Source organism: Molossus molossus, unplaced genomic scaffold, assembly GCF_014108415.1.
Source record: "Molossus molossus isolate mMolMol1 unplaced genomic scaffold, mMolMol1.p scaffold_m16_p_1, whole genome shotgun sequence".
Taxonomy (NCBI): domain Eukaryota; kingdom Metazoa; phylum Chordata; class Mammalia; order Chiroptera; family Molossidae; genus Molossus; species Molossus molossus.
In genome coordinates, this window is record NW_023425344.1 from 35843018 (window position 1) to 35912545 (window position 69528).

Genomic DNA, 69528 nt, shown 5'->3' on the forward strand with positions numbered 1-69528 from the left:
CAGAACAAACAGTGTTGTCAGAGGGGAGGAGGGTTGGAAGCCTGGGTGAAGAAGGTGGTCACAGAGTAGTCACGGGGACGTACAGCATAGGGAATATCGTGGATACTGAAAATATCAGGGGATCGCTTCATAAGTTATATAATTGTCTAACCACTATGCTGTATACCTGAAACTACTGTAAAATAATATTGAATGTTAAACTATAATTAAAAAATTAAAAAGAAAGAAAAAATTAATGGCAGATGAGAATGAACAAATCTTCTCCTGAATTCTAGAATGCATAATGAAGAAACCCACTATAAGACCCAAATGCTTTATCCTAAAACTGCATATGCATTTTTCATCCTTCTCCATAGCGTACCCATATTTGTTTTAACATAAAAATGTTATGATTTGCTTACACTAAGTGAACTTAATGCTTTGATAAGATGTGCAACACTGAATTGCTGAGTCTATATATCCTCTGATACACTGTTGCTCACTCCCTGTGTATTCCAATTTGAGAAGCATAAATAATAGATGTTCAATTAGTATTCATTGGATGAATAAATGAATGATAAATCTGATGATACAAATGGAATTCCTGTATTTACTTCCAGCCATGTATGCGTTGGGTCTCAGTCTTCTAAGGGAGCTAACTCAGCGCGATGTAAGTTTGATCTGTATCTCTTTCAAGTCAGACCAGTTGGTGCACAGGTGCAGTTATTTCTTCTGTTCTATAATTGGGTTCACTTTAGAGGTGGGAAAGTGGAGGCTTGAGATAATTAGCCATGAGTAAATAGACCATAAGAGCCTTGCCTCCCAGGGCCCCCAGGCTGACTCCCTCCTGAGAGCCCGCCCCACCCCCTTGCCTCCATTGTACTTTTCACACTGGGTTGTCATTACCTGAGCACTTCAGATTCCACCGTGGGCCATCAGCCCCTCCTGTCCGGGACTGTCTTGATTATCTCTGTGCACTCAAGGCATGATGACAGCCTTCCCACACAGAAGGCTTCCAAGAAATGTTAGAATGAATAGGTACAAATGTCTTCTACATGGACCTGTGCTAAGATGGTGCTCTTGAGTATAAGTATATATGAAAGAAAACTTAATGCTTACATTAGAATGTGAACTCGATATTTCTCAAGATTCTCTGACTCTATTTTGATTGTATTGAAAATGTTCACTCAAACAGATCTTCTTTACTCTACAGGGGCCAACTGACTGATCCCCTTTCAACTTTCTGAGAAACCCTGGTGGCCCAGGCCCCAGTGACAGTTCCTGTTGGTGTCTGAGGACAGGCAGGTCCTGTTCTGCTGTCGATGGAGCACAACTTGTTTTGTCTTCTGTGGGTATAATATTAGTCATCTTGATTGCTACTCTAATAGGACCCCAAGTTTAAATTGGCTTCAGGTAGGCATAGCGGGAGTCCCATGCTAACTATTTTATAGGTACAGATGGCAATTCTATGACTTATAATAGTTTCTAAAAACAGCTTAATTGAGATATAGTTTGCATATGATAAAGCTCAATTTTAAATTTAATTATTAATAAATTAACTTAAATTTAAATAGTCTATTTAAAGTATACAATTCAGGCCCTGGCCTGTTTGGCTCAGCGGTTAGAGCATCGGCCTGCAGTCCAGAGAGACCCGGGTTCAATTCCCACTAAGGGCATGTACCTCGGTTGCAGTTTGTCCCCGGCCCTGGTTGGGTTGTGCGGGTGGCAGCCACTAGATGTGTCCCTTTCACATCAATGTTTCTCTCTCTCTCTCTCTCTCTCTCTTCCTCCCACTCTATCTGAACAAAAAGTGGAAAAAATGTCCTCGGGTGAGCATAAAAAATAAATAAAGTATACAATTCAAAGACTTTTGGTGTATTCACAGGGCTATGCAACTAACTCCACAATCAATTTTGGAATGTTTTCATACCCCCCAAAGCAACCTTGTACTCTTCAGCCATCACTCCCAACCTCTCCCCTTGGGGAACCAGCCATGTGCACAGAGAGAAAACTCTGTTGCAGTTACAACCAGCTGCTTTATTTGAGTATGAATTAGTCACAATTACTGTGTTTTCAAGTGATAAAAATCCTAATCAAACTGGCTTGGACAAAAGGGAGGATTTATTGACTAACAGGATCCATGGGAGCATCGAACAAACCATAGGAAGGGCATCCCTGCAGCTGGGTCTTCGAGACAGATGGAATGAGGGACTGGAACTCTGCCAAGACTCTTCTTTCTCCTCTGCTCTTCTCGTCATGTAGTATTCGTTTGTCCTTGGTGCAAACCACTTTCTTCCGCATGGTGGGAGACACCCAGCATCTCCCTGCCTTACATCACTGATCTCTACCACCAAGGAACCAAAAACTAATTCTGAAGCCTACAGCCACCAACATGGACAAAGTGTCCCTGTAAGACAACCAGGCCAACCTTCAGAAACCATGATTGATGTGTGGAATGGGTTTTCTTCTGGAGGATATGATGCTGCTGAGCTTCAAATAGAGTCTAACCTATAAAACAGAAGTGCTGGTTGGTGACAGCAACATCTGGGTTACAAGTTAGGGATGCAAAAGTAATCAAAATTAAGAGGCACGTTTACTTCACATCGTGTGCTTAAAACCTAATAGTAATGATGCAGCTAGATAGGTACAATAAAACGTATGGGAGGTACCATGAAAATAAGGTTAAAAACAAAGATAAAATAGGATAGAATGTTAATGTAGTCCTATGACGAAGTTCTGGTCAATGGCATGTAAGTGGAAGCAGTGTGGGCAACTCATAGAAAATGTCCTTCAGGGTGTCCTTTCTTCTTTCTTGTTCTCCTTCCCTTTTTTATTCTTGATTCAAGAGAGGATGTGAAGCCTGGAGCTGAAGCAGTTATCTTGAGTCATGAAGAAGACTCTGCCTGTTGAAGATGTTGAGAAACAAGATAGAAAAAGCTTGGGTTCCTGATTGATGATTGTGAAGCCCTCTTCCCAGCCTAGGATTATTTAGGCCAACATTTATGTGAGAGAGACAAAACATCAGTCTTATTCAAACCACTGTTATTTCGGAATTTCTGTCATACTTGGGCAAGCCTTGGGACGAATAATTGCAACAAGGTGTTTCCTGTTCTAATTTCTCAATCTCAGTGGATTATACAGACAGGGTAGGCTAATGGCATTTGTAAATAAAAACTCGGGGAGGGGAGAGGGGGAACCTTACTTCCCATTCACTCTTTCTCAGGAAGCCACTAGAGTAAACCAGTTAAAAGGAAGACATGGGGTCCTGGAATAGGGAGTTCAGCCCAGGACGGGGATGAGAGCAATTCCTTAGAGGGGGCTGATGAGAAGCTTCCGCACAGCAGGGCTGCAGCAGCCTGGACAGCAGCCTGTGCAGCCGGAGCAGAGAACACCACTCCCGGAAAAGGGAGCTGGTAACAGACCTCACCGATTTGCGGAGCATGAAGTTTTATAGTTCTAGGGGATACTTTGGGAATGAATTTGTGATTGTTACAGGTAAATGAAAAATAAAAACATCAATTATAAACTAAAGGGGACACAAAAATTGTATAAGAAATAAAATATAATTACAGTATTCCGCATGGCTCAGCATAATCATAATACACACTGATCTAGTAAAATTCTGTGAATTAACTGAAACCACTATATTATGGAAGAAGGGAAGAAGTGTGTGTGTGTGTGTGTGTGTGTGTGTGTAGGGAGAAGAGATTTAAATTTCAATCTTCTACAATAAAAAAATAATGTCTAAATTTTTGTAAGAAATAAAAAAATAGAAATATGGAAGTAAATCCAAAAGAAGCAGCTAAGGAGTTGAAAATGGTTGCTTCTGAGGAATGGCTATCAAGGGCAGGGTGGGGAGGAACAGGGGAAAGATAGTTTGTCCTTATTATGTGAGTCTTAAAACTGATAAGAGTAAAAATTAAATTAATAACATAAATAAAACGATTTGACTATATAATCTCTAAGCTCCCTGGAGAGGTTGGAGTGAATGCAAGAACACCAGGAAAAAATAAGGAGCAGGGAGGACATTATTAGGTAGAATGTCTGCAAAACAAAATCCTAGTTTAAAATGAGTTATACGGCTTTGCCTTTATGTACCCATAAGAAACAACGTGTTCATTCATTCACTCATCAACAAGTATTTATGGAGGGCCTGGTGTGTGGGCGGGCCAGGCTGAGTGACAGGCCTAGGAAGACCAATGTGGCACAGTGCTCATCCCCCAGAGGTTACACTCCAATCCCGGGGCTTCTCAGTGTGGTTAGTGAGGATAGCCTCTTCCATTCACCCAGCCTGTTAGGCACCAGGCATTGGGCTAAGTGCTTTACATGCTTTGACACTTACTTGTTTGGATGTACTTCTAAGGAGACTATTTCCTCCTTTGGTGCAGGAAACCTCAGTCACTTGCTCCCCCAGGCTTTCTTGCAGCAGGGGCACGTCGGCTAATCTCCATCAATCAGACTTGGACTCGAGCCAGTGACGTCAAAGGAGAAGATGGGAGCACTTCTTCAGCAGCATGGAGGTGTGCAACTCAAATCTCCCTTCAAGAGAACCTACTGTGGCCCTGGCCGGTTTGGCTCAGTAGTTAGCGCATCGGCCTGTGGTCCAGAGAGACCCGGGTTCGGTTCCCGCTAAGGGCATGTACCTTGGTTGCAGTTTGTCCCCGGCCCTGGTTGGGTCGTGCGGGTGGCAACCACTGGATGTGTCCCTTTCATGTCGATGTTCCTCTCTCTCTCTCTTTCCCTCCCACTCTATCTGAACAAAATATGGAAAAATGTCCTCGGGGTGAGGATTAAAAAAAAAAAAGAGAGAACCTACTGTGGGGAGTGTAATTCAACAACAGTCTTTGGCATCCACTGTAGCATTCATTCCATGTCTCTGCCCTCACCAGGCAGCTCCCTTCAATCAACGGGCATAGACAAAGAAGGTACAGGAGCTGGGCCATTCGTCTCCAGTGCAGGATACTTGAATAGGCTCCCATTCTGCCTGGCCGAGACTTTTGCAGAGGTCACTGCATCCTGAGGTTCTTGGTACCCAAGCCTCCTTCCTTTCCTTTCTCCTTTCATGGGTGTCAGACCTGCATTGTGGTCTGCTCCTGCCCACTCTTCATCTTTCACAGGCATTTCCTTCATAAATCTCTTCCACTTCTTATTCTGTCTTTTTAAAAAATATGATTTTTATTGATTTTAGAGAGAGAGGGAGCGAGAGATAGAAACATTGATGAGAGAGAAACACCAACATTAATCGGCTGCCTCTTGCACACCCCCTGCTGGGCACAGAGCAAGCAACTGGGGTATGTGCCCTGACTGGGAATCGAACCGGCAACCTCTTGGTGCATGGGTTGATATTCAACCACTGAGCCATCCCAGCTGGGCCTCTCATCCTGTCTTGATGTCTGTTTCCTGAGGGGCCTAAACTGACCCACCCCCCTAGGAGGCAAGGTCTGGGGCACTGGGGGCTTGGATGCTGGTGGCAGAAGCAGTTGCAGGATGGTTGAGTTCCTGGCATGGACATGGCAGTGGAGTAAAGCGTGGCTTTCGTGCTCATGCAAGGCAGTTCTCTCCTCAGATACAGCACAGCTTTGGCTATGGTTCTGAAAGTTTAACCACGAGCTAATCCAGGGGATTAAAATACAGATTGGTTATCTTCAAGGCCCCACTCTTTTTTTTTAATCCTCACCCGAGGACATTTTTCCATTTTTTGTTCAGATAGAGCGGGAAGGAGAGAGAGGAAGAGAGAGAAACATCGATGTGAAAGGGACACATCGAGTGGCCGCCACCCACACGACCCAACCAGGGCCGGGGACAAACTGCAACCAAGGTACATGCCCTTAGCGGGAACCAAACCCGGGTCTCTGTGGACCGCAGGCTGACGCTCTAACCGCTGAGCCAAACCGGCCAGGGCAAGGCCCCACTCTTAATAGCTGCATTATGCTCCCCACTGTTCCAGCTCAAAAGAACACGGTGATTTCACACGTAACCCTCGTTGAAAATCTGACAGAAGAGTCTGGGAGTTGAGGAAACTGGATCCCTGCCTGTACTGATTTCCCTAGATGGTGTTTACTGAACAAATATTCCTCAGGGGCAGCATGACAATTTCTAGAGGGGAAATTAGTTTAAACACCACACTCACACTTCCTAACCTGATTATTCCTCTTTCTGTCTTTCTTGTGCCTAGAGGGGCATAGAACAAATACGCAAAGGAATTCCCTTTAATATTTATACTCCCTTAACCTCTAGGGAAGAAACTGGATGTGGGTGCGTTGGTTCGGGCAGGGCTAGTCTGTTATGAATAAACCTAAATATTTCAGTGGCTTAATCACACATAACAGTTCAAGGTCCGTTTGTGGGCAATGGGCTAGCTCTCCTCCCTGTAGTGGTTCAGGGACCTAGGCTCCCTTCCTCCTGCGGATCAGCCTTTCCCCGGGGCCTCCTTATCACACCCAGACAAGGAGAGAAGGGGAGAAAAGCAGCGCTTTTAAACCTCTTTGTCTGTCAATGACACACGTCCCTTGGTCATTTCCCACTGGTGAGAACTAGTCACGTAAGACCCCCATGGAGATGGCAGGGGAGCTGAGACATGTGGCCCCTGGTTGGCAGCTCCTTCCAGTAACAACTCTATCCTGTGGACAGTGGAGGGCAAGCAGGGCTGTTTGGTAGACAGTCGACCTTCTCTGCCACAGGGAGCGCCCACTTTTTTTTCCATTCAGGGACAGAAACGTACTTGTCCAGGGTGGAGAGAGGCAGGCAAAGGGCACGCCTCTGTTTCTTCACAGCCACAGCTTGAAGTCTGATGATCTCAAGCAAAACACAGTGTCTTGAAGACTAAGGCTAACATAGAGCCAAGGACCATCAATCAGCTTTTTAGAGTTCATTACTTCTTGCATTTTGCTGGAGACATGTAAACTCCTTTGAATGAACTGTTTGGCAAATGAAAAAGAAAAGAAAAGTGTTTGTTTTTTAGGTAGGGAGCCTGTTTACTTGAGTATTCCCATAAAGAAAGCAACCTAACTATCCACCAAAGGGAAATGGCTAAGTAAATTACATAGAATGGTGTTATGAAATAATACACAGCTGTTGAAAGTCACTTTGCAGATCATTGATTGACATGAGAAAATAGTCTCCCTGTATTAGGCAAAAAAAAAGCAGATGTTCAAAGAGAAATAACTGTTAATCAATTGCTAATTAAAATAAAAAGGACAGAACTATACATTCCCATAAACAAGGGGGGCTGTTGTAGATTGCATTATTGTTCACAAACACTTCCTGCCTCTTTGAACAGACGCTGCCCCGAGGAGGTCGGCCTAACCTCTGGGCTTGCTGAGTGTGAGTGGAAGGCATGTGGTCTTCCGTGGGACCTGCAGGGAGGGTCCCGGACTCATGGTGGGCGCAGCTGCAGCAGACCCACCATGGACATGTGACGTGGGTGAGAAATAAACATCCATCATCAGAAAAAGTAAACTTGGCTTATCCTGAAGTGGTACAGGTGCTTTATAAAAAGTTAATGAATGCCCTGGCTGGTTTCTCAGTGGTTAGAACATCAGCCCTCGGACCAATGAGTCTCGGGTTCGATTCCGGCCGAGGGCATGTACCTCAGTTGGGGTGCCTCCTGGCCCTGGTCGGGGTCGTGTGGGAGGCAACCAGTTGATGTGTCCCTCTCACATTGATTTTCTCTCTCCCTTTCTCTCCTTCTCTCTCCCTCCCACTCTATCGGAAATAGAAAAATATCCTCAGGTGAGGATTAAAAAAAAAAGTTGAAGGGCCCTGGCCAGTTTGACTCAGCGGTTAGAGTGTTGGCCCTCGAAACAAAGAGTCGTCAGTTTGATTTTGGTCAAGGTCACACACCTCGGTTGCGGTTCTGTTCAGGGCCCTGGTCTGGGTCGTGCGGGAGGCAGCCTCTCGATGTGTCTCTCCACATCGACCTCTCTTTCTCTCTCTCCATCCTTCCCACCCTCCCTCCCATTCTATCTGAAGATAAATGGAAAATTGTCCTTGGGTGAGCATTAAAAATAAATAAATAATAAAATTAAATTAAATTAAAAAGTTAATGGGCCCCATCAAGATCCTGTAGTGACATGAAGGGGCTTCTTTTTATTTTGTTTCTTCAAAGAAAACCATCTCTGTTGTTTTGCTAGATCAGATCTTCATTATACTGTAAAAAGTATTATCTCCTAGTAGATATTCTGGTCTTCTGATAAAATAAAAAGTAATCTCACTATGTTCTCGCTGAACCTGATGTACTCATGCTCCGAGAAATAGGGGAGGAAGAAAGAAGCAGTGGGCAGGGCCATGACGGCTTCATTCATTTCCATGCAAAATACGAACGCAAATGGCAACTTGAGGTCAAAGAAGAGATTCCAACAAAAATGAGAAGACCATTAGAAATTAAACGAAAACCAGGCAGATTGTAAATATGGAAATCGAGGTAGCAGCAGTAGTTTACATATAATGGATGCATTTACAGAGCAGGTCAAACTGAATGATGCTGTTACCAGTTATATAGTAATTCATATCCTGTGTGTAATGAGTAAAAACCATTCAGTACCAGTGGTTAAATAGCAGTGGAATTCAATGAAGAGCAAGATAATTAAAACTTCAAATGAACATTATATTTGACTTATGACATTTGACAAAGAAATTGAAAGCAACCTCATAATTAAGCGGCTATCAGAACAGTAATTCGAATTTAACAAGCTACATGGGAAAGGATCAGGAATCATGATACATTTTCCCACAATGTGCTGCAGAGGGGTAGAATGGTAAATCAAAAAAATTGTTGCAAACACTACTGAAACGTTATTATCCCTTTGTAGAAGGGGAAAATAACCTCTGATGAAATTCCCCCGGGGAAAATACTGAGTGCCATTCTTACCTCTGCAGTTGGGGGAAAATATCAGAATGGATTAGAGAAAGCAATCAAAATAATCTCGGGATGGAGAGGCTATTGATGGAATTGCCAAACATGTATTTACCTACCATATGTGTAGCACACAATCAAACATTATGAGAGGTATACAGTTAATAATGCAAGTCACTATTTACTGAGTACTTGTGAATATCATAGGTGATGTGCCGAAAGCCTCAGTACCTGATCTACCTGAACCTCAAAATGACACTATGTATAAAGTGGTTGTTTTTTTTTTTTTTTTAAATCCTCACCTGAGAACATGCTTATTGATTTTAGAGAGAGGGGAAAGGGTGGGGGGAGAGAAACACTGATTGGTTGCTTTCCATATGTGCCCTGACCGAGGATCAAGCCTGAAACCTAGGTATGTTCCTTGACCGGGAATCAAACCACAACTTTTTGGTACACGGATGACACTCAGCCAACGGAGCCACCCGGCCAGGGCTAAAGCAGGTTTTTATAGCAAAGGCAGACAGCTTCTCAGCACAACTTGGTTTCTTTCTTTTCTGGGCTCACAGATAGACTGCATTGTTCCAGATTCCCTTGAAGTTAGCTATGATCTAACTGTTAAAGAGAAGAAAAATAAAATACTAAGACTAAAAATTGAGCTCTGAGTGGAAGAGAAAACACACTACCTCCTAAGCAGAAGCAAAACTTTTCCTGGCACTTAGCTTCAAAAAGGACAAACTTTACAGAGCAGCTACTAGCACACACAGCAAAGAAATCAATGCTTTTTACATAGGTGCACGAAAATACACCTATGTGGGCAAAGAGGAAGCAAAATGCAGTGTGTCATGCTGTGAGTCACTGGAGCCACGCATTGAAGAATGCCTGGTACTAAATGACTAGAACCTAGCCAAAACAGTTTTTCAAACTATAACTAGAATGAGTTGCATTTTTAAACTGCTGTGTTGAGATATAACTCATACGCCATATAATTTAACATGAACAATGCAACGTTTTTTAAGTATCTTCACAGAGTTGTGCAACCATTGCTATAACCTAATTTTAGATTTTTATACCTCTTCCTTGAAAGAAGCTACATATCTATTAATTCCCTTTCTCTTACCATCCATCCCCCAGCCCTAAGCAACCACTATAAACTGGCTTATTCAGAACATTTCATATTAATGGAATAATTACTTTTTTTTTTTTAAACAACTTTATTTATTTTTTTTATTTTTTTATTTTGGTATGTGCCCCTAGCAGGAACTGAACCCGGGACTCTCTGGTCCGCAGGCCAATGCTCCAACCACTGAGCCAAACCAGCCAGGGCGGAATCATTACTTATTTATTTTGTGACTGGCTTCTTTCACTTTGGCACAGTGTTTGCAAGGTTCATCCATGTTGTAGCATATGTCAGTACTTCATTCCTTTTTATTGCTGAATCATATACTATTACATGGATATATGACATTTTCTTTATCCATTCACCAGTTGTTGCACACTTGGTTGTTTCTACTTTTTGATTATTATTAATAAGACTTTTAGAAACATTTGTGCACAAATTATGTGTGTTTTCATTTCTCTTGGGTATATGTACCTACAAGTAGAGTTGTTAGGTCACAAGGTAACTCTTTTCTTTTTTTTTTTTATCCTCACCCGAGGATATTTTCCCATTTTTTGTACAGATAGAGTGGGAGGAAGAGAGAGGAAGGGAGAGAGAGAGAGAAACATCGATGTGAAGGGACACATCGAGTGGCTGCCACCCACACGACCAACCAGGGCCGGGGACAAACTGCAACCGAAGTACCTGCCCTTAGCGGGAACCGAACCCGGGTCTCTCGGGACCGCAGGCCGACGCTCTAACCGCTGAGCCAAACTGGCCAGGGCAAGGTAACTCTTTTCATCATTTGAGAAACTACCATACTGTTTTCCAAAGTGACTACAGCATTATACATTCCCACTGGCAATGATGGAGGGTTCCATTTTCTCCACATCCTTGCCAACACTGGTTATTATCTGACTTTTTGTTTATAGCCTTCTTACTGAGTATGAAGTAGTAGCTCATTGTGTGTTTTTAAAAAATATGTTTGCATTGATTTTAGAGAGAGAGGAAGGGAGAGGGAGAGAGAGAGACATTTATCAGCTGCCTTCTGTATGCCTTCTACCAAGGATTGAACCCAAAATCTGGGCATGTGCCCTGACCAGCAATCAAACCAATGACTTCTTGGTGCATGGAATGATGCTCAATCAACTGAGACACACCGGCCAGGGCTCTCATTGTGTTTTGATTTGCATTTCCCTAATGAAATGATATTGAATATCTTTTCCTGTGCTTATTGGCTACTTGTATATGTTCTTAGGAGAAAGGTCTATCAAATCTTCTGTTCATTTATAATTTGGGTGGTCTTTTAATCATTGAGTTGTAATTGTGTGTGCATGTTTGTATATTCTGGATACCAGTTCCTTACCAAATATATGATTTTAAAATATTTTCTTTCATTCTGTGCAGTCTTTTCACTTTCTTGATAGTGTCCTTTGAAGCACAAAAGCTTTCGATTTGATGAAGTTCAATTTATCTATTATTTATTTTGTTATTTGTGCTTTTAGTGTTGCATCTAAGAATCCAATGCCTACTGAAGATCACACTGTTTTCTTCTAAGAGTTTTATAGTTTTATCTCTCATAGTTAGGTCTTTGATCTATTTTGAGTTAATTTTTGCATGTGATATGAGATAAGAGTCCTACTTTATTCCTTTTCATGTGGCTATTCAGTTGTCCTAGAACCATTTGTTGAAAAGATTATTCTTTTCTAATGTAATTGTCTTAGGAAGCTCATTGAGAATCATTTGACCCTAAATGAGAGGGTTTATTTTGGGGCTCTCAATTCTATTTCATTTATCCATAGTTTTTGTTGTTGTCCTCACCCAGGGATATTTTCCCATTGCTTTTTAGATAGAGTGGAAGGGAAGGAAGGGGTGGGGGGAGGAGAGAGAGGAACATCAATGTGAGAGAGAGGCAAGGAGGCAGCTTGCCAGGATGGAGCCCACGACCAGGTCCATAAGCAGAATCTAACCTTGACCCTTCTGTCGGCAGGCCAGTGCTCCAACAGCTGAGCCAAACTGGCCAGGGAGACTGATCCACAACTTTGTCCTGTGACAAAGTAGTAGTAAATAATTAAGTTATTTGGAACTCTTTGCTCAAAACTGCTGTGGATTTTGAGCAATAGTTACTCTTACATGATTCGTACACTTTTAGGCAACCCATTTTGTTTAGTTAATTTCAGAGTAAAGTTTACGACATGATAAATGATAACATCCTCCCCCGAAATTAAAAGTGAATAAAAATAAAATGCTTTGTGAAAGTTCTGAACAAACTGAGGACATTCTGGGGTGTGGTATTATTTGGGTGAGAAATGACTGGCAAGCTCAGTCGCTCCGTGGCTAATCAGGGCTGGCTCCCACTTGTCCTTAGGGATGGCCTCTCAAAGACCACCCTTCACAATGTTGAGGAGGGCAGTTTCCACTCGCACCTGTTTTCTCTCCCCTGAGCACGTGTTAAGATGTTTTAAAAAGCCATAGAAAATCCCGTGGCCTCTAGACTGTTGATCCCCTGTACAGAACGCAATTTGTTCACGACCCAGGCCCAAAAGGAGGAGCGCAGTCAGGTGGCTCGGGCCGGAGCCCGCTCGCCTCCGCTCGCCTGCGTCGCCCAAGCCTCGAGAACGCCTAAGTCCTGTTCACACTTGTTTGCCCAAAACTCCAGAGCCCGTCTTTCAGGCTGTCCCAGCCTCCCCCTTGCGGTCTCCTCGCAACGCACCCCCGCGGGCCTTGTCTCAACCAGGGCATCCCCGGTCCCGCGCGCACTTGTTCCCGCCCTCCTGGGCCGGCACCGCTCCCTCCGGGGGTCGCTCTGGGAGCCTGCCGGGCACCTGGGTTTTGCCCGACAGCGGGGCTCCCCAGTCCTCCTGCTCGGACGCATGTCCCCCGCAGCGTGCAGCTGCTTTAGCAGTGGCGCCTGGCTTTGGCTGAAGCAGCGCAGCGAAGGCGGCGCGGGGACACGAGGCGCCCGGGGCGGTGACAGTGGAGCGCTCACAGGCGGCGCCAGGCCGGGCGGGCTGCTCTGGGTGTGGCGGGGCGGAGGCTGTCGCCCCATCCAAGTTTGAGCTCGGCACCGGGGCCGGAGGGCGGCAGCGGACTCGGCGAGGGGACGTGGGGTGCAGTCGCAGGGCCAGGGAGGACTCGGCGGCAGGTGGGGGCGCAAGGGCGGGCTTTCCTAGAAAGCTCCGCTCCACGCCGCGGCCATGCGCTCCGTGTGGAGAGAGATCCTCCTGGAGACGCTCCTGGGTAAGCTGAGGCCGCCGTGGCCGCGCTCCGCGGGCGCCCCTCCCGGCCCTGCCCAGCCGCGGAGCCCGGCGGGTGGCTGAGCGCCGCAGGGAGACAGACGCTCTCAGTGCTGAGAAGAGATGCTTATCGTCCCCTGGCAACTTCTGCTAGCGTGGGGGGCGGGGGAGGCTCAGAAAAGAAAACACCTGGACTGAGGCTCGAAGCCGAGGTTTCAGCGAGGCGCCTGCGGGAGACGGTGCCTCCGAGTTCCCACGCCGCCGTGGGATCGCTCCCAAGGCGCACGGATCGCCGCGGCCGCCTTGAACTCGCGCGCCGGCGCCGGCCGCTCCACCGAGCCCCCCGCCTCTACGTTTAACTTAATACAATTCTAAACAAAAGGGGCGCCCGTTTCCTCCGCGGCCGTGGGTGGGCACACAGGGCGGGAGTTGCTGCTGGTGGTGGTGGCCCGGCGCGAGTAGCCTTGGTGGCGGAGGCTACACATTTGGGGATTTAGCGAAAAGCATAGAACTCAGGTCTCCTGTGCTCACTAGTAGCTTTACAAAAAGTCTCAAGAACAGTTATTGGTGTAATTTTGTTGGAGTTGTATGATTAAAATCAGAATTCCTAGACAAACGTTTAAGAGACCGTTGGAATCTCGCTGTTTAATACGAAACAAGCTTTCTTCTGGCCCGGGAGGGGCGCCTTCCTGAGAAGTTGGATTTCGGGGAGCTGGTAATGCTCAGAGAGCCCATTTTTCTGGCTCAGTAGGTACTCCTTGTACTTGACCTCATTTGATCCGAACAACTCTAAGACGGTTAGAAGTGCTATTTTGCTGATTAAGAAAGAGAGGCTGAGAAGTAATTTGGGAGAAAGTACATTTAGTGGTCAGACAGCTACATTTGGAGCTAGACTGCCTGCGTTTAAGTTCATTCTGCCTTTGCTACTTTTGTGACCTTAAGACAATTGCTTAACTTTCTGAGTCTCAGGACACTTGTTTTTGCATTTGTAAGGGAGGAGTAGAAATAATGTCCACCTCAGAGGACATGGATTGTGTGAGGAATAAGAGAGGTGATCCGCGTAAATCCTTAGCACAGAGCCTACCACAGGGCAAGCCTTGTCATTAGTGTGGAAGAGTTCGCAGCAGTTGCCGGACATGAAACTGACTTCAGATCTGGGTTTTCCACCGCCACATACTGTTTCTTAAGGGTTGGGTTTAAAATGGTCTCTCAAGAAAATGTTGTCTAACCGCCTGCCTTTGCTGTGGTCTGCAGTGGAACGAGGGAGTCGGCTGCTGGTTGCTCTTGTCGGTTTTCATATTTGTCATTCTAGAAGTCTATTTAGGTAAGGGAATGTTATCAATCAAGGTCCTGACAGGAAACCAGATTCAATCCAGGTGTTCCAAATGAAGACGCTTGCATAAAGGGGTGATCTATGGGGGTGTGAACAAGGTGAAAAGGATCAAGGCGGGGAGGATGCCCAGGGACCCACAACAGCAGGGAGCCGTTCTCCACCTGGCCTGACAGGTGAAGGGAGGCATTCTCTGATGAGAAGCCAGTTAAGGCCAGAGCTGGGAAGGAGAGCAGCCAGCTGGAGCGGTCCCAGTGGAGGGGCGGGCTTACTGCTTGAAACAATGACGAAGTTACACTTCGTCTTGCTCTGAAAACTCTTTTTCTTTTTCTTTTTCTAGGTTACGTTTCTTGGTCTCTCTGGCATGGCCTGCCTCCGATGATTTATTACTTTCCTCTGCAAACACTTGAGCTCACTGGGCTTGAAGGTGCTGGTGTAGCGTTTCTTTCTCCGATACTCCTAACAATCACCCCTTTCTGGAAACTGGTTAACAAGAAGTGGGTGCTAACTGTGCTGCGCATAATTACTGTTGGTAAGAGTTAAAAGTATTTGAGTTTATTTTTCTAGTTAAAAAATCAACTGAAAATATGTTGACTGTTCTTTGAATGCTAAACGACTGAATTAAAAAAAAAAAAAGATTTCTCTTTCTCTTACCACTAGCTTAGAAGAGTTTTAGTAAAATTGGAAGAATAGACCAAAAGCCAATGTGTTTTACATTTCTAACTTTTCTATCAGATTGGAAAAACCTAAAAATCACTGAAATGAGGAAGGGACTGGAACCTTGGTAAACAGGTCAACTCTTGAATATATTGCATTCTTTTTTCCCAAATATGACACAAAACTCAGAGACCATTAAAAATTGTTCAATGATACTACATAAAAATATGACAACTATGCATGGTGAAAACCATAGGAAGCAAGGTCAAACAACAATCTAGGAAAAATATTTGCAACGTTTTTAGTCAAAGGGCTGATTTCCCTAATATATGGGGTTTTCACAAATCAATAATAAAAAGGACCAACAGCTCAATAGAAAAGGGGACAAAGGCTATCATCAGTTTACTGGTAGGAATGCAAGTTGGCAAACCTCTGCATAGGATATTTTCAGTATTTATCAAAATTGCAAATGTGTACATAGTCTTTCATCCAGCAATTCCACTTCTAGGAACATATCTTACAGTTATACTCACATGTGTGTAAAATGACAAAAATACAAGGTTATTTAAACATCGCAGCAATATTTTAATAGCAAGATTGGAAATACCCTAAATGTCATGTACATGAGATAAATGAAATAAATTATGGTTATGAAACTTGGACCAGTATGGAATACTCTACATCTATAAAAAGAATAAGAACTATTTGTGTAATGAAATGGAATGTTCTTCAAAATAGAGGAAATAGAAAAAGTAACCACTAAATGGTGTGCAGAATACTAACGTTTGTGTAAAAAAAAGGTTAGCTGGAAATATATTTAGTATTTAATTGAACATGCATTAAATAGCTGTAGGAGGATTAAAAAACAAAACAAAACAAAACAAAAAAACCCCAATAGCATTTTTGTTGCTTTCAGGGTGAAAAATATGGCACATAGAGACAGGTATGAACACGGCTGGCGTCTCTGAATTTTCCCAGTGATATTTGTTTATGAACCAGGCCGTGTATTTCTTCTGTCTGAAAATGGTCAGTTGACTTAGTTTCAGAATCCCTGACAAGAATCACCTGGAAATTGCCTTCTGCTTTCTTGTGTCAGTCCCTGAAGAAGGCAGAACAAAGTTAGTCCAGTGAGCTCTAGGGCTACCACCAAGGTATAGAATTCTGTTTTTTAAAGAGCTTCGGCTCAGAAAGAACAGTGGTTAAAACCACTGAAAAATGCACCCTTTACAAAGATGGTGCCTTAGGAATGGAAAGACATATCAAATGAACATGAAATCTTCTGTCCCAGAAAGAATACAAATGAAGCTTTCTATCCTAAATTGAGTATACAGTAGCTGAGTTCAATTACTATTGGCTTACAATATCCTTCTGTGAATTACTGTGGCCTGAGTGTTGCAAGTTTCATTTTATGTTTTTTTCTTATACTTAAATTTCCTATAAACCTTTTCAATTACAGTTGACATTCAATATTATCTTAGTTTCAGGTGTGCAGCATAGTGGGCTTGTACCCTACCTCACATAGTATACAGTTATTCCAATATTACTGACAACATTCCCTAAGCTGTGCAAGTTTCCTTTGCTCATCACACTCCCTGGTTGGCTTTGATGGGAGGGGTCTCCTCGCTGGCACATTTTGATTGCCTTTGCTCCACACCACCTTACCTACAAAGCCACCATCTGAGTGGTTACTGGGCCATTTTTAAAAATTTAAGACCAGTTCTGGCCCAGGAACTTCTGGTGGCTGTAAGAGATGTGATACTAAATAATTTGGGGGTGGCTGTGATATTTTGGGTGCTTTCTGTTGTTCCCCTTTCACCTCCTTCCTCCATGAAACTCATCACCTTGGGTAGAGTTAGATTACATTTGAGAAAGTAAAATGGTGACTCAGTTGAGGGTGAAGAGACCAGTTTCTTCCAGATGCTCTTCCAGGTGATCATTGAGCTTTGCTGATGCTAAACAGAGGCTGAAGTAAGCCATGCTTTGCCTTCAACTCCCTTCAGATGCTTCTTAAGAACATGAAACAACTTCATTAGAGAGTCCTAGGGTGTTCTTACATAATGACAGGGAAGAGCTGAGTGTTACGTGCTCTCTTACCTGTGGCACCTCAGATATTATAGGCAATTACTGTGAAGTTAGCTCTTCACTTTGATTTAGGTTATTTTTTACTTTAAAGATTTCGACCCACTGGAATGGCTATAATAAAAAAGATAGATAATAACAAGTGTTGGCAAGGATGTGGAGAAATTGGATCACTCATGCATTGCTGGTGGGAATGTAAAATGGTGCTGCTGCTTTGAAAAACAGTTTGGCACTTCATAAAAATGTCTCCTATAACCCATCAACTCCACTCCTTGATGTGTACCTAGGAAAAATTAAAACATATGTTCACGCAAGACCTTGTACACAAATGTTCATAGCAGCATTATTTATAATAGCCCAAAAGTGGAAACAACCCAAGTGCCCATCAACTGATGAATGGATAAATAAACAGAATGCAGTACAGCCATGCAATGAAACGCAGTTCAGCCATGAAAAGGAATGAGGTACTGATAACATGCTACAACATGGAGGAACCTTGAAAACATTATGCTAAGTGCAAAAAGCCAGACACAGCCCTGGCTGATTTGGCTCAGCAGTTAGAGTGTCTCGGGTTCGCCTCCATTGCAGGTTTGATCCCTGAGCTGTGTGGGTCAGGGTCATGCAGAAGGCATCCAGTCGATGTGCCTCTCTCACATCAGTGTTTCTCTCTCTCTCTCTCCCTTCCTTCCTCCCTCCCACTCTATCTAAAAATCAATGGAAAAATATCCTCAGGTGAGGATTAAAAAAAAAAAAAGGAAGCCAGACACAGAGGCTACATATTGTATGATTCATCTATACAAAATTTCCAAAATAGGAAAAATGTATACAGACAGGAAGTAGGTGAGTGATTGCTAGGGGCTGGGGGATGGGGAGGAAGAAAAGGGAGTGACTGCTAACAGGAACAGGTTTTCCCTTGGGGTGATGCAGATATTCTGGGATTAGTGGTAACAGTAATACAACTTTGTGAATATATTAAAAACCACGAAATTGCACACTTTAACATGGTAAATTTTATGGTGTGAATATCTCCATAACATTAAAAAAAATTTATATACACACATGATTTCACATTAACTCTCTCTTCCCGAGTGTAAAAGTGGTATCAGACACAGCTGCTGTGAAATGCAGAGGCCTGAGTACGACGCCTGATGGCTGGAAACTCAGTTCTCCTTCATTTGTTTGTAGGCAGCATAGCCTCCCTCCAGGCTCCCAACGCCACTCTCCGGCTGGTGGTCCTGGCGCTTGGCGTGGCTTCCTCGCTGATAGTGCAAGCCGTGACGTGGTGGACAGGAAGTGGTTTGCAAAGGTATGGTTCGTATCCTATGCACCTATAGATACATAAGTGTAGTGATCAGTTACCAAAGGGGAATTTGGGGCCAAGGGTTCCAGGTTGTAGTATTTACCTTCCATCTGGCCTTGAAGAAGTCTCCTTTTCTCTCCTTTTCACAAAGTCAGGACATGAATACCTGAATCAGTCTTAATAATGTTTTCAGAATGAAGGAATTTTGACAAGTTGCCTAGGTAATGGGCTAGATAAAGCCTAAGTCATGTATATTACTGCAAATTACCAACCAGACTACTTCATATACTCATTCTATGGAAGTCCGAAATTCATGATGGAGGTAGTTCGCTGAAACCACATAAAAAGTCGTTAAAAATACTTTTGCACTTACAGGTACCTCAGAATCTGGGGATTCATTTTAGGACAGTTTCTTCTTCTTGTTCTCCGCATATGGTACACTTCACTAAACCCAATCTGGAGTTATCCGTTGTCCAACAGAGTGATACTGACATTAAGTACTATAGCCACACTTGATCGCATTTCCACAGGTAAGTGTGTATGTCCAATTTAGGCATTTTCTCTCTCGCATAGTTTATATTTCTGATCTGAATGGAATGTATTTTGGAAAGATAAAAATAGTCCTGTACTATTTCTCTATTTTAACATTTTCTCCCTCTGAAATAGTAACAGACGCGGTCAGTGGACTGATAACTAAGCAGAAGGCACCTTTTCCTTGCTAGTACAGAGCGTGAAGATAAAAAGCCCCCTCTGGCTTGTATCACTGTGGTGAGGGAGAAGAGACCGCCCCTGCCCCCTGCTGGCTTTCTGCTCCGTCTTCCTCCTCCGCCCCTCTGGACGGGGCGTTCCAGGAAGGGATCCTCCATCCCCCTCCCTCTGGTGTCTCTCTCGCACCATAGGAAGTCAGCGAGCTAGGGCTGGCGGGACTGCCCGGGCTTTTATTTCCAGGAGTCTGAAGATAATGAAACTCTAAATCTGAAACTTGGAGAGAAAGGAAATGTTGCATATTCACACCACCCTTCAAATCACCTGTCTCTCTCTGGAACTTTCTCCGAGAGAGACACAAACCCAACTTGGATGTTTGCTTCAAATGCTAACTCAACACCCTTCTGAAAAGAAGGGAGAAGTGTTTCCAGGTTCTAATGAACCTGCCTCTGGCTTTTTGTGTTACCCTCAATGAGTCACTGTTCTTTTGTAAATACAAGGACAATTCTCACCGATGCGTGGGCGCCTGAGGATTCTGGCTCACCGTGAACAAAGCGCTTGTGTAATCCTCCCCGGGCCCCAGTTCTGGCCCGACCCGGGGGCCAGTGAGAAGACCCGAGCATCGTGCAAGCAAGTTGGTCAAGTGACATTAATATCAGTTGGAACACTTAGTACTTGGCTTAGTGCCCTAATACGTGTTTTATATTTTGTAAAACACTAACATCTAAAGGTGGAAACTCAGGCAGCACATTGTACGGGTACAGCCTGATAAGGATCTGAACTTTAGGGTATCCTTTACATTTCCTGACTTGTGTTTTCTTTCTTGCCTCTGTTTTAAATTGATGTGACCCAGTTGTCAGTCCCTTCTTGCTTTTTCCCCTGTGCTCACATTTTCAAAACTCCAGACTCCTCTCCAGCCTCCCCAGGATACCTGGTCATACCAGGCATTCTCTGTTGTTTAGTAATATTTGCTGGTTCCTAGGGGAAGGGGCACCCACTGCAATACACAGCATGTTACTCAGCAAATTTAGCTTAGGTGTCTCCTTCTCCAGGGACTGTCTGCTTAGTCTCCAGGCCTTGACCTCCCTCTGTCTTCCACCTTTCCCTCATCCCCAGAGCGTTCGGGTCTGCTCCTCCGTCCTCTGACTCCTTTGCAGGCAGGATGGCTTTCTTCTTGTGAAATCGACTGGCAGCCCCTCAGGAGTCCTTCTGTCCTGCAGAGAGCTCACAGTGTCCTAAAGCATCTGCCCAACAGACCTCTGTTCGTACAAAGACATCCTCTGACCAGCATTTTCTCCACTTGTCACATTTTTGTACAGTAAGTCATTTATGCAATGAGCTGAGACCTCTTGGTTAAACAGTCCCAGAAGCATGGTCTAGTTAAGCACACAGGCACTGGAGCCGGATAGTCCAAGTTCCCATCCCAGGTTCTCTTTACCAGCTGCTCTTGGACAAGTCACTTGTTCTCTTTCTAGGCTTCAGTTATCTAATTTGTAAAATGGGATTAGTAATAGAGCCGACTTCTGTTCTTCTGGGAGACGCAGCCTGGTGTACAGGAAATATTCCACTCGTTTGTTCCCTGAACATACATTCACTTTTCCTACATCTAGTTTTGCTCCTGTTGTTAATGTCACATGAAGTGACTGACTTTTGGCATTTCCCCTTGCCAAATTTCGAGATGCTTTGTTCTCCCTAATCCATTCCTGATCTAGCCTGCCTGAGTAATCTCTCCCACTGACAGTCCCTCAGCAGATTCTGCTTTGTATTGTAGTTGCTTGTCTCATCCTCCCTTCTAAAGTAAACTCCTGGAAGCCAGGTACGATTTCTTACTCGCTAGAAGTCTGTTAAATGTAGCAGGTACATTTTCATGTAACTGACGCTTTTCCATTTTTTATTCTAGATGGTGACTGCAGTAAAGCCGAGGAAAAAAAGACCAGAGAGGCAGCCAAGGGGCTGGCCCATAGGCCTCACTGGTTGTTGGCAGGGGCAGCCTTTGGCAGTCTCGTGTTCCTCACCCACTGGATTTTCGGAGAAGTCTCCCTTGTTTCCAGATGGGCAGTGAGTGGGCATCCCCACCCAGGCCCAGATCCTAACCCATTTGGGTGAGTTTGGGTTTGGAAATCGGCTGTTGTGGTCAAAGGAAGAAATACTGTCTTTTTGAGCAGCTAGAGCTGTGCCAGCCAGATGATTTCCTGTTCTACTTTCTTTGGCTATCAGACGCGTCCATGAGATGCTGGTGTTCTCTGGAGCCGGGGGCCAGCAGGTGTTTGCCCAGGCCGAAGGATTGCTGCGGGAGTGAGGGAGGGCTGAGGCCTATGCGTGGCTCAGTGAGAGGCTCCTGCGTGGGCGTCCTGAGACCTAGGGATCCCTGCCGTGAAGACCGTGCCTGGTGGCAGGGAAGATGTGACACTCCTGGCCATTTTCTTCAGAAACCTTCCCCCACCCGCCCCATTGTAGTTAGGGGCATTGGTAGGACAAGACCAGAGTGCCCTGATGAGGGACTGGTGGGCAGCCTGGGCATAGATCTTGATTCTCTGCAAAGGACAGAAGCCCTTGGAGACCTCTGCATCCTCTGGTACTTGGGGACCTGCTCCATCCGTGGGGCACCCAAGGAGTCGGCAGTCTTGAGTTTACGTGCTGGTCCATGTGCTTGGTCCTCAGGAACCCTCTCTCTACTCTCCCTGACACCTCTTTTCTCCAGTGGCAAGGTCCAGCCATTCATGTTAAAAGATTGGAGGGACCTTTAAGACATCTGCCTCAGATATCTGTTTTCCCTGAAAGTGCTGAAATTCCCACTTTCGAATACATGTAAAAAACTGCCTTCTGGATCTTTCCCCAGCACACATCTGGGCATATCCCGCAGGTGTCTCAAGCTCAGCATGTCCACATCCAGACTCAGTAGTACCGGCCCCCAAACGTGTTCTTCCTCCTCCATGCCTTGGTTCACTCTGCCAAGTCATCCTAGGGTTCCGAGTAGTCCTCATTTTGTGCATCTAACTGGGCATTAAATTCCGTCAGTTCTGCTACTTCTCTGAAAGAACCTGTCACATCCTTGCTATCTGCAACCCTATGTGCCCTAGTGGAGACCTCCCCATCCTCCACCCAGGCTGTCGCTACTGTGTCCCCTCCTTCCTGTCTGCAACCCTATCTGCCCGAGTGGAGACCTCCCCATCCTCCACCCAGGCGATCGCTACTGTGTCCAGTGGTCTCTCAGCGGCCTTCTCCACGTTGCCCCGGAGTGAGCTCTAAAATGCACATCTGACTCCCTCACTCCCTTGCTGTAACCCTTTCAGCCCCCCTCACCACACACACACACACACACACACACACACACACACACACCCATATCAGGTCACATGAGACAGGATCTGCACTCCCCCTCCCCTTACATTTACAAGTGCTCTCTACCTAATGCCTGTGCTTCACCTGGGCTGACATCACTTGCAGTTCCTTAGAAGTGCCTGGCGGACTGTGCTAGTCCTCCTCCTCTGTCTGGGCTGCCTTCTCTGCCTTACTCACCATTCACAGTCCAGCTCAAGCATCTCCTTTGTGAAATCGTCTCTGGCTCTTCCAGGGACTCCTTTATGCCACACAGTCCCTTGAATCTCCACCCCACCTGTCTTTCACTGTTATTCTGTATTATAGTTTTTAAAAACATGATAGTTATTTGATGTCTTTCTTCCTTCCAGACATCATGCTCCTGAGGACAGGGGATGAGAAAAGGAACTAATATCTATGCTATTCTCTGTGTTGGGCACTGAGCAGGGATTTTACATATGCTGTATCATTCAGAGTGCAGATCTCTTTGATCCTGGATGCTCTAGCATGTTTGAGAGAAGGAAGAAAGGCACAGAGGAGAGGGGAAGAGAAGGAGTTTATTATCATGTTTAAAGCTTCAATTGTAAAGTTCTCTGTGAATACAAGTGTTAGTGGTGTGAAGGAGCTGGGCCAGCAGCCGAGGCTGGGCTTGTGGCCGGGATCCTGGTTGGCCAACAGCCGCTTGCTGTCTGACTTGGACCAGTCATGTGACATCCCTGGTCCTGTTTTCTCATTGTACAATGACAGTTTTCTTTTCAGACATTTTGTGATTCTGTATGTTGGGGCAAGACATTGAAGGTAGAGACGTAACTCATGGGACCAGCATTCCCAAACTGTGTTCCGTGGAACACGGATTTCTTGAGATGTTAATAGGTACACTGAGAGGAAAATAAAAAGTCTTCTAGATCAAATAGTTTTAGGAAATACTGCAGTTAATCATTCAATATTCTTTTCTTTGTGCTTCACAAGGCACATCAGCATGTTAGAAACTCTTGGGACTTATGGGAACATGGCCTTCCTTTTTCAGAACACCTGTTCACGTCTCATCAAACGTGTTTCTCAGAACCCTGTTTGAGAAATGTGGCATCATCACCCATGACCAGCACAGTAGGAACTGCTTTATTTTATTATTATTTTTTTTTTATCCTCACCCGAGGACATTTTTTCCATTTTTTGTACAGATAGAGTGGGAGGGAGAGAGAGAAAGAGAGAGAGAGAGGGAAACATCGATGTGAAAGGGACACATCGAGTGGCTGCCACCCGCACGACCAACCAGGACCGGGGACAAACTGCAACCGAGGTACATGCCCTTAGCGGGAACCGAACCCGGGTCTCTCCAGACCGCAGGCGGACGCTCTAACTGCTGAGCCAAACCAGCCAGGGCAGGAACTGCTTTAGAAAATTCAGTAGTTTTTACTTAAAGGAATGGGTCCTGGGTAAGTTTTGGGGGGTAGAGGTGTGAGAGATGAGAGAGGTTCAGAGGGTGCTGAATGGACTTCGGGAAACAAGGATCGCGCGAACCATCCCTGGAGGAGGAAGGACCAGGACAGACTGTCTCTTAGTCACAAGTTCTGTTTCTCATCAACGCACCCCGGCCTCCCGACCCTGTTACTTTTACTCTGATATCCCGCACTGTTAGTTCACTGTGTTTATTATCTGTCCCCGGCCCCCACTGGAACGTGAGCCCCATGGAGGAAAGGGATCTTTGTCCCCAGATGTGTCCCTAGCCTCTGGAAGAGAGCCTGGCACATAGTAGGCCCTCATAAACATGTGTTGTTGAATTGAGGATAGAAAAAGATCAACAGTGTCCTCCATGGCCTTTTGTCACATCTGTTCTGTGGGCCCAGGGCGGTCCTCGCCTCAGGATGTGAGGGCAGGCAGGATTGCCGCCGAGGGGCAGAGAGCATCCCTCCAGAGCCCAGGAGACTTTTGGGATTCTCAGACCTATGTGTGCTGCGATGTGTGACCTCAGTCATTTAGGTGTCTTTCCCCCAATGTTCGCCTCTGCAAAATGAGGATAATAATAGCATTTACCTTACAGATTCATGAGGATTAAATGAGTTAATGTAATTAAATCTGAAAACAGTGCCTGCTAGGTAATAAGTGCTATGTTTTTTAGCTTAACTGATATTATAGCTACTGGATTGAGTGCCCTGTCCTTGCTATTATTGCTGCTGGATTGCCCCACGGAAGTTTAAATTCTCTTTTTCTCCTCCTACAAGTTTTTGCCAAAGTAGCAAAAGAATGAAATAGAGTGTGGTTGTTTTAAAAGCACACAACTATCAATTACTTATCCAACTGACACAGGTCCCAGGAAGGCAGAGGCTGAACAGAAAGGTAGTATTGAGGTAGAGAGAAGGAACTATTCCCAATGGCTTTTTTATTTATATCTTTGGCAGAGTCATTTAAAATGCATCACATGGCCAGTTTGGACTATAATTTAGTAGTCTGAGAAAACTCAGTTACTTTACTAGCATAACAGACTGCAGATATCATTTATTCAAGTTGGAGTGGCTATTACTTCAGTGTTCTGAAGGTACATAATATCAGTTTCCATGGGCTCTCAATAGCTCATTGGTTGCTTCACACTCATTACCTTTTGGGCGTACCCAGAGGCAGGAGATGTTTTTCTTTTTTACATATGGTACAATGAAGTATGAATAATGCCAGATGTCTAATGGCATGTTGTTTTTTGACAGAGGTGCAGTTCTGCTGGGTTTGGTGAGCGGATTGACGCTTTCGACGTGTCCGTGGTTCCCGGGTTCCAGTTTAATCTGGTGGGTTACAGGTATGTGGAGTTTTCCTGCGGGTACACCAGCTGTTCGGCTTGTCCAGTTTCCTTGCCGGCATGTGCCCTGCACTGGGGGTAGATGGCCGAGGCAGCCATCCACATGTGCACTGTTGCCAAGTGGGCTATTATAACCTGCTGCAGCCCCTGTGACTCAGATGCCACCATGATTGCCAATGACAACCAGTTTCAGATTCCACTTCCTCCTCTTTCATTTCCCCTCTCCTCCGGTAGCTGTCCCATTCTGTCCTGACTAAGCTGACATGACCTCCCCCATCGCAAATGGCTTATCCAAGGTGTGTGTGTCAGGTGCCTTCAGATTTACTGAAGGTCTGAGGAGGTGGAGGGTTGTACAGAGCCATGTCGCCAGACCTCCTCCCTCCCAAGACCCCTTGCTTCTCTGATGTTCAGGAATGCCCTCCTTTGGGACTCCATGCTGAAGCTCAGTTTCCCTCTCTCTTATACATGCATTAGTTTAGTTCCTCACCCCTCAACCCAGCGTTGGGGTCCATGCTGGCTTGTTCAGAGGCTTGGACCGTCTCCCCCTGTCAGGGTCACAGAATACTGGTGATGCCATTGCGCTGCAGGAGCATCCTACGTGCTCTCCTGTGACTGACTTAGGCCACTCTTCTCCCTTCCCTTAAAAAGCAGAAATGGTAAGATTCAGTTTTAGTGTTAAATATAATATCCCCTACTCTGTGACAGAGCAAATAGTGTACTTGGTTTCAGTTAGGAGAGATGTCCTTTTACATGTTAATTAAGCAGGTGAATCCAAGTGTTGCACTGGATGCTGTGTGGATACGTGAGAGCGTGTGTATCAGTAATAGATGTCGGGTTGAATAATATAATAAGTAAATTTCTGTATCCCCTAAGTGCGATCACCCTTGCATGGAGATGTAGGTGAAATCCAAATAGGTTGCTCAGTGAGTGAGGATGGCCAGGTCCTTATCCTCCTAGGGTAATGTGAGCACAATATTGCAGTCACATCGAGCTGTTTTTACTTGCGTGTGTGTGTTCTGGTATTCCTTGTGGGGTCTGAGGAAGTTTGTGTGAATACTGGAACAACCTTTCTTCTCATCAGAGAAATGCCTCATGAGATCCCTCAAGAAAAGGAGCAGATAACTTTGCTGATGCTGAGTTTGCCACGAGCATAGATAGCTTCTTAAACCTGCATGCACTTGGGAAAAGGGACGTGCAATACATTGAAAGTTTGTTAAACATTTATATTATCATGCCTTTCTCATGGAATAGAAGCAAAATGCCTATGGGCAGGTAATTAGCAGCTTTATTTTAAGCATGGGAAAAAATGACGTCCACAAACATATCAACAGTTATAGAACAGAAAAGCTGGAACTTACAGTGTTATGCTTATATTTACTTTCCCAGTTTAAGTAAGGTCATATCTTTGAGAGTCAGATCTAATCGAGTATGGTGGTCTCTCTGGAGTGTTAAATGGTCGTTTAAAAGACTCTGGGGACAAACAGATGGAAGGCTCTTACAGTAGACAGGAGAGCAGGGCCATACTTTATGAGCTTCATCTCTCTCTGATCGCCTGCTCACTTGAATGAAGTTGGAGTTCACACTTAATTTTCCTAGAGATAGTGCCCACTTTTCACAGATTCACTGGAAATCACAGCCCAAAGCAGAGTGTACAAAAAGAAATCATATTTTTTCATTGTACAGTTAAAGTTGGAAATTCCAACTGGATCTCAGCATGAAATGCATTATGGCAATGACCAATAGAATTTCATACGTGCAAAGAGTTTGAAATCTTGATGGCAATTGAATTATTAAAATCAAAGTTCTATTTTATTTTATTTTATTATCTTTATTATTGAATGTATTACAGATGTTCCTCATTTTTCCCCCATTAACCCCCTCTCCCTCCCCATCCCCCTCCTGCCTTTTCCCACACTGTTGTCTGTGTCCATTGGTTATGCATATAAGTTCTTTGGTTTATTTCTTCCCACCCCATAACCCCCTTCCCTTTGAGGTTTGTCAGTCTAGCAACCAATTTGTACTTCTTAATCCCTTCCTTCACCTTTTTCACTCATTCCCCCACTGCCCCTCCCATCTGGCAACCAACAAAATGTTCTCTGTATCTATGAGGATGTTTCTGTTCTGCCTGTTCATTTTGTTTGTAGCTATGTATTCATTGTCGATAGCTATGTATTCATTGCCATTTTGTTTGTTCATATATTATATCTTTTTCTTCAAAAAGACCCTTCAACATTTCATATAATAATGGTTTGGTGGTGATGAACTCCTTTAAATTTTACTTGTCTGGAAAACTATATGGCCATTGATTCTAAATGACAGCTTTGCAGGATAGAGTAATCTTGGTTGTAGTTTCTTGCTTTTCATCACTCTGAATATTTCTTGTCACTCCTTTCTAGCCTGCAAAGTTTCTTTTGAGAAATCAGCTGACAGTCTTGTGGGAACTCCCTTTTAGGTAATTAACTGCTTCTTGCTTGCTGCTTTCAAGATTCTCTCTTTGTCTTGAACTTTTGCATTTTGATGATGATGTGTCTTGGTGTGGGCCTCTTGGGGTTCAACTTGTTTGGGACTGTGTGCTTCCTGGACTTGTATTCTGTTTCCTTCACCAAGTTAGGGAAGTTTTCTGCCATTATTGTTTCAAATAGGTTTTCGATTTCTTGTTCTCTCTCTTCTCCTTCTGGCACCCCCAAGGTGCGAATGTTGGCATGCTTGAAGTTGTCCCAGAGGCTCCTTACACTATCCTCATTTTTTTGGATTCTTTCTTCTTTTTGCTGTTCTGATTGGGTGTTTTTTGCTTCCTTATATTCCAAATTGATGGTTTGCTTCTTGGTTTTACCTACTCTACTATTTAATCTGCGTAAATTATTCTTTATTTCAGTTAGTACCTCCTTCATTTTTGACTGGTCCTTTTTTTATGCTTTTGAGGCCCTCACTAAGTTCACTGAGCATCTTTATAAGCAGTATTTTGAACTCAGCATCTGTTAGGTTGCTTATCTCCCTTTCACTTAGTTCTTTTCCTGGGGTTTTGTTCTGTTCTTTCATTTGGGACCTGTTTCTTTGTCTCCTCATTTTGGCTGCCTCCCTGTGTTTGTTTCTGTGTATTACTTAATGAGAGGTATGGGGCTTTCTGAGATCAGATGCTGCTTGTTTGAAAGAATTTAGGAAAACCTGAAGCAGGATCCAAGACAGGCCAATCCTATGGTTAAGCAACTGGCAACAGCTTGGGTGGGCCTGAAAGTTGGGTGGGGTGGGGCCTCAGGGAATCACCAGGGTGGGGCAATCAGCATGAGCCAGGGTGCTGGAGTCCCAGATATGGCAGCTGTCTGCCGCCCCAGGGAAGGGCTCACCGAAGGAACAAAGGCCTCTAACAGCACATTTGTCCCAGAGAAAGCCCCCTCTCCAGCCCTAGCTCCAATACCAAACAACTCAGTTCTTCCCTGTATGTCTCTGGCGCCCCTCGAGCTGCCTCCCCTCCAAGCTTAGAGGGAGTGAGTCTGGTAAGTCCGTGCACGGGCCCTTTAAGAGGAGCTGCCTGGGGCTGCAGCTGCCCTCATCCACCCCGAGCCTCAGTTCCTGCTGGTTTTTCCAGCCAGAAGTTATGGGGACTTCTCTTTCTGTCACTGGAACCCTGAGCAGGGCACCTGGTGTGGGACAAGGACCCCTCAGTCCTCAGGAAGGACCTTCCCAGCTGAGGTGTCCTCCTGATTTTTATCCACCACATGTGGGTGTGGGACCAGCCCTCCACCTCTGCCCCTCCTACCAGTCTGGATGTGGCTGCTGCTTTAATTTCGTAGTTGTAGGACTTCCATTCAGCTTGATTTCAGGCAGTTTTGAATGATAGTTGTTTAGTAGTTTAGTTGTAACTTTGATGTGGTTGTAGGAGGACACGATACCGCGTTTACCTACCTACCATCTTGATGGGAAGTCCTCCAAAGTTCTATTTTAAAGAAGACATAAATGTACTAAACATGTTCGTAGGACTCCGGTGTACTGTACAGTGTGCCTAGGATGTTACTGTATGAAAAAGTCAATCTTTTGACAATGAACATGTTGACATTATAAATATCATTAGAATGTTCAGTTACCATTAATTCTGTTTGGTGTCTTAGATGTTGTAGAGTTGGAGGAAATTGACTCAGAAGACTCAGTCTCAAACAAAAAACAGTTAAAGTAAACGATTAAGTGAAAAAGGCAAAGTGACTAAGAGAACAAGTCATATGCCACCACTGGTGCACAAAAAGAGAAGTGTGCACACATGTATATTTCTTCCTGTGCACAGGTGTCTCTGGAAGGACGTGGGAAATGCTGCCATTGGATGCCTTCACTAGGGGGAGCTAGTGGGTGACGATGGTCAGAAGGACTCCCTTCTACCTTTCCAATTTTGGATTTAGAATTGATAGCTTTTTTAAAAATACAACTTTAGTGGATTAAAAATATATAGCCTATGTAAAAAGAGAAAGTAAATAGAAAAATTAAAGGCAATAACAGTGAAGGGAAATTTGAAATGATGTCCCTCCGCCCCACACAGGTAATTCTCTGTGGTAAAATGGAAGAAACAGTTGTTCTGATGGCATTAGATTAGAATATCAGATCAGGACTCATTCTTTGAAAATATAGTTATTATAAGCTACTGAACAGAAAAAATTTTATCTTACCAGTAAATACATGTAATTTAGAATGTGACATTATTTCCAATATTCATTTGGCAAAGATTTTTAGAAAAATAACTTTGGCAGGGCTCAAAGGTGAGACTTTCGGCAATGTTTTTTTGGGGTAAAGAATATTGGTGTAACCTTTCAGGAAAGCAGTTGACCCCAGGTAATGACTTTAAAATGCTTTCACCTCTCACCCAGCCGGTGTGGCTCAGTAGTTGAGCGTCAACCCATGCACTAGGAGGATGCCAGTTCAATTCTTGATCACAGCACATGTCCAGTTTGTGGGCCCCGATCCCCAATGGGGGACATGCAGGAGGCGGCCATTCGATGTTCTCTCTCATAGATGTTTCTATCTCTCTCTCCCTCTCACTTCATCTCTCTCTCCAAAATCAATAAAGAAAAAAAAAATGCTTTCACCTCTTGACCCAGTAAGTGTACTTCTAAGAATCTGTTTTAAGGAATAATTAGAGCTGTGGTGAGAGATTAATTGACAAAGAAAGATGTACCTCATAGTGCCAGAAGCTTCATACATGGCCCGTGACAGGAAAATTGTTGCTGGTGCTGTGGTGTATTTATCCAGTGGCATAGCATATATACATAGATGTTTTAGGCAAAAAAGTAATAGCATGAGAACTTTTTTTTTTATCCTCACCTGAGGACATTTTTGCATTTATCTTCAGATAGAGCAGGAGGGAGAAAGGGGGGAACAGAGAGAGACAGACACATCGACTGGCTGCCACCCATACAACCCCAACTGGGGCTGGGGACAAACTGCAACTGAGGTACGTGCCCTTAGCGGGAACCAAACTCAGGACTCTCCAGTCCGTGGGCCGACACTCTAATGGCTGAGCCAAACCAATCAGGGTGAAAATGTTCTTGATATAATGTCACATAAGAAGCAGAACATAGCCCTGGCCGGTTTGGCTCAGACGTTAGAGTGTTGGCCTGAAGACTAATGAGTCTCGGGTTCGATTCTGGTCAAGGGCATGTACCTCAGTTGCAGTTCATTCCTGGCCCTGGTTGGGGTCATGTGGGAGGCAACCAGTCGATATGTCCCTCTCACATCGATGTCTCCCCCCCCCCACACACACTCTATCTGAAGATAAATGGAAAAATATCCTCGGCGGAGGATTAAAAAAAAAAAGAGCAATATATGGTGACCCGGCCCGCAGGTTGATCAACGAGGACTCCAGAGGGGGAGTGAGGATGAGGAGGGACAAGAGACACGAGAAATGGAGACAAGACAGGATTCTGATCAAGTCTCGTTTATTCAGGGGGAGTTCACATTATATATAGGGGGGAAAACAGGTGAAACAGTTAATGAGTATCCCACCTGAAGCAAAGTCCAATAAATACCCCAGGTGGAACAAATAAGCAAAGAATGGAGTAAACAATTATCTAGAGGAATGCAGACACTGCACGCAGAGAGACCCCGCCCTGGGGCTGGAGACAGCAGAGCAGACTTTAACAAGATGGATACCATGCAAATTGTCTCCCACAATATGGTATGGCAAAGTACATAAAAATACTTCCACATAGACATAGAAAAAGATAAGCAGAAATACATTAGAGTATTGGCTGTGGTCATCTTAGTCTTAGGCAATTCTTAATTGGTTCCTTATAGTTCTGTATTTTAAAATGTCTACAGCGAATAGAAATTACATTTTTGTATTTCAAAATGAAAAAAAATTTTTTTTCTGTTATTAAAATAACCATTGTTGGATCTAAGTGTGGGATGGTCTCACTGTGGAGTTAAAGTCCGTGAGTTGCAGAGGGACCTGGGATCTGGTTCCCATGTATGTCTGAGTTACGGTCTTCTGAAGTGGGTGGAATAGACAGCCACATGCGTTGTTCTGTGACGGTGCAGGTGGACAGTACTGATGGATGTGAGCCACGGGGCACCAGGAAGCTGGCTGCAGCCACTTCCTGCCCCGTCGCCGGCTTTCTGGAGTTCTTGCCCTGAGCAGTGAGCAGTCTGCCACAGACACCCTCGAAGGGTGCGTCACAACGATACAACATTGATGGAAATGTCTAGAAAATGTCATATTCTCTGGGAAAATGTTATATTGATGGCTCCAAAATGGGGTGCTATAAGACCCTGATATGGCCTGGCTGGTGTGGCTCAGTGGATGGAGCATTGTCTGGTGGACCGAGAGGTCCTGGTTCAATTTCCAGTTAGGGCACATGCCCGGGCTTTAGGCTCGATCCTCAGTGTTTCTCTCTCACATCGATGTTTCTCTCTCTCTAAAAAATCAATAAAAACATATTTTTAAAAATATATTTAAAAAAACAAAGATCCTGATATGCTTTCTCAAAGCTGATTCCATAGGAACTGGGAGAATTATTACATTGCCTCCGGACTGGCTGATCAAATCAGCCAAGATTTACAAAGGGCCTGCTGTGGCCCAGGCGGGCTGCACGGCCCCCAGATCTCCTGGGCGCTGGCTGAGGGGTGAGCCGCCTGGCCACTGCGCTGCATCTCCTGCACACTCTCAGTCACATCTCTTTTTGGGCCCATGTGGCTGGGAAAGTCAACTTACTTAATGTGGGACTAGGGGCAGTATTTAAATGGAGGGCAATGCCTTTAGAAAGTTTCTTAACAAAAGCATCCTAGAAACCACACTGACTCTACACGTTTTCTGATGTTTTGAATCTGGCCAGTTAAATTAAATGGACATATTTTTGGCATTATAGGTAAGTTTACTTATTTCGGTTTTTATTGCTCTTAGGATCTTTTTTTGTTTATTTATTTATTTATTTAATCCTCACCTGAGGACATTTTTTGATATTTTGTTCAGATAGTGGGAGGGAGAGAGAGAGAGAGAGAAACATCGATGTGAAAGGGACACATTGAGTGGCTGCTACCTGCATGACCCAACTAGGGCCGGGGACAAACTGCAACCGAGGTACATGCCCTTAGCGGGAACTGAACCCGGGTCTCTCTGTACTGCAGGCCGACACTCCAACCGCTGAGCCAAACCCACCAGGGCTGTATTTTTATTTTTATTAATTAATTCATTTCTGTTACAGATGTTCCCTCCACCAAGACACCCTCCTCCCTATCGCCCCTGCCCCCCAGCATTGTTGCCTGTGTCCATTGGTTACGCACACATGCATAGAAGTTCTTTGATTTATCTCACCCCTCCCCCCGCCCCCTCCTCTGAAGTTTGTCAGTCTGAACTGTACTCCTTTCTGTGTCTCTGGGTCTATTTGTTCTTTGGATCTTAACACAAATGATCTAAAAGTGCCGTCCCCCACCATTCGTGAAGAGATATCACTGGCCTGAGATCCAGTGGACCCACATTCCACCTCCAGTTGTGCAGGTAACTCCTGTGTGACCTCTAGCCAGTCGCTAACCTTCCTAGACCTCACCCCCATTCGTGGGAAGGTTGGTCTGTCCCCAGGTCCCTTCTGGCTCTAAATGGCTATACAGCAGTCATCCCACAAGCTTAGTAGCCTCCCCCCTTTTCAAAATAAGAAAATGGAAGAGACCATTACTGCTTTCCTTTCTGATTCTTTTTCTTTTTCTCTCTCAAAAACAGGAGCGGCTTCGGCGGCGGGTCTTCTTTACTTGCCCACGTGGGCAGCTGCTGTTTCCGGCTGTGTCCTCGCCCTCTTCACAGCCTCCATGTGGCCTCAAGTGCTTGGACACCTCCTTAGCTCAGGGTCAAGACCTGGGAAAACCATGACCATTGCCATGCTATTTTATATTCTAGATATATTTTTTTGTGCATGGTGCACAGCTTTTAAATTTGTCCCAGGAGGTATCTACGCTAGAGAAAGGTCGGATGTGCTTTTGGGTGAGTTCATTTGAAAGGTCTGGATTAAAGCAGTAACTATTGGAAAATGCCCTTCAATGGTGGGAGTTAGCGCTTTACATGACGAGTGGAAATAAATAGGATGATCTGGCCTATTTCATTAAAACAGACTCACTTGATTAAAAAAATCTGGAGGAATGTCTAAATGACTACTTAGGAGCAAATTTCTTCATTCATCTGAGTTTTAGTAATATTTATTACTACCACGCCCTTTTAAGTGAATTACTTGTGAAAGATAAGTTTAATTCATAATAAAGTATGAGAGGTACTGTGAAAACTTGTATTTATGATATGTCAGGAAAGGGTATGATAAAGCTGCTCACATTGCTACTTCAATGATATATATATGTGTGTGTGTGTATATATATATATATATGTATATATTTGAATTGTGAATTTTCTGTTTACTATATTTTTACCCACAAAATATATTTTGCATATCTGAACCTTTGTGTAAGTGATAAATTCCCAAATCATAGAATAAATACATTTTTATTTCAGTGGTTATGAACTTCTGTGCCAAAATTAAAATTTCATAAACTGATCTCAGCTTAGTCCTTTAAAAATTATCTCCTGGCAATGATCACATTAGTGCTGCATAATATATAAATCAAACGTTGCTTATCCTTTTAATTTAAGTAAAATATGTCAGATGCTTCCAGGATAACATCTTTGAAAAGTAAGGAGCCAGACATGTTGGTAGGGCGTTTAGTTTTTGTTTGTTCATTCATTTTTCCATTTGTTCCTTTACTCATTAAAAAAAGTTTTTGCACACCTCCAGGGCCAGGTGCTGGAGATTTAAGAGACATAGTGTCCTTGCTCACCTGAAGCTCCATTGTAGTGGGGGAAACCCCGAACATCAAATTAGACAAATATTTGTGGAATTACATTTGGGGTGAGCACTGCACATAAGCCTAGGCTTCTACCTGAGTTCCTTTTCAGCCCCTTCACCCACCTTGGTATACATCCAACTGCTCTGTACATTTTCATATACATTTTTCTATTCCATGAGCTAGACATCTGTGAAGACAGGTTGATTCAGAAGCTATATTTTTAAAGTACATGAAATATTGAAAATGACTTTTGAGAATTTGATGTTTCTGACAAATACTCAAGCTCTCATCTGATTAGAGAAGTCCATTGCCGCATTTCCTCTGCGATAATCTTGGCTTTGCGAACTTGGTATTTCTTCTGGTCTCTTTCAGGTGTGTGTGCTCTGTCCTGCTCTGTCTTCCTGTCCAATGCCCTGCTTTTTCCTTACTCCAGCTTGCTTAGGGGTCTGCCATGTGGAGAAAACGAATGAACGTAAGAGCCATTCTAAGCCTAAGTTTATTTCTTCAGGGTGTCATGAAGGATGTGCTTTGTGAGTGCCTTTGCAACTAAGATTTATTTTAGTAAGAGTGACACTATATTGATAAAGCCACAAAATTAAAACATGTTGGTAATGTTGAGAGTAGCTTTTAATATAATTAAATAATCTGTATTAAATCAGGAACAAGTTATAAATTTATTGTCTGGGTTTCTCCTGCTATTTCTTGGAAATTGCACATAATTTTTTTGTTTGTTTTGTTGCTAGCCTGCCACCTAAACTTAACTTTACTTGGCATTTCCTAATTTATATATCATTCAGTCATACCTCTGTTTCCGCTCTTAGTAGACACGACCTTAGAAATATGTAAACTTTACATGTAAGTTACATTACAATGCATCCCAGTTGAGCTCGACTTTATCGGCCCACCTCATGGGCGCAGTGAGTGCCAGCGCGCATCTTCTGGGAGGAGCCTGTGCCCAGTACCCACATCCCGGGCCAGAATTATTGCCACCCACACTGCCACATTGACAGCCTACATAGCCTCTTCTGTGCACCTCAACTTGGTGCAGGTGCAGTCTCTCCAGTGGAGAAGATTGAGTCCTTAAGGCCGTTCAGAGGCTTCTTGCCCTTGAGCTCCATCCACCTTCTGCCCGGTTAGCAGTGATGCGTACTCTCAGCAACCTGACAACTAGGACACACTCAGGAAACGGAAAGAATCCATCAGGTTCTACTGAGCTGATTTCTTATGATCATCCCGAAGATCAAAAGTATTGCTAGAATAACTGCTTAGGTACTGAGATAAATTAATGTAATAACCAAACTTTCAGGGTGTGCCCCTTTAATTGAAATCTCGACTCCTGGAATTTGTTGTTGGAAGGATTTTTAGATTGAAATGTAATATAGTTTAATATGTTCTTTCTCTTTCAATAGGGACAGTGATGCTAATTATTGGGCTACATATGCTATTTGGTCCTAAGAAAAGTCTTGACTGTCTTCTTCAAACAAAAAACAGTCCTAAAGTGCTTTTCAGAAAGAGTGAAAAATACATGAAACTTTGTAAGTATGGTTTTGCTTTCTTTTTTAAAGCATTTATTAAAAATATGGATGGACATAGACAACAATGCTTGCTGCGGGTGGTGGTGGTGGGACACGGGATAGGGAGGAGGGTGTCTTGGTGGGGGGGAAGGAGAAACATCTGTAACAAAAATAAATAAATTGATTATAAATACATGCATGAAGTTTCAAACATATATGAAATTAAAGTATAATGAACGCTCATGTACCCTTCACCCAGTTTCAACAATTGTTAACAATTTTCCAATGGTTATTAACAGCTACCTTCCCTACTATTTACGGTGAAATACTTTAAAGCAAATCTCTAATATGTCATTTCAACCGTAAATACCCTGTTTTGTTTTACTTCTAATGTAGATAAGTTGATTTAACAGGTAAAGTTTCCAAAATGCTTTGTTTTAATAGTCAAACTATTTATTCCATTCCTTATTCTCCTTTTTTAGGAGAGTAAATATGTTAACTTTTGGAATATTGATGAGCTAGAAACTCAAACATGAAACAAGTTTACTATTTAATATAACATTTCAAATGAACTGGATTAACTAAATATTTATTGAATGTATAAAATTTGCAGATAGTGTAATAGGGTACAATAAATTTCATAACTACATAGTACTATGTAGGATTTAAGGACGTGTAAAAACCGGTCTGCACTTTTAATGAATGGATACTTGACTAAAAAGACAAAATATTACAGTGTAAAGAGGTAGAAAACAATCAAGAAGCTAAATAAAATCTCAATATATTTCTAACAGAATTGTTACAAAGCAGTAAGACCATTATATAAAAACCTAATATGTGTTCTATACTAGTTTAAAAAGATTATTATTATGTTTTTATCCTCACCTGAGGACATTTTTGCATTAATCTTCAGATAGAGGGGGAGGGAGAGAAGGAGGAAGAGAGAGAGAAACATCAATGTGAGAGAGACACATTGAGTGGTTGCCACCCACATGACCCCAATAGGGGCCAGGGACAAACTGCAACTGAAGTACATGCCCTTAGCGGGAACTGAACCCAGGACTCTCTCGTCTGCAGGCCTACACTCTAACTACTGAGCCAAACCTGCCAGGGCTAAAAAGATTATTTTAAAATGTAAGGAACATTCACCATGCTTGCGAGAGAGCTATAGGCAGGGAAAGGAAGATGCGGGGCCGGAAGCGGGAGCGCTCTCTCGCAAGCTGACTTTCTGTAAGAAGTGTGGCAAGCATCAACCCCACAGAGTAACAGTACAAAAAGGGCAAGGATTCTCTGTATGCACAGGGAAAGTGGCATCACGACAGGAAGCAGAGTGGCTATGGTGTGCAGACTAAGCCGATTTTCTGCAAAAAAGGCTAAAACTACAAAGAAGATTGTGCTGAAGCTTGAATGCGTTGAGCCCAACTGCAGATCTAAGAGAACACCGGCTATTCAGAGATGCGAGCATTTTGAACTGGGAGGAGATAAGACGAGAAGGGGCCAAATGATCTAGTTCTAAGCTTCATATTTTGTTTAATGTGACAATAAAATCTGGAGGATATGTTCACTTAAAAAAATTTGAGGGACATTTTTAAAATTTAGAGTTTTTTTGTGTGTTTTGATGTTTTAGTTATTTCCCTTGAAACCAAGATCTGGCTATTTTTGCTTCTTTGTTTTTAATCCTGACAATCTTTGTCTTTTAAATTTATTATTATTAAGAACCATAATTCTTTAATTGATTTATCAAATTGAGGCATTTGGAGCAGTTAACTTTCAAAGTTGTTCAGACAATTTTATGTGATTTTAAAAAATACTTTTTCTTTAGAGCCATTTTAGGTTCATGGCATAATTGCAGAAAGTACAGAAATTTCCCATATTCCCTCTGATCTCACATGTACACAGCATCCCCCAGTATCGGCATCCCCCACTGGAGTGGCACATTCATCACCACTGATGCACACACTCGGAACACACCAGTCACCCAGAGCCCATAGTTTACATTAGGGTTTACCTTGGTGTGGTAGATTCTGCGGGTTTGAAAAAATGTACACTGACATGTATCCACCGTTATAATATCATGAAGAGTAGTCTGACTGCCTTAAAAATCCTCTGCGATCTGCCTATTATTCACCCCACCCTCCTCCTACCCATGGCAACCACTCTCTTTGTCTTTTTAAAACGTTAATAGATTTTTTTTTTTTTAGAGCAGGTTTAGGTTTATAGAAAAATTGAGCAGAAAGTATAGCTTTACCATATATCTCCTCTGACTCCTACCCTGACAACTTCCACTATTATTAACATCTGGCTTTATTAGGGTACATTTGTTATCATTGATGAGCCAATACTGATAAATTATTATGAACTGAAGTCCATAGTTTACCTTAGGGTTCACTCTTCTTGTTGTATGTTCTGTGGGTTTTGACAAATGTATAATCACATGTATTTACCATTACAGGATCATACAGAATAGTTTTGCTACCTACACATCCCCATGCTCCACCTCTTCGTCCTCCCCTACCTCCTCCAAACTCCTGGCGACCACTGTCTCCAGTTTTGCCTTTGCCAGAATGTCAGTCTTTGTTTTTTAACGTCGAAGTTTAAAATATTTTGGGGGGACAATTTCTCATGTATTATGATTTATTTCTGTCATTTCACTTTTCTTTTTCTACTTTCTGTAGGTATATTCTTTCCTTGTTTATTTCCTTGCTTTCTTTGGCATTAGTTGGGCTTTTTAATTCTTATCCACTTCTCTTTCTAGTTTGGAAATTATACCTTTAATTTCTGTTCTTTTAGTAGTCGCTTATTTTTTTTCTCAGCACATTAAAGATATTTCCCTGTCATCTGGCTTTTATTTTTGCTGATAGGAAGTCAGCTGTCAGTATAATCTTTGCTCCTTTGAAGATAATTTACCTTTTCTCTCTGGCAGCTATTAAGACTCTCTCTTTGTTTTGGTGCTCTGCAGTTTTATTGTGATGTATCTAGACATAGATCCTTTTCTCTCAATCCTACCCACCGCTCATCTTGCTTGGGAGTCTCTGGGCTTTCTGAATCTAAGGGTCATGTCTTTGATCAATTCTGGAAAATTCTCAGCATTGTTTCTGCAGATATTGCCTCTTTCTCGTCTTTCCTTTTTGATTCTAATTAGTATGTGTTGGACCTTCATATTCTCTCCCCCATGTCTCTTCACCTTGTTCATATTCTACCTTTGTTTTTACGCTGCCCTTGCCCTAATTCTCTATTCAGCGTCATCTAGTCTGCTGTTTATCTTGTCCATTGAGTTTCTAACTTCAGTTAGTATAGTTATATCATTTTATTTCTAGAAGTTTATTGATTTCTTGACAGATTTTTCTGATCATTGAGTTAGTCTCATGTTCCTCAGTAATACTATTGAACACCCTCTTATTTTTCTAAGCATGTTAAGCATCTTATTTTATATTCTGATTCTTAAAGTTCAATATCTGAAGTATTTGTGGGCTTGATTCTTCAGGGTGTTATTTCCTGCTAGTCCCTGCTCACAGACAGTTGTTTTCTCATGTATTACTTCCTGGATCTATTTATGATTTAGTTTTACTTTAAGATCATGGTCATTGGAATATTTTTAGGGAAGATTCTTTGAAGCCTGGTTTTAATGTATGGGTTATGTATGCATGACACACATGAAAATCAATGCAGGAATTAGATATTTCCCCTTTGAACAAAATTCTTGATTAATAGTTTCAATTTCATGAAAATTACTTTTTAAAGCAAACTTAATTTTTTTTAAACAAGTATCTTTGCTTTCTGTTTAGTTTTGTGGCTGCTCGTTGGTGTGGGGTTACTAGGATTAGGACTACGGCATAAAACCTATGAGAGAAAGTTGAACAAAAGGGTAAGTCATTAAAAATCTTAATATGGAATTTTATATGATATATATGTATATGCATACATTTGCACACTTCTCTATTATGATTGAACTCTTCACCTGGATCTAGTGACTGTAGGGTTCTGTATCTCATCTTCTTACCCCATAGGTCAGAGGCTGATAAAAGAAAATTATTTTATGAAGTTGGGTTGGTTCTTGGGACAGGATAGATACATGTGGTAGAGGCAAACTGCTTGAGATTTTGTTATATGAAGTTATTTTTCTCTCCCCATGACTTAACATATCTAAACTAGGAAATAAAGAACTATTTTACGACAGACTTCTTTGTACAGTCTAGGAGATATTGCTGATGGCAATAATATAAGAGTCTTTGACTTAAGAAAAATCTTACAGCCCTGGCCGGTTTGGCTCAGTGGTTGGAGCATTGGCCCGTGGACCAGAGAGTCCCAGGTTCGGTTCCCGCTAAGGGCACGTACCTCGGTTGTAGTTTGTTTCCGGCCCCTGTTAGGGTTGTGTGGGTGGCAGCGGGTCATTGTGTCTCCCTCACATTGATGTTTCTCTCTCTCTCTCCTCCCCTCTCTCCCTCCTGCTCTATCTGAAGATAAATGTAAAAATGTCCTCGGGTGTGGATAAAAAATAAAGAAAAAAGAAAAATCTTACAGATAATTACTGATTTTACAGATTTAGGATAATTTGTGTATTGATGAGTTGTGGAAGTTTTCTTGTCTCTTTCTTTTCCCTCTTGCTATCTGCAGTTCTGTATGTTTCATTGTCCCTTTCTCTGCAAGAAAGGTGGGCGAGAGTAAGTCATTGCAATGTTATGCTTTCTTCACGCTCTGATAGAAAGTTTGGTGTGTTTCATAATGTAGTTAGAGTTACACTTTTGAGTAAAATAGAATTCCTAGGTTAACTTTGGATTTTAGCAATCTGTATTACCAGAGAAATTTTTCATATTAAATAAAAAGCTATACTGAAGATGCCGGCCATGCTTCTCTCGTTCACCTTGGTCCTCCCAGCAACTCATGGAGTGCTTGGCACCTGCTCAGAACTCAGTAACTATTTCCTAACTAAGTAAATAACTTATTACATGATCTCTCTCTTTTTCCCTTTATTTATTAGTTGTTATTAATGACTGCAAATAATGCCAGTCAGAAGAGTATACATAATGTCAGGGATTCTTTTCAAAAGGAGTCATTTCAGTAAGATTTAATACCTGTTCTTTTGTTCATTCAGTCATTCATTCATTTGATAAATCTTTTTTTTTAAAACTTTTTAATGGAAGTTGTATGTAAGATTATTTTATTCCTGCATCTTCTCAATCGTTTCTTCCAGGTATTTACCCTTTTCCTTTCCTACGTGTCGAGATTGGGCTTTACATTCAAGGATCTTTTTGGGGTCTTTGTCCAGCTTTAGTCTAGCGATCACCTCCGTGCTGGGTTGAATGCCCACTTGAAGAGCTGTGCCCTTAGCTTTCCCCCACCGCATACAGCCAATGAAGATGACGTATTTCTTCCTGTAAACCTAGACTACTTTGCCAATTTGCTGCCCTTTGTAATGTCCCTGAACAACCTGAACTTCATCATCCTTTTGGATGGGCGTGGATCGAACATTGTACTTCTGTCTCAGCTCTTTGGAACGAGGAGAAGACATACTCTTCCTGTGAATGTGGGAAGGTGCATTGAAATGCCTTGTATGGTTTTGCTCTGGTCAGAAGTCACAAAGGGATGGAACTTCATTTTGACCGCTGGTGTGTCTACAATGGCTGCAAAGGGGGACATTTGATAATCTTTATTGAACGTCTCTTTTGTGCCTGGTGACAGAGATTCAGAGGCAAATGAGCTGGACAAGATGCTTGCTCTCATGGAGTTTACATCCTAGTAGGGGAGAAAGATAGTATTCAGAGGAACAAATAAGGAATCAGGGTAACTTCTGTTTTTTTGGCTTGAGCAACCGAATGGAGGGAGGTGGCATTTACTGAGATCAGAAGAAGGAGGGAACACCAGCTTTTGGAGTGATAAAATCCAGAGTTAATGATATAGTTGCATGAAAAGGGATAGCTTGACACATATAGGCATGCTTCTTGAAATTTCTGTTGATGGTTCCATTCCTTTATATAACATTCACTAAACTGAATCATCTTTCTTGTGTAAAGGTGAAATGCCCAGCTCACTGCTGGTGGCACATTGAGTTTTTTTGTGTTGAGTAATAACCCTCCTACGCCTAGAGGTTGCTACTTATTCTTCTGCCAATCTGAGCTCATATGGTCCAGTGTGAGTTGTTTTGCAGTTGTGGTGATGGATTTGTTCTAATCAGCCACCCTCTTTCACAGGATCCCTGTGGTGGATCAGGAGGTATTAGTTGGAGATGACAGTTAGGGTCTCTGACTGAGCCCATGGGCCCAAAGGAGGAACTCTCAGAGGGGCTGCGCTCCTGACCCTTGGCCTTGCCGGGACCCTAGGGAAGTAACACCACCTACGATTCGCTTAGAGTGGTTACACCACTTTGCAGACATGCTGAAGGACTCCGTGTGTCCTCTGTGCTCTCATTCTTCCCCGTGGCCGGGGACCCCGTGTCCTGAAGATGGTGTTTATCATTCCCATGCTTTTCGTTATATTGTTATGATAGATGGTATATCCCTAGGTAATATTGATTTTTCCATGTTTTTAACTTTATCTGAATGATACCCGACATATACTGTTTGCAACTTATTTTTTTCTTAAAATCATTTTTGTGAGATGCATCCATATGGAAATGTGGAGCCTCGGCTCACTCCTTCGCACGGTAGTACTCCACTGCATGTACACGACGCAGTTGTTCATTGATTTTTCTATTTTTACCCATTGAAACAACAGTCAGATAATTTTTTTTTTTTTTTTAATCCTCACCCGAGGACATTTTTCCATTCTTTGTTCAGGTAGAGTGGGAGGGAGAGAGAGGAACAGAGAGAGAGAGAAACATTGACGTGAAAGGGACACATCGAGTGGCTGCCACCCGCACAACCGACCAGGGCCGGGGACAAACTGCAACCGAGGTATGGGCCCTTAGCGGGAACCGAACCCAGGTCTCTCAGGACCTCAGGCCAACGCTCTAACCGCTGAGCCAAACTGGCCAGGGCAACAGTCAGATAATTTTTGCTATTACAAACTATGTTAATTACAAATGCTCCCTTTTCAAACTTCTAAGCTTAAGCTAGAAGTTCACAGAAGATTATGAGACCATATAGCAAATATCTCCTTGTTTTATGAATTAAATGTGGGCACATATCTAAGGAAATTCTTTGCTGGGATATGCATTTTAGTAGAGAGAGGTGGAGAAAGCTGGGTCAGTGAACCTGCCATTGTCTGCAGTCGTCCTAAATCCCCGTGACAACTTCCTCAGGCACCAACCACAGAGGTCTCCGCTGCCATCTGGCCTTTCAGGTTTGGCTTCGACAATGAAGGGTGGTCTAGTCTAGAAAGATCAGCTCAACTGCTTAATGAAACAGGTAAGCCTTACTGGAATTAGTTCTAGGTTTTGAAAAACGACTATTGTTACTTTTATTTTGGGCAAGATCATAAGTAACAGGAGGAGGGTTTACTGGGTCATAAATCTCTTTAAAAGGCTTTACTTTGGTGAGCAGCTGCGGGAGGGTTAAGCTTCTGGAACCACATCTGTCCTTGTTTGAGAACAATGATTTCTGTTGATTCTGAACAATGCCTCATACTGGGTATCTACAGAGGATTCTTATGCCTTTGCACTCAGAAACACCCCTGCTGGTGGCTCCTGTCACTTGGGGACTCACTTTGGGGACCAGAAAACTGTCGGGTTAAAAGACAGCATGGGTCAGCGTGATGCTCATTTGTGAAACAAATTGCTTTCAAGAGCCCAAGGGATAATTTTTAAGTTTTTGTGCCTGGGGGAGCTCATCTTTGTATGAAGCATCCTTGAAAGTATTGTGGGCGTTTGATTCCTAGATCAGCTGCATGGAGAGTGGAGCAAGGTGTGTAAGATATGACAAGCATGTCTCCTGGGAAATTGCTGGGGTCTGTGGGAGTCCTATGCTGCTAAGAAATTTCCGTGGCCTTTAGTCCTTCAGTCCTGATCACAGGCTTCTGAGGCACATCTGGGCAGGGCCTGGAAAAACCAATACACTTACTTCTGTGCCAGTACCATGCAGATATTTGCCCAAACACTATTAACACTATTATATGTAATAAAACACTATTACACACACTGTCTCATTTCTGAACATACATTGGGTATTTGAGAAAGGCATTAAGCTTATTGGAGATTTAGGGAATGATGTTAATAATATTTGAAAATTTAGAAAAGCTATGTTTTTATCCTTTCCTGCATTTTTCTTAAGGTGCCCCGTGTATTAATTATATTCTAAATATGGGAAAATTCCCTTATAGCTCAGATTTGGTCCACTTCACTTCCGTGACTCATTAGGAATTTGTTTTTGATTTATGAATGAAGGCAAAATGTTCAAGAACAAAGTGTTGCTAATTGTTTTTGCATTGTCGTGGTTAATTATGACATGCATTTTTTTTTTTTTTTTCTGAACAGGTGCAGATTTCATAACAATTTTGGAGAGTGACGCTTCTAAGCCCTATATTGGGAACAATGATTTAACCATGTGGTTAGGGGAGAAGTTGGGTTTCTATACTGACTTTGGTCCAAGCACAAGGGATCACACTTGGGGGTGAGTATACCTTGGGTACTAATCCTGAACGTAACTCTGAAAGACTGGGCAGCGTAGGCTTAGAGTGGAAAGGTGAGGTTGTCATACCTTAGTCCTATGACTGCACCCCAGTGGTGCATCTTGTGGATGAGGAGGTACTGACAATATGCCTATCCCATAATTGTTTTAATGGTTTCTGGTTACTGGATATTTTCAATCTACCATGTTGAGTCATTCAGTGTAGGAGCTGAGGTTCAACAGTAAGCATATCTGACCTGGACATTGTCCTTAAGAAGCTTCCATTCTAGTGTGAAGAGACAGAACATAAACATGCACACAAAGTAAGATCATTTGAGATAGTGATTAGGTGCTTTGTAGGAAAGGAAACAAACGATCAAGAGGGAAGTGACAGGGTGGGCAGGAGCCACGGGAATGCTAGGAGAGGGGGAATGGTTGGGAAGGTTTCTTGAAAACCTCGTGATGAGAAGGACCTAGGACCCAGCCATGGGAAGAGCTGAGGAAAACACCAAGGTGAAGATTTGAGGCAGGATCAAGCTTGGTGTGCCTGAAGCATAGGGATTGAGGGAGAACTGATGAAAAATGAAGTCAAGGGTGGGCACCTGATCTTAGCCCCGTCATCTATGCCCAGGACTTGATTTAATTCAATTGTGATGGGAAGCCACTAGAGGATTTAAAACACGGGAGTGATCTGATCTGATTTACATTTTTATTTTTTTAACATTTGTTTGTTTGTTTTTTTATCCTCACCCGAGGACGTTTTTGCATTCATCTTGAGATAGAACGTGAGGGAGAGAGAGGGGGAAACATCAATGTGAGAGAGAGACATCGATCAGCTGCTTTGTGCCCTGACCGGGAATAGAACTGGAAGCTCTCAGTCCATGGTGCTACGCCCAATCCACTGAGCCGCACCGGCCAGGCTGATTTACACTTTTAAAAGATCATTCCAGCTGTTCTTGGAAGAACAGAATGTCAGGGGCAAGAGTGGGACCAAGGAGACAGGTGGTGAGGTAGATGCAATAGCGCAGGTGAGAGATGACAGTGAGAGCCACGGAGCTGGAGAGAAGGGGACATTCAGGAACTGTTTTGGAACAGAGCTGACAGGACATAGTGATGGTTTAGGTGTCAGGGTCCAGAGGAGAGTCAAGGCCAACATGTAGGTTTTTGACCTGAATACCTGGTAGGAGATGATGCCATTGACCAGGAAGTAGCAGGACTGTACTAAGGTTGAGATGTCCCTGGACAGACAAGTGACATCCAGTAGGCAATTGGATGTAGCCTGGAGAGCTGAGTAGGACAGGACAGGTTGGACATGCAAATTCAGTCATCATCAGTGGAGACAGTCCCTTCAGAGGGACTCCAAGAAGGGGCCAGAGAGAATGTGTGCAGCCAGGGAAGAGGTGCCAGCTGAAGTCAGCTCTGTGCATCCTTTCCTTAGTTCTTTGACTTAGAGTGAGGTAGTGCTTGCTTTCATAGCTTTATTGGACACATTTTGATCTACTTTTGCAAGTTGTGACTTTGTGTCCTTGCTGGCAACACTGTACATTTCCAAATGTGTTACTATTAGAATTGTTTATGCCAATATGTTGCCAAAGTAACAGTGCAAGTAAAATGGATTTTGTATATTGCTAACTCTTCCCCTTGCGTGTCTCCGTAGCACTTACTAAAACAGAGTTGATAAAACTGTCTTATCAGAGTTTATTAGTGACACAGCAAGAAATGCTAAGTAGCAGAGATACAATGAACCGACAGAGTGCCACATAAGTCTACGCCACATTATTGCTCTGAATGTCCCTCAGTGGGATGCTTGAAGTGTGACATGTCCCTTATTAACACAATTGCTTAGCCGTGTTTGCATGATATGGTCAGACCATGATGTTTTTTTTCATTCCCATACAGGATAATGGTTTTGTCAAGATACCCCATTGTGAAATCGGAGCATCACCTTCTTCCGTCACCAGAGGGCGAGATTGCGCCAGCCATAACACTGACTGTAAACATCTGGGACAAACTGGTGGATTTCGTTGTGACACACTTTGGGAATCATGAGTGGGTTTCTTTGGTCTTTTTAATGGCACACAAATGCCAAAAAACGTCATTAACACATTACTTTGATGTTTAGGCAATAACCTATCTTACTTTCTTCTATTTTTTCTCCCAAAGTATTTCCTCCCGTGTTGTAGAGCCCTGGCTGGTTTGGCTCAGCAGTTAGAACATCAGCCCGTGGACCAGAGTCCTGGGTTCAGTTCCCGCTAAGGGCACGTACCTCAGTTGCAGTTTGTCTCTGGATCCGGTTGGGGTCGTGTGGGTGGCAACCACTCGATGTGTCTCTCTCACATTGATGTTTCTCTCTCTCTCTCTCTCTCTCTCTTTCTCCCTCTCTCCCTCTAGCTCTGTCTGAAGATTAATGTAAATATATATATTATCTCCTTGGGTAAGGATCAAAAAAGATCAGGCGTAGAAACATTTGAGATGCAGGCAGTCCTTATCGATGGCACGAGGCCCAGTGATGGTTGTGCCAGCCAACAACTGAGCAGGTGCTATGCCAAGCGCATCATTGTATCTGATCCACACTCTGCGGGAAGTGAGTGCTGTCAGAGCCCCGTTTTATCGATTAAGAAACTAGGTTGAGAGAGGTTACCTGACTTGTCCAACCAGGGTCACACAGCTAGGAATTAGGTAGACTCAACTCAGAGCCTGCAAGTGCTTGGAACCTTAGGGAAAACCTGACTGCAGAAAAAGGAAATTCCCCTTTCCTCAAGGGTCACTGCAGCTGGAAGTACTGTTGGGCTTTGAGAGTATGAAATGACCCTCCTTGTTCCCTCGGGTTTTCAGTCTACTTAGGTAGGCAGAGGAATCTGGCAGGGACATCAGAAGATCACTGTTAATTCTGATAAGCCTATTGGACCTCATGACTTAAGTGCGTCCATATGGACCTGCTGAACCATCTCCCAACAATACATGAAACTGGCTCCCCACAGACAGGAGGCCTACCAGCAGGGGCAGCCGCCCTGTCCGGCTCCCACCTGCATGGAGAGAATAAGCCAGGAAACCCCTGTTTGCAAACTAGCAGTTTTCAAGAAGAAAGAGGAAGGATTTGAGACAAGCCTGACCAGTTAATTCTTCTAAACTTAATTAATTATAAAAGTACCCCCCACCCCAAAGAAGAGAAGAGAAGAGAAGAGAAGAGAGAGAGAGAAAGCGAGAGAGAGAGAGAGAGAGAGAGAGAGAGAAGAGACTGTTTTCTAAGAAAGTCCCTTTACAAAGAGACATGAAGAATGGGGAATGAGTTTTATCCCCACAAAATGACATTTGCCACCAGCGACTTAGTACTGTTAAATCATGAATAATGCCAATAATATATTATAAAAGCAAAGATAAAGGCATATAATTGATACTGTACCATAGTACACATTCTGTAATACGAAAGAAAACACTGATGTAAAGTGCTGAGTGCTATAAAATAGGGTGCACAGGTTCTCTTCACATTGATAACTCGGGGTCACAGAGCTTTAAAGTGACACACACAGCACTAGAAAAACAGCATTGTTGCACTGTGAGTTTTACGTAAACAAAACGAATGTGTCCACTACCCTTATTTTCCTGGTTATCTCACTTTTTCTCACAGTATTATGGGCATCTGTGAAAGCATGCTTGCGTGTTTTCTGAAATAAGTCAGAGCATATGTAATATAAACGAATCATGAGATCTAGTCACTAATCAGACACTTGCTTGCCGTCTTAGAAGTACGAAGGGTGGTCCTGGCCGGTTTGGCTCAGTGGTTAGAGTGTCAGCCCGCGGACCAGAGTGGCAGGTTCAATTCTGGTCAAGGGCACGTACCTTGGTTTTGGTTTGTCCCCAGCCCTGGTCAGGGTCGTGCGGGAGGCAACCAATCAGTGTGTCTAACATCAGTGTTTCTCTCTCCCTCCCTCCCTCCCCCTCCCTCCCACTCTATCTGAAGATAAATAGAAAAATATCCTCGGGTGAGGATAAAAAAGAAATAAAGGTGTTTGGAAGACAGATGATATAGATGGTCCATATCTCTTTAAACTTGCTTGAAGAAATGCCTTCTGTTTCTCCCGGTAATTTTCATGTAGCAAGTATAGGCATTTAAAATCATCCCACTGGCCTTAAATAGCACTTGGGTTATATTTATCTTTTAAAAAATAGGTACTTTTCTGTTTGAAGGTTGCAAGGTTTTAACCTAAGAAACAGTTGAATCTACTCCTTCCCTTTTTTCTTTTACTTTCCTCCCGGTTCCCTTCAGCTCCCTCCTAGCTCCTCTGCAATGTGAAGAACAGACTTGCCAGGGACCACAAGACTGAAAGATGCTCAGACTGTTTGGAAGGACAGCCTTGTCTCACTGTCTATTAACCACGTCGTTATCGCCCTCTGAATACCACCTCATCCTTTAGGTGCCATCTCACTCACTGGGTTTAACAATAATGACAACGACAGCACTAACAGGAATAGCCAACCCTTACTGAGGAGCTGTACCGAGGGGCGAGGGAGGCAGGAGAGTTTAATGGTCAAGAGCATGGAATTTCAGAACCTAGAATCAGACAATCTGGTTTGAATCCTAATCCAAGGTACATCCTACACCGAGTTATTTAACTAGCTTTCTCGTCTGTAAATCGGGGGCAACAATCTGCTTGTTTCATAGGGTTCTTGTGAGGATTAAATGAGATATATTATCTCATGCTAAGTACATGCAAACAGTAAGTGCGCAATGAATGCTGGCCATTATTATTAAACCAAGTCAGACACCCCTAAATGGAAGGTTCGTTGGGCAGCTTAGAAAATAATTCACTCATTGAATATAAACCCAGCGTCCGCTGTGTGTGAAGCACAGTGCTCAGCGCCGTCTCTGTCCTTAGGGCCACAGCTGTGTCCCTCCTGTGACATCCTGCCCGTGGACATTGTAGTCTCCCAACAAGTGACATGGGAAAGTGCACGCTTTAAATAATTTGTGAGGTCATCGTTACATATTTTTGTTTGTCTTTGTTTTCTGCAACATTAAATACAAGATTCTTACTGTGAATAAATATTTAGAGATTTCATTTGCTCATGATGATAGCAGACAAGTGTGAACTCATATTAGGGATGAAGTACAGAATGCTTGTGCATGTTATTAGCGGATTCGGTGATTTAATTTTAGGTAATGAAGTCACCAGTTAATCACTATTGTTTTTTTGTTTTCATCTATAAACGTGCATAAATGTACAAACAGGAAAGAGCACAGAACCTGTAGTCTGAAGACCCGTGCTCTAGTTTTGGTTCTGGTGTAACATAACCTCAGTGCGTTTCAGATCACTGTAGTTAAAATTGGATAAAATTCCCTTTTCCAGTCCTCATTATAAGGTTATTGGGCTGAACAAATATTAACAGATCAGAAAATGTGTATGTGTGCCCTCTCTCTTTCCTTGCCTTGTATCTATTCATAGACTTTCTGCTTTTATTATTATCACCGGATAACTTTCATCTCCTGAGAAAATGTAAAACCAGAGTCTTAGATTATTTTCCAATAATATATTGCCGAAATATATTTGTATAAAAATACTGTCTGTGTGGCAGACATTGGAGTTTCCTAGACTTGGATTTGCATCCTGGTTCCGCGTGTCAGAAGGACCAGAATTCCCTGCAGACTTATTGAACTACTGACCAGCATGTTAGAAGGGTCAGAGGGCAGATGAGAGACACCAAGCCACTCAGATGCTAGTCGCAGCGGGGACAGACCATCTTTGGGGACAGACAGAGGAAACAGTGTCCCCAGAGTGAGAGCTGCAAGCAGGAGGGGCCACAGGCATGGGGGACGCAGCTGCTGCCGGGGGGTGGGGAAGAAACAGCCCGACTGCCCGTCGTCCTCTCACCCTCGCGGCTGGCTGGAGCCTCCAGCTGGGTAACGACTGGAACCCAGCAGGCTGGGGAGGCCAGGAGATGCCGTCTGCAGGGGGCAGCCTCCCAGGCCATAGAGAGGGCCGAGAATGGATCTGGGCAGGGGAGGTGGAAAATAACCATAGACGTTACTTAGCATCATTTAAAAATAGAGCTAACACCTGCCTCTCAGATATTAGGAAAATTCGGTAGCAAAGATGTTAAACAAGTGACCATTCTTTTCACTCTTTCATTTCCGGAGACCTCTTTTACTATTTCTCAGCTGTCCACGCATACTGATCTAAGCTAGTCCCGTCTTCAGATCCTACCTTCATGAGTTGCCTCCAATCCTCTAGGTCCTCGGTGATCTCCTGTCTTCCTTTGTCATTGTTTTCTTCTTAATCGTATATTAGCTCTCTTTCTCTGTAAATGCCGGTGTTGTACTTTTGCCTGTCTGCTCCTGGATCCATTCCTGGCTTATCTCCCTCTCGGCTGCACAGAGCCGGTTGCCCTCTGCGTCCAGGCAGGTGGAGCCAGAGGGAGGCACTCACAAGGCTGGAGAGGCGGAGGAGGGGAGGAGCCAGGGCATCTCCCATCCTCCCTCTCCGTCTTCTCTGGTTTTCTAGTGAGTGAGCCTCTTCCGTGGTCCCAGCTCCTTCTGAGCAGCCTCCTCCACAGCATCATCTCCCAGCTTCTGGCTGCTGGGCCTCCTGTTGCCCCTCTGGCTCTAGAGGTGGTCCTGGTTTCTCCTTGTTGCAAAACTCCAGTTGCCTCGCTGACTACTGTTTTGCTTGCCATTACCTAGGGAATGAGCCCGACATTAAATTCACTTTGTTTGAAACAGCTAGAGTGGTCTCAGTTTTCCTGGCTGCATCATTTCAAATATGATGTCCCCATTTTTCTCCCAAATAGATGGTAAGCCACCGCAAAGCTCGATGGCCTTGCTAAGGGTCTCAGTGATGCACTAACAGTGCTTTGCATGGTAAAAGTATCATGCTTAGCCACTGTTTGGTGTTCTGTTGAGGATGTTGAGTAGGTTATATAAGCCTGGTGCTCTGTGAATGTTAGGAGTCTCCTTCTTACCACAGCTGCTGCTGCTTAAAAAAAAATTTTTTTTGACTACTTGTTTTTAGTTGTAATACTGATGACCATGTAGCAGATGATTATTGGCATAATTTCTTCTGATGAGAAGGTATTGGATTAGATAGTTAAATCAAGTTGACTCCAAATGATTTGTGGGGAATGATCACGTTGTTCTCAGTTAAGACTTGGTCGCCTACTCAGTTGAAGCATGTATCTTGGGTCGTTCATTTCCAGAACCTTGAGACCCTTGCCTAAATAGGAATTACTCTGGGTTTGTGCTCTCCTTGAAGATATTTTTGGGAACTGAGGTATCTAAGACTTTTTTTTTACCCTCACCCAAGGACATTTTTGCATTTATTTTCAGATAGAGCAGGAGGGAGGGAGGAAGGAAGAGAGAGAGAGAGAGAGAGAGAGAGAAAAAGAAACGACACATCGACTGGTCACCACCCATACTACCCAAACCGGGGCCGGGGACACACTGCAACCGAGGTACATGCCCATAGCAGGAACCAAACTTGGGACTCTCTGGTCTGCAGACCTCTAACCGCTGAGCAAAACCGGCCAGGGTGAGACCTTTTTTGGTTAATGCTCACCCGAGGATATTTTTCTATTGATTTTAGATAGAGTAGGAGGGAGGGAGGGAGAGAGAGAGACCGAGAGAGAAACATTGATGTGAGAGAGAAACATGGATTGGTTGTCCCCCACCTGACCCTGACTAGGGTTGGGGGTCTAACCTGGAACCCAGGTATATGCCCTGGACCAGTAATCAAACCTGCGACCCTTCGGTCCATAGGTCAGTACTATAAACGCTGAGCCAAACCATCCATGGAAGGTACCTAAGACTTAAAAAATTGTTTTGCAAATACAAACCAAAATTACATTTTTGCATTTTTTTTAGAGATGACCTCGACAGGAAACTTCAGGCTATTGCTGTTTCAAAACTACTGAAAAGTAGCTCTAATCAAGTGGTATTTCTGGGATATATCACCTCGGCACCTGGTTCGAGAGATTATCAACAGCTCATCAAACATGGCAACGTGAAGGTAACACAGTCGTAATAGGATTTGATTTATTAAGTAATATGTTTGCTCTTCATGTTTAAGAACGTGAGCTAATCTTGGTCATAGTGGATAAGGCCAAAGGTGGAGTCAGGATGGATTCCTGATTTCGGCTTCAGTCAGAGGGTTTATGATTTTGACATTTATTATCATAGAGAATAGATAAGAAAGAAGGTTTCGCAAAGAAGTAAGTGTAGCCCTGGCCGGTTTGGCTCAGCGGTTAGAGCATCAGCCTGCGGTCCCGAGAGACCCGGGTTCAGTTCCCGCTAAGGGCACGTACCTCGGTTGCAGTTTGTCCCCGGCCCTGGTTGGGTTGTGTGGGTGGCAGCCACTCGATGTGTCCCTTTCACATCGATGTTTCTCTCTCTCTCTCTCTCTCTCTCCCTCCCACTCTATCTGAACAAAATATCAAAAAATGTCCTCGGGCGAGGATAAAAAAAAAAAAAAAAAAGAAGTAAGTGCAGCTTTAGGCTGAGCTGAGGCATCTGTGGGATACTGATGGAGCTGCCCAGTAGACAGCTGGACACACGGATCTGGAATTGAGAAGGGCAGTCAGGACTGGAGACAGGGTCGCTGCCCTCTTGGTGATCACTGAAACCGTGGAAGTGGACGACATTGCTAATGGGATCAGAGAAGTGCAAAAGGTAGGACAAAGAAAACCGCTGATTTAATGTGGCTATCCGGGGGTGGCGGGTGAGGGAAGAGGAGGGAGGTTATCTCAGAAAAGGATGGGGGAGAGGTCAGAGAGTGAGAGGTAGCATGGAGAGTGTGGAGTCACTGGGCCTACCAGTTACTTACCGCTGCGTAACAAACCACCTCAGGCCTAGTGGCTTAAAACAACAGTGAGTTAATATTCTCATAATTTTGTGGGTTGGCTTGGTGGTTTTCTGTTGTTTCCCCCCCTAGATTCACTCCTGCAGTCAGCTGGTGGCTGGGTTATGGCCGGGGCTTCTAAGATGGTCCCACTCGGGGGCCTTACTGCTGACCGCTGGCTGGGCCTCTCTATGCTGCCTCTTTACTAGCCTAGCTGGTGCTACATTCGCCAGTTGTGTGACCTTGGGAGGAAGTTACTTCACCCTTCTGGGCCTCAGTGGCTGTATCTGTAAAATGGTGGTGGCAACATCTATTGTACCATAGGGTTGTTATGACAAAGTGTCAGCAAGTGTCTGCACAGCGCTCAGCCTTGTGTGTAGGCGCACTCGGTAAGTGGTAGCCACATGCGTGTACTCTGCGTGTCTGGCTGTGTGCAGAAAGTCAGATAAGGTAAGTACACGGCCTATGCAGCACAAAAGAATGTTAGAGAATGTGCTGTGTGGAAAGTCTAAGAAAAATTTGCATCCTAATAGAAGGAATTCTTTGTGTGTGTGTGTGTGTGTGTGTGTGTGTGTGTGTGTGTGTGTAAGGCATATGGGTAATGTTAGGGAAGAGGAATTTTATTTTATTTTTATTTAATCCTCTCTTGGTTTCCACTATTAATGGTCAAGATTGGCAGTTGTTTCTTGTATAGCTTTTTCTATCAGGAAGTTGATTAATGCAGAGAGTTTTTATCACAACTGCTTGGATGAACAGATTTTTCTATTTAAGGAATTAATATTTGAATTCTGCAGTCTTAAATTTTGACAGCATCTTTTTATTTATTTATTTATTTTTATTTATTTATTTTATCCTCACCCAAGGAAATTTTTGCATTTATCTTCAGATAGAGCGGGAGGGAGAGAGAGAGGAAGAAAGAGAGAGAGAGAAACATCAATGTGAGAGAGACACATCAAGTGGCTGCCCCCCACATGACCCCAACCAGGGCCAGGGACAAACTGCAACTGAGGTACATGCCCTTAGCTGGAACCGAACCCGGGACTCTCCAGTTCATGGGCTGACGCTCTAATCACTGAGCAACCAGCTAGGGCTTGACAGCATCTTTTTAAAGCTAATAAAATAAAATGATAGTTAAACAGTCACAGTTTACTACTGTTCCCAGTATACACAACTGAATGACTAATTTTTTTATCTCTTCCCAAGGCAAACAAGAACAGTCCTTTTTTTATTTGCTTTTTTAATCACTAAAATTTTTGTTTAATTTAAAAATGCATTACAATTTTTTATGTATACTAAAGGCATATATATGTATGTGTGAATGTGATATAAAATGGTAAAGATTAACAAGCATCCATATGTCCACCATCAAGCTTATGAAAAAATTAAGAGATAATAAATTGTAGTGTATTATTTTAGAGACTTAAAAATATGTTTTAATTAAATTTTAATAGGAAAATTGAGAAATGATCAAAATTCAGGTTTTTTTTAATTTATAGGATTTTTAAAAAGAAGAAAATGGACATTTCTTCCGTATAAAAGCTTCATATTTAGAGTTTTCCTGACACACTATAGAAAAAAAAAAAGTGCATGTTCTGCTTCTCTGATGAAAAATAACCCTGGTCTCAAGCTTTCAACATCCAAAAGACTCATGATTACTCCCAAAATGTGTTTATTTCCAGTGATTCAATTTAACAAACACAGATTGAGTGCCTGCCAAATGCCAGGTTTCTTGCTGAGTACCAGCGAGCCAAAGTGATTAAGAGTTCCTCTGCTCAGGAAGGGGAGGGCGGAGACAGAGAAACAAATAACCGGACAGAACAGTATAGCTGATGTGCATACACAGGATGACCGAGGGAGATTGCAAATTCTGCTTGGGATGAGAGACTTGGAAAACTGCAGGGAGCCAGAAACTGTATTATAATCCTTGATTTCCCTGCCTGAGTCCCTTTCTAGACCGTGTTCATCTTTGTACTCCTAGCATCTAGTATAGGAGCTAGATGGGCATATAGTAGGTGCTCCAGAAATATCTGGAATGAACGAATACATAATTTGGACCTTAAAGGATCGGTAGGATCCAGGCAGAGAAAATAGCATGCACAAAGGCATATTTATGACTATAGCTCACACATTTTGTTGGCAGTTCAGAAGAGAGCACTGTTTGACTGCTTTAAACATTCTCTTCTCTGTTAGGATATTGACAGCACAGATCAAGACAGATGGTGTGAATACATTATGTATCGAGGGCTGATCAGGTGAGCATAGGTGTTCGATTTTTTTTTTTTAAAGTCTATTATTACTGTGATATTTTGAGTCTATCCTGGAGAGAAAAACTTTATGGAAACAGTTAATTGTGTTACTTTTTATAAACAATGATTTGGTTAGTTGTGCAGTTTAACATTTTTTTTCAAGTCACAGCCTAATGATTTAAGAAGGAATACCTGGCTAAACAAATCACGCTTAACTATACAAAGAGGATGCTATGTAAGCAATTAAGCGTAAGTATGTAATTGTCAACACATGTTAGGAAGGGCACCATTTTTGCTATATGGAATGGTGGAGACAGCATGGACCCTGGAATAAGCAAGCCCTGGGCTTGAATTCCAGCTTTGCCAATTTCTAATCATGTAATCTTGGGTGAGTTAACTAACTTGTTAGAGCCACTGCTATACTGTGGTCAGGTCTCTAGGTAAATTATATCTTTAAAAAATATGTCATCCCATGTCAAAAAATGAATATTTTATACACATACCAAATACATATTTTATATATAAATATTTTATATATACATTGTGTGAGAGGCAATTTGTATAGACAGAATGCTCATTAGTGTAAAAATGTAGAATAAAGCCTGGCTGGTATAGATGAGAGGTTGAGCGTCGACCCATGCACCAAGAGGTCACTGGTTTGATTCCCAGTCAGGGCACATGCCCAGGTTGTGGGCCAAATCCCCAGTGGGGGGCATGCAGGAGGCGGCTGATCGATGTTCTTGCTCATTGATGTTTCTCTCTCTCTCTCCTTCTCCCTCCCTTTCTCTCTAAAATCAATAAAGAAAATTTTTTTTAAAAAAGTAGAGTAAGATTGCCAAATATGTTTAGTTAATTAAATCTATATGCATGTTCTTTATTCACTTATATCATAAATGTAATATGTTGATAAATGTTTAGGGTAACAAATCAAGATAATTCCAGTGACACACAGGTAGTGTTAGAAATAGGAAATTGGCTTAATAATCAAGGGGTCATCTACTAGATCTTATCAGATTTCTGAATGTCAATAAAATCTTTACAAACCATTTCCATTCCTGCCACAGATTGGGTTATGCAAGAATCTCCCATGCTGAACTGAGTGACTCGGAAATTCAGATGGCCAAGTTCAGGATCCCTGATGACCCCATTAATTACAGAGACAACCAGAAAGTGGTCACAGACCACAGGGAAGTTCCCGAGAAAATTCATTTCAATCCCAGGTGAGTGGGCTCCTTCATACTGCGGACTACACTGATGAGACACAGCATCCCCTCTAGGGACCTAAATATTACCCCTCAACGAGCTACAGATGACATTTGGTTCTAGAGGCTTGTTCAGGTAAGGAAGCTAATGGTAAAGATGATACACTTTTGTTTGGGGTTGAAGTTATGGTCCCTGCCTTCTGGTATAGAGCAATGCGTTGTAGTCCAAACCTCAGGTAAAAAAGATCACATGGGCATCATAATCACTGTCACCACCATTAACACCATAACCAGAGCTGACGCTGGAGTGTTCCTATATCCCAGACCCTGATCTAAGTACTTTGTGTGTTATCTTGATTAAGCCCCATTGGGTTGGTACTTTTGTTATTCCCATTTTACAGGTAAGAGAGCTCAGGCAGAGGAACAGGACATAACTTCACTAGGGCTACATGGCTAGTCAGCGACAGAGCTAAGAAGTACAAAGGAAGCCTGTTATGCGTTGGGTGGCTGTGATTCGCAGTGCTGGCTGCATGTTAGCTCCTGGGGAGCTTTTGAAAACTGCCACTGCCTGATGCCTCCAGTTCTTCAGGACCGCTTGGTGGTCTGGGCTTTGGATTTGAAAACATCTTTCCAGGTTATTCTACTGTGCAGCTAGGATTCAGACTGTGGAGAATGGATCATCCATTTCCATTGCAGATATCCTGCCATGTGAAATATATTGAGTTTTGTTAGTTTTAAACAGAGGTTATTTGAGAAATCTATTTGCAGCAAAAGATGTGATTTGCAGTATGTGTTCTTTCCTCCTCCCACGACTGGATAATGAAAAGAAACATCTGGGTAAAACAAACCCAGAACACATCATGTACATTATTAGTATTTGACATTCTACTACTTTTACCAACTAATAGCTATAGAAAATTCTCAGGTCTCGTTTTGTTTGGGAGGTGGAAAAAGAACACTTACTCATGTTTCTTTTCTTCCTTGCCTCTCCTTATAACAAGAAAAAAACTGGACCAAAGTGTAGGCAATGCATGTAAAGAGAGCTTTAAGTGAGCCTTGATTTGCTTCCATTATTGTCCTTGATATCTCCCTTTGTAAGTGTACTGTGGTTGTGAAGAGTGGGCTCTGGGGTCAAGATGCCATTGAACAACTGTGTAACTGTGGGCAAGTCGTTTAATCTCTCCAAGCCTCAAGTCTCTCTCATCTGTAAAATGGGGGAAACAGCAGTGCCTACCTCTAAAGTTATTTGAGGTTTGAAGGACACACAGTGTTTTCAGAACAGTTCATGGTGAATGCCCAATAGCCAGTTGCTGCAATAGCAACAGTAATATTTGTTGTATTAACACTAGAAGCAAAATGCATAGAAAGGTTCTCTCTCTTTGCTAATTGAGATGACTTCTAAACCGGAAGTTAGAAGATCTGGGAAGAAAAAGATATTTCCATTTTCTTCATACCAAATAAAATATTTTTGGCTAGTCACAACTGTAGATTGATCTAAACCAACTTAAAGGGAGCTAGATCCCAATCAGTTTAACAGAAGCATAAATAGAAGGGCTGCCTTAATTAAACAATTTCTTAGAAAAATATATACATATGAAACTTGTAAAATAGAAATAGTAAAAGAATACTGAGTTAACCAAAAATCCCATTCTTTAATTCAACAGAATATTCATAGAGTACCACAATGCCAGCACCTGCTGGGCCCTGTGCGAGATACTGCGGACAGAGTGGTGAATAAGACCAAGTTTTTGTCCTACAGAGCTTATGTTCTGGTGGGGATATAAAAAATTCAAAGGTTGGCCCTGGCTGGTTCTACTCAGTGGTTAGAGCATCAGCCGCGGTCCAGAGAGACCCGGGTTTGGTTCCCACTGAGGGCATATACTTCGGTTGCAGTTTGTCCCCGGCCCCAGATGGGGTCGTGCAGGAGGCAGCCACTCGATGTGTCCCTCTCACGTCGCTGTTTCTCTCTCTCTTCCTCTCTCTCCCTCCCACTCTATGTGAACAAAAATGGAAAAATGTCCTCGGGTGAGGATAAAAAAAAAAAATTCAAAGGTTGTCACTGGTAAACTTTTTGGATATATGTTTGCTATTTATATGCTTATATATCTATATATCACACAATTATTCCAACTTTGTAAATGTATGAAACATATATATGTGTGTGTGTATATATGTGTATTCATTCTATTTATTAACCTGATTTTTTTCCATCTAACCAATATACTATGAACTTCCTTCCATAATAAAGTACCCTCTGAAAATATTTTTAATGATTGAATAATATTCTATTGTATGGATGTATCAAACTTTAGCTAACTCATTTAGTTGTTTTTGCACAATTATTTTTTCATTAATATAAAAAGTCTTCTAGGGACTTCTTATATCTTTGGGCATATCCTATTTATTTATTTATTTTCTTAATTTTTCACCGGAGATATTTTTTCCATTGATTTTTTAGAGAGAGAGAGATTGATGTGAGAGAGATACATTGATTAGTTGCCTCCTGCACACATCCCAAATGGGGCTGGGGATAGACCTGCAACCCAGGTACGTGCCCTTGACTGGGGATCAAACCTGTGACTCTTTGGTGTGCATGGGCTGATGCTCTAACCCCTAAGCAACACTGGCCATGGCTGGGCATATCCTTAGACTCAATTCTAGACATGGAACAGCAGGGTCGAAGGTTGGGTAAATTTTTAATATTCCTATCATTATTGTTTTGAGATGACAAAGTAAACAGATATTCCATCTCCTACATTGTGGAGGTTATTTGCTGATGAAGAAAAGCAAGTCAAGGGCTTCATTTTCTCAGGTCTTAGTTTCCTTTCCAGTGCCTTTGGTATTTCATCATAGCAGCTGGAGCTATGTAATTAACTCCTTTTCATCAGCAAACAGTTAAGCTGCAGCACGTGAGCACTAGTGGGAGACAGAAGTTGCAATTGTGCCAGAACAGATTTTATACATGCGTTATTGTGACATGAGCAACATTTCGGATTTCATGATCCCTTCACCTATAAAATGGATATTATTTAAGCTGAGGACTAGAAAGAAAAATCCAGATTTATTTCATCAGTGTTATCAGCCATCAATTCTTCAACAGCTGCGCTTTTGGAGTGACCCATAACCATGGAAAGAGGACTTGGATGGTTCATATGCTAGTCTGTCATTCCCAGATGCATGAATCCTTTTTATTTCTTCATTTGCTGTGAAATAAACTGATCACATCTCTCCTGGTTTTATGATAGATAAGTAAAACCACAATAGGTTATGGTTGAAATTTTACGTAAGAAGATACTTTCTGAATGGTTTTTACATGTCAATTACATTTCTTTTTTTATAGATTTGGATCTTACAAAGAAGGACACAATTATGAAAACAACCATCATTTTCATATGAGTACACCAAAATACTTTTTATGAACTATTTAAAATAAGATTTTATGTCCGGCCTGTGTGGCTCAGTGGATTGAGCGTTGTCCCGTGGACTGAGAGGTCCCAGTTCAATTCCCGGTCAGGGCACATGCCCGGGGCTGTGGGCTCCATCCCCAGGAGGGGGTGTGCAGGAGGCAGCTGATGGATGGTGATGTTTCTATCTCTCTCACCCTTCCTCTCTAAAACAATAAATAAAAGCATATTTTAAGAAACTCACTAACTGAGCAAGTCTGAGGAAAACAAAAGTGTATAAGAAAGAAACAAGATGGATGAAAGTGGGAAACTACACACACAAAACCTCAATTTTGAAAATGTATGGTCCCTATGCAGTAGGAAATTCTGTCAATTTATAAAATATATTGCTTAATAAAAGCATTTCTTTAAATTGTTTTTTTAAATTTTTGATAAAAAATAGAACATGGAATAATATATGAAAGTTTTACTGCTAGAGAGAAAATCATTACAATGTCTTACCTTTGTAATGCTTTAAAATAAGGAATTGATTTATTGATGAGCTGGAAGAACTACTTACAAAAAAATCAAGTAGTCTTAAATCCCTCTTGGGACAAAGCAGGCGAAATGTTGAAAGATTAAGTCTAATTGTTAGACGGATGCTATGTGCATGTAACTTCTGCAGACTCGGCGTAGCCGTGTGCCTGTCACTGTCCTCCTCTGACCTGTGGTAGAATCACCTGTCTTTCCCCCATGCTCATAGCACTCGGTGACTGTGTACACACCGCGGTGAGGTCTCCAATCAGGTCACCAGCTGTCAGGGAGCATACCTCAACACATAGCAGGGTTCCACAGAGTGACTTCTTCCCTAGAATTAAGCAGGTAGGTGATGGGAGAATTGAGTCCAAGAGCACAGTCTCCATAGGAAGAGTGATTTGAATGCTCTTCAGGGAGGCACCTAACATCTTAGACCTGGAATGGGGCTCCGAATGTTGTTTTCTCTTGGGGGCAGAGATACAAATTATAAGAGACAATTTTCAAAAGGTTTATGTCACAATCTAAGGGAATTCCTTGGATCTATTTAATAAACATGTCATATTGAGTCCACAGCCATATGTAAAACATGTCCCAGTGGTGGTTTTAAAAATACGTCCATAGATGATATGGTACTTCCTTCAGCGGGCAGAACCTGATTTGCCTCCGAGTGTGGGGTAGACTTAGTGACTCACTTCTGATGAGAATAAAGGGAAAGACAGGGCATGTGTCTTCCAGTCTTAGGCGATAGAGATTCTGCAGCCTTACTCTCACTCTCTCGGATCTGAGAGAAGCCAGCTGCCATGTCATGAGCAGCCCTAGGACAGGTGGTAAGGGACTGAGGCCTCTGGCCGGTCCCCACGAGGGTGAGCCGCCCTAGATGTGGAACTTCCAGCCCCGGCCCCAGCTTCAGTTGTTCTTCAGCCCCACTCCACCTCGCAACTGCAACTCGTGAGAGACCCAAACTCAAACATCTAGTTTAGCTGCTCCTAAATTCTTAACAGATAATAACTTTTGTTTTAAGCCACCTTATATTGGGATAATTCGCTATGCATCAGTGCTTAGTAATGATACAGCCCTTGAACCTATTCATGTTTGGGGGACTTGGAGAGGCTGGCAACAACACACATTTCCTTAATATCTGTTAGATCCATGGCACTGTGCTAGGCAGGTGGTGGTGGTAGGAAGTGTAGCTTAACTGAAAAAGACGTTGCCCTTATGTCTGGATGCTAACTGCCAAGTGTGGCAGACAGAAAGATACTGTGACCGCTTAAAACTACTGACTGTCGACCCTCTATTGAGCCAAGTGCTTTACCAACATTATCTCCTGACCCTATTGCAAGGTTGTGTAACCCAGATGCCAGCTGGGGTCTCCTTACCTTTCAACTCTGGATGAGATAGCCAGAACCCCCTTTCCACTCCCTCCTGAAGACATTGTCCTCCCCAGGATTTCTGTGAATTGTAGGCTAAGGCAAGGTTCACATTTCTTTGGTTACCTCTCACTGGTCTCCTCCCCTTGTCGTATTTCAGTTTATAGATGGTCTCACTCTTGCATCTCTAAATTGGATTATGCTACAGTGAAAGGTTGATGCAAGGAGAGAATGCATTTAATGAACCTAGAAGTGCCTGGCACTCCACAGGTGCTCAATATTTCCCAAAGTTCTGGGGAAGCAGATCTATGCACAGACAGCAATTATGCCAGGCAAGCACAGAAGTTGGTTCTTTCCTGGATTTCCTAAAAACAAAGTAAAACAAAAACACTCCCACCATGGGTAGCATATCTTACTGAAGATCTAGAAAGACAGAGAGGGGGTTTACATTATAGAAACTTATTCTTGAAATAGAATAATTAGATATTCCCTTGTTTTACAAATCTTTTGTCTTCTCCACATCATGTGCTTTAGGGATCTCTTTCTTATCTTCTCTGGTTTTCTGCATCTCCCCCAAGTTTCTGTTAATTTTCTAATGCAAATCAGATCAAATATCTCTTTTTCTCAGTTTCTTTCTTATTTATCAAGCTCTCGGAAACTTAAGTGGATTATATAATGCCCATCCCTATTGAGGAGGGCAATCTACTGAGTCTATGGATTCAAACACTAATTTCATCCAGAAACACCCTAATGGACACACCCAGAAATTATGTTTAATTTGGGCAGCCTGTGGCCAGTCAAGTTGAGACACAAAATCTACCATCACAAGCACTGAAACCACCTGGGGACTTGTTAAAAACGTGGTGTCTTGTCTTGCCTCCATTCTACTAAGTCAGAATTTGTACTTTAACAAGATCCATGTATAGGTGATGTCAGTTTGAAAGGCCCTGATTTGGTGGATCAAAAATCTCAAGCCCTGAACTGTGAGATTAAGGTGATTCTGGATGTCACTAGATACTTGGCAAAATAAATAAATAAATAAATAAAATAAAATTAGATGAATAATCCTCCTAGGAGGAAGACAATAGATCTCAAATTATTTCTACATACACTTTTTCATACACAATGTCCAGTACCCAATCAAAGATTACTGAGCACACAAGGTGTAAGGCACCATAAACCATGATCAGCAGAAACAGCAGACAAGGGAAACAGACATACTAAGGCTTCTGTGTGAAATTCATTACATATAGACTTAAAAAACTATGTTTCCTGTGTTCAGGGACATAAAAGCCAAGCTTCAACATTCTATCAGGAAAATAAAACTATAACAAATAACAGCAGATTTGATAAAAAAAAAATTCTAGAATCCTCAAAAATTCTAGAAAGTAAGAATTCAGTAAAATCATTTAACATCAGAATAGACAAATAGCAGAAGAACGAAGATAGGTCAGAAGAAACTCAGATGTACAGGTGGAAGGATAAGGTGAAAATTCAAATGCATCTTTTAAATATTTGTAAAGGCACTATCTTTGTAACAGAAATAAACACATTAACAATCCCAGTCTGCCTTTATATAGTAGTTTGCTTTGTGTGAGTCGAAGCATACACCTTTTACCAGTCTTAACAGAAAGTACATGGAGCACCGGTATTATGTAACCCCTTTAACCTGATGATGATTATTCCAAGGCAAGCGTGGTAATTCACAGTGCCTCTAAGCTTCCCAGCCCCGCACACCCTCACGGTTGCTGACTCCCGAGGTCAAATAAAAGCCCTGATGTTTTGGGTGGAGAGAGAGTGCGGCTGACCACAGTTTGTCTGATTGCTGGGCCCTCTGAACAGAATTCATTGGACTGCCTTGGAGGAGGAAGTTAAGGGCTGTGGTAAATTGGGGGGGGGGGGGGAGGGAAGGTTGCCATGCTGGGTAAGGGGACTACTTTGGAGACTTTGATAATGTAACTGAACTTGAAATGGTTAGTAAACTGGTATAGTCTGTCAACAAAGAAAAAATACAACATGCTCTTAGCTTGCCTTATGTTTAAGGTTTCTGACGAAATCTATAGATGAGAAATGAAATCAATTCTATGGAAATGTGGGGTTCTTGTTAATGATGGTAACACCAGGGTTCATATGCTGTAACTCGATCCAAGGGGCCTGGGAATTCTGGGGGTCTCGATCCCCTTCAGTGTCAACTTCCTTTGCAGAGAAGGAAGCGTACAGATCCCTATGTCTGTTCTGCTTCCTAGCAAGTAAGACACTAGAGGAACATTTCTCTGTTTTTTGTTGTTGTTTTTTGCCATAAAGAAACTTTCTAACAATATCTCTATAAACATTTTCTAACATTTCTGGCGGTTTTCCGCTAGGATTTTTCCCCTCTTAAAATATTTAGCTACTTAGCAAGATGTTAAGTATGGTTTTTGTTTTCTACATTCCTTTTAAATATAAATTTTTTTTTCATGTTCCTTTTAAATTTAAGATGAGAATTTATTTGTTGAGTATGCCCTTGGCAGGGCGGGTGAGGAACAGCTATCAAGGACTGAATCTTTGTGCTCCCCAAATCCAGATGTTGCAATCCTAACCCCTAATGTATGAGCGGATGGAGCCTTTGAGAGAGGTGATTAGGTCATGAGGGTGGAGCTTCCATGAATGGGATTAGCGGCTTCACAGGCAGAGGTAAGAACTTGCTCTTCCTGCTCTCCATCATGTGCAGATGCGAGGAAAGGTAGCCATCTTCAAGCCAGGAAGAGGGCCTTCCCCAGACACCGGATCTGCTGGCCCTTGATTTTGTACTTCCAGGCTCCACAACTGTGAGAAATGTTTGTGGTGTAAGCCCCCAGTCTGTGGTGATTTGTTATAGTAGCGCAAACTGACGAAGAGAGCTGGGTTACTAAAATAATCCGGTGACTCCAAATTTGGGGTGGGGGTGGTCTGTGAACTGGGGAAGTCAGAGCCCTCTGGAGAAAACAGAAACATCCAAATCTCTTTCCCTGCCTTACAGTGGATACACTTCTAACAGTCAATGCTGCCTCTGTCCTAGGGACCAGGCTCTGCTTTCTTGCCTGCTTGTTCTCCAACCAATTTTCTACTTAGTGCAATCTGGCAATTGAAGAGATGTGTCCTCATGCTTCCCATTTGTTTTTTAAATCCTAGTACATTTTCTTTAGATTATCAGATAGGTTCTGATAACAATGGAAGACAAGAAAAAAGGAAAAATGCTTTTCTGCTATATTGTGGAATTGTGGATTTAATGTATACAGTTGGGTCAGTAGTTATTTTGATTCCCATGTATTTCAGAAGCATTTGATTATTTAAGCGATAGCTTCCTATAAACTAATAATGCAATTGTTCTCTTACTTAGATTTCCTTAATCTGTATTAAGGAGCTCTAGAAGAGTTAAGGCCTTCATCTCTCTTCATTATGTGAGCAGCTAATAGGAGCAGTAACACAGTCAAATACTTTGAGAATAAAGGCATTTAGCCCTGGCCAGTTTGCTCAGTGGTTAGAGCATCAACCGCGGACCAAAGAGTTGCAGGTTCAATTCCGGTCAAGGGCATGTACCTCAGTTGCAGTTTGGTTCACGGCCCTGGTTGGGGTCATGTGGGAGGCAACCAATCGATGTGTCCCTCTCACATCGATGTTTCTCTCTATCTCTCCCTCCTACTCTGTCTGAAAGTGAATGGAAAAATATCCTCAGGTGAGAATTAAAAAAACAGAATAAAGGCATTTAAAGAGACTCTAGAATGGGAACCACTTAAACATTGATAACACAAATAATCGGACACCCTTAATAAACTATATTTTTTTCTTGCATTAAACTTTCAGGCATAATAGGCAAATCATAAGAAAAGATGCCCATTTCAGAATCCCAGAAGTCATAACCACAGGGCTAGAACGGAACCTAGAGGCCACACAAATCAGCTCTGTTGGTTTGCAAGTGAGAAAACTGAGTTCAGAGGCACTAGACAACTTAAACAAGAACACAGCTAAACTGTAGAGAAGCTGGAACAAGAATCGTTTCCTTGACTCCCTGGTCCAGGCTTCCGTCTTCCACCTGAGACTGCTTCTTGTAAAATTTGGTGGGGAAAACACTTTCAGGGTGTGCCATGAGGATCTGGTAGAGCATCCAAACATCTGCACCAAGAAAACTGACGTTCCAGATTGAGTTATGTCTGTCTGTCTTGCGCATGTCTCAAATACACCCCTGCTCTGGTCTCACCACCCTCCAGGACGTAGCTGATCTTCCACCTGCATCTCTGTTTCTTCTTCCTTTTCTTCTCCCCCCGGGTCCGAGTGCAGGGCTGGTATCACCCATGGAGATTCCTGTCCTAACCACCTCTTCGACCTCCTTTCTCACCTTCCCTTTGTTAGTCCTGGTGTCAGCAGCTCTGTGGAAATCCTACCTCCCCCATTTTATGAGGGCCCCTGGCCATAGGGAGTCCAAGCCCAGTCACTGGCTAACTTTGTCATGAACAGATTGGCTGGCTTGCTGGTTGTCTATTGGAATCCTTCCCTCCCACTCACTCTCCCTCCTTCTACTCCTCCAATGCCATGCCTTTCTTTTTTTTTTTTATCCTCACCCGAGGATATTTTTCCATTTTTTGTACAGATAGAGTGGGAGGAAGAGAGAGGAAGGGAGAGAGAGAGAGAAACATCGATGTGAAGGGACACATCGAGTGGCTGCCACCCGCACGACCAACCAGGGCCGGGGACAAACTGCAACCGAAGTACGTGCCCTTAGCGGGAACCGAACCCGGGTCTCTCCGGACCGCAGGTCGACGCTCTAACCGCTGAGTCAAACTGGCCAGGGCGCCATGCCTTTCTTTTTAATTTATTTATTAAAAAATTTTTATTACATATGTTCAAGGTGTACAGCATTATAATTCAGCATCTGTCATTCCCTTCTTAAGGAGGCAAGACCTTGCCTATGCAGGAGGCTAGAGGGATAAAGACTCAAGGTCGCTCTTGTGTCTAAGGACAGTTAGTCCCTTCTCCCCACGTCTGGGCTCCTTCTTTGAGGTAGGAGTCTACTTCCCCCTTGCTTCCGTTCCACTACTTATCTGGAGGATCAAGCCAAGGTTCTGATGTGTGCCACCATATCAGTAAAAAAAAGAATTGCTCCTGCACTCTCAATATATATTATATATATTACAACTTATATATATGTACTACTATAAATCCATATATCGAATATGAATAAAGCTTAATTTCTCTCCAATATTTTTGGATTAAAAAGAAATATAGCCCTGGCCGGTTTGGCTCAGCGGTTAGAGCATTGGCCTGCGGTCCTGAGAGACCGGGGTTTGGTTCCCGCTAAGGGTATGCACCTCGGTTGCAATTTGTACCCAGCCCTGGTTGGGTTGTGCGGGTGGCAGCCACTCGATGTGTCCCTTTCATGTCGATGTTTCTCTCTCTCTCGCTCTCCCTTCCACTCTATCTGAACAACAAAATGGAAAAATGTCCTCAAGTGAGAATAAAAAAAAGAAAGAAATATAAATAGAGGTTATAACAGCTTCTCCTTGCACATTCTTTCCCCGCCCCCCAACACCCCCTATTCCTCACTTTCGAATTGGGCAGTGTGTGCTGTGGGAGCCACACATGGGTTAAATCGGGGTTCCATAATAATAATACTAACTATAGTCATTTTTTGAGCACTTACTGTGTGCCATGCATGGTACCAGCCTTTACATAAAATGTTCCAGTGAATTTTTTAGGTGCTCCATGTAGTAGGCACTGCTGATTCTCATTTTATTGTTGAAGAGAACGAGGTTGTGAGATACTGAGCTCTGCCCCATTGCCACTAGCAAGAGGCAGGGCAGAATCAAAGCTGGGTCTCTCTGACTTGCAGTGTGTCTTAGTCACTGTGAGGTGTTGCTTCTGGGATGACAATGAACAGTTGTTGAGTGGTAGGCACTGTGCTGAGCCCTGGACACCCACAGGGAACAGGGGTGCAGACCCTGCTGTCTTAGAGCCACCGTTCTCCTGGCCTCTGACATCCTGAAGCCTGAGGCTTAAAGAAAAAGATCTATGTATGAAATTATTGCGGATTAAAAAAAATACCTTAAAATGTGTAGTTATGTAATATTATAGCACATTTGGAATTATGTAGGCTTTCTGTCTTAGAATCTTGTTATCATTTATAGCCTTATTTAAATAGGAAATGCATTTCAAGTTTCAAACACTCAACTTATAAATTAACTTTTCACCATCTCTTCAAGCATTCGGATTTCCTGAATGATTTGCTAAGGCAAGAACGTTATTGTGGCATTTTGGAAAAGATTTCCAACAGGAAGCTTTGATGGAATTTCAGATAATGAGAGTACCACATCCTTTGAATATTCTGGTTAATTGAAATTATTATTTCAAAAACCTCTAAGGTGAATATAGTCATAGGAAAAGAAATCATGGTTCCAAATTAATTTTTTAATGTGTTTTTATTTAAATTGATATTTTTAGAGAGAGAGGAAGGGAGAGATAGAAACATTGATGTGAGATACATATATCAGCTGTCTCCTGCATGCCCCCTACTGGGGATCAAGCCCACAACCCGGGCCTGTGCCCTGACCTGGAATTAAACTGGGGCCTCTCAGCTCAAGGGATGATGCTCAATCCACTGAGCCACACTGGCTGGGTGGTTCCAAAATTTTTTTTATTAATTAATTTATTTTTGTTACAGATATCCCCACCCCCCATACCCTCCTCCTCACAGTATTTCTCGTCTACGTCCATTGGTTATGCATATAAGTTTTTTGGTTTATCTCTTTCCTCCCCCACTCCACCCCCGCTCCTCTGAGGTTTGTCAGTCTGAACCCTACTCCTTTCTATGTTTCTGGGTCTATTTTGTTCATCAGGTTATTTTGTTCATTATATTCCACAAATAAGTGAGATCACGTGGTATTTGTCTTTCTCTGATTGGCTTATTTCACTTAGCATAATACTCTCTAGGTCTCTCTAAGTCATCTCAAAGGATAAGAGATCTTTCTGTCTTACAGCTGCATAGTATTCCATTGTGTATATGTACCACAGCTTTTTAATCCACTCATCTATTGATGGACACTTGCACTATTTCCAGATCTTAGCAATTGTAAATAGTGCTTCTATGAACATGGGGGTACATATATTCTTTCTGATTGGTGTTTCAGGCTTCTTAGGGTATATTCCTAGAAGTGGGAACACTGGGTTAAATGGAAGCTATCTGGGCCCAGGTTTTTGTTTGCTGGGAATTTTTTTATTACATCTTCAATTTCCTTAGTTGTTATTGGTCTGTTC

The 69528-nt window shown here is 42.9% G+C and overlaps 1 protein-coding gene and 1 pseudogene across 1 annotated transcript; one reads left to right on the plus strand and one right to left on the minus strand.

Annotated features, from left to right (window-relative positions):
- Positions 1–13126: 13126 nt before the first annotated feature.
- Positions 13127–60416, plus strand: CWH43 (cell wall biogenesis 43 C-terminal homolog). Its single transcript, XM_036271829.1, has 16 exons — positions 13127–13169; positions 14836–15027; positions 18417–18537; positions 18907–19061; positions 21137–21338; positions 25254–25342; positions 33537–33794; positions 36055–36180; positions 39945–40024; positions 43397–43502; positions 44567–44702; positions 46599–46748; positions 52555–52699; positions 55718–55779; positions 56838–56993; positions 60316–60416. Exons 1-16 carry the CDS (start codon positions 13127–13129, stop codon positions 60392–60394), a joined length of 2100 nt encoding a protein of 699 aa, XP_036127722.1. The 3' UTR covers positions 60395–60416.
- Positions 41318–41754, minus strand: LOC118636904 (annotated as a pseudogene).
- Positions 60417–69528: the final 9112 nt, after the last annotated feature.

Coding starts and splice junctions, on each gene's coding strand:
- CWH43 (XM_036271829.1), top strand. CDS start 13,127: ATGCGCTCCGTGTGGAGAGAGATCCTCCTGGAGACGCTCCTGG. Junction 55,780..56,837: donor ATGTATCGAGGGCTGATCAG/GTGAGCATAGGT, acceptor TTCCTGCCACAG/ATTGGGTTATGCAAGAATCT. Junction 56,994..60,315: donor AAAATTCATTTCAATCCCAG/GTGAGTGGGCTC, acceptor CTTTTTTTATAG/ATTTGGATCTTACAAAGAAG.